We start from the raw sequence: 72,089 nt of genomic DNA, 5'->3' as shown, positions 1-72,089 counted from the left end.
CCTGGACTGCTGAGTTTTCTTTCCCAGGGAAAATGGAAAAAGGATGTGCCCAGGGGCCCCTGACCCTGACTGCAAAAAATCCTTATATCGAAGGATGGACCCCACACCGAAGTTGTCCCCACCTCAAACTTGTGCTGCCCTGATAGACCCAAGGCAGCCCTACAAACTGACTTCAGGAACCTGGACTGCTGAGTTTTCTTTCCCAGGGAAAATGGCCAAAAGATGTGCCCGGGGGCCCCTGGCCCTGACTGCAAAGAATCCTTATATCGAAGGATGGACCCCACACCGAAGTTGTCCCCACCTCAAACTTGTGCTGCCCTGATAGACCCAAGGGAGCCCTACAAACTGACATCAGGAACCTGGACTGCTGAGTTTTCTTTCCCAGGGAAAATTGAAAAAGGATGTGCCCGGGGGCCCCTGGGCCTGGGCAGGGACCTCACTGCAAAAAAACCTTATATCGAAGGATGGACCCCACATCAAAGTTGTCCCCACCTCAAACTTGTGCTGCCCTGATAGACCCAAGGGAACCCTACAAACTGACATCAGGAACCTGGACTGCTGAGTTTTCTTTCCCAGGGAAAATGGAAAAAGGATGTGCCCAGGGGCCCCTGGCCCTGACTGCAAAAAATCCTTATATCGAAGGATGGACCCCACACCAAAGTGTTCCCCACCTCAAACTTGTACTGCCCTGATAGACCCAAGGGAGCCCTACAAACTGACATCAGGAACCTGGACTGCTGAGTTTTCTTTCCCAGGGAAAATGGAAAAAGGTTGTGCCCAGGGGCCCCTGGCCCTGGGCTGGGGCCTCACTGCAAAAAATCCTTATATCCAAGGATGGACCCCACACCGAAGTTGTCCCCACATCAAACTTGTGCTGCCCTGATAGACCCAAGGGAGCCCTACAAACTGACATCAGGAACCTGGACTGCTGAGTTTTCTTTCCCAGGGAAAATGGCCAAAGGATGTGCCCAGGGGCCCCTGGCCCTGACTGCAAAAAATCCTTATATCGAAGGATGGACCCCACACCGAAGTTGTCCCCACCTCAAACTTGTGCTGCCCTGATAGACCCAAGGGAGCCCTACAAACTGACATCAGGAACCTGGACTGCTGAGTTTTCTTTCCCAGGGAAAATGGAAAAAGGATGTGCCCAGGGGCCCCTGGCCCTGACTGCAAAGAATCCTTATATCGAAGGATGGACCCCACACCAAAGTGTTCCCCACCTCAAACTTGTGCTGCCCTGATAGACCCAAGGGAGCCCTACAAACTGACATCAGGAACCTGGACTGCTGAGTTTTCTTTCCCAGGGAAAATGGAAAAAGGATGTGCCCAGGGGCCCCTGGCCCTGACTGCAAAAAATCCTTATATCGAAAGATGGACCCCACACCGAAGTTGTCCCCACCTCAAACTTGTGCTGCCCTGATAGACCCAAGGGAGCCCTACAAACTGACATCAGGAACCTGGACTACTGAGTTTTCTTTCCCAGGGAAAATGGAAAAAGGATGTGCCCAGGGGCCCCTGACCCTGACTGCAAAAAATCCTTATATCGAAGGATGGACCCCACACCGAAGTTGTCCCCACCTCAAACTTGTGCTGCCCTGATAGACCCAAGGGAGCCCTACAAACTGACATCAGGAACCTGGACTACTGAGTTTTCTTTCCCAGGGAAAATGGAAAAAGGATGTGCCCAGGGGCCCCTGACCCTGACTGCAAAAAATCCTTATATCGAAGGATGGACCCCACACCGAAGTTGTCCCCACCTCAAACTTGTGCTGCCCTGATAGACCCAAGGCAGCCCTACAAACTGACTTCAGGAACCTGGACTGCTGAGTTTTCTTTCCCAGGGAAAATGGCCAAAAGATGTGCCCGGGGGTCCCTGGCCCTGACTGCAAAGAATCCTTATATCGAAGGATGGACCCCACACCGAAGTTGTGCCCACCTCAAACTTTTTCTGCCCTGATAGACCCAAGGGAGCCCTACAAACTGACATCAGGAACCTGGACTGCTGAGTTTTCTTTCCCAGGGAAAATGGAAAAAGGATGTGCCCAGGGGCCCCTGGCCCTGACTGTAAAGAATCCATATATCGAAGGATGGACCCCACACCAAAGTGTTCCCCACCTCAAACTTGTATTGCCCTGATAGACCCAAGGGAGCTCTACAAACTGACATCAGGAACCTGGACTGCTGAGTTTTCTTTCCCAGGGAAAATGGAAAAAGGTTGTGCCCAGGGGCCCCTGGCCCTGGGCTGGGGACTCACTGCAAAAAATCCTTATATCCAAGGATGGACCCCACACCGAAGTTGTCCCCACCTCAAACTTGTGCTGCCCTGATAGACCCAAGGGAGCCCTACAAACTGACATCAGGAACCTGGACTGCTGAGTTTTCTTTCCCAGGGAAAATGGCCAAAGGATGTGCCCAGGGGCCCCTGGCCCTGACTGCAAAAAATCCTTATATAGAAGGATGGACCCCACACCAAAGTTGTCCCCACCTCAAACTTGTGCTGCCCTGATAGACCCAAGGGAGCCCTACAAACTGACATCAGGAACCTGGACTGCTGAGTTTTCTTTCCCAGGGAAAATGGAAAAAGGATGTGCCCAGGGGCCCCTGGCCCTGACTGCAAAAAAACCTTATATCGAAGGATGGAGCCCACACCGAATTTGTCCCCACCTCAAACTTGTGCTGCCCTGATAGACCCAAGGGAGCCCTACAAACTGACATCAGGAACCTGGACTGCTGAGTTTTCTTTCCCAGGGAAAATGGAAAAAGGATGTGCCCAGGGGCCCCTGGCCCTGGGCTGGGGCCTCACAACAAAAAATCCTTATATCGAAGGATGGATCCCACACCGAAGTTGTCCCCACCTCAAACTTGTGCTGCCCTGATAGACCCAAGGGAGCCCTACAAACTGGCATCAGGAACCTGGACTGCTGAGTTTTCTTTCCCAGGGAAAATGGAAAAAGGATGTGCCCAGGGTCCCCTGGCCCTGACTGCAAAAAATCCTTATATCGAAGGATGGACCCCACACCGAAGTTGTCCCCACCTCAAACTTGTGCTGCCCTGATAGACCCAAGGGAGCCCTACAAACTGACATCAGGAACCTGGACTACTGAGTTTTCTTTCCCAGGGAAAATGGAAAAAGGATGTGCCCAGGGGCCCCTGGCCTTGACTTCAAAAAATCCTTATATCGAAGGATGGACCCCACATCAAAGTTGTCCCCACCTAAAACTTGTGCTGCCCTGATAGACCCAAGGGAGCCCTACAAACTGACATCAGGAACCTGGACTGCTGAGTTTTCTTTCCCAGGGAAAATGGAAAAAGGATGTGCCCAGGGGCCCCTGGCCATGGGCTGGGGCCACACTGCAAAGAATCCTTATATCGAAGGATGGACCCCACACCGAAGTTGTCCCCACCTCAAACTTGTGCTGCCCTGATAGACCCAAGGGAGCCCTACAAAGTGACATCAGGAACCTGGACTGCTGAGTTTTCTTTCCCAGGGAAAATGGCCAAAGGATGTGCCCAGGGGCCCCTGGCCCTGACTGCAAAAAATCCTTATATCGAAGGATGGACCCCACATCAAAGTTGTCCCCACCTCAAACTTGTGCTGCCCTGATAGACCCAAGGGAACCCTACAAACTGACATCAGGAACCTGGACTGCTGAGTTTTCTTTCCCAGGGAAAATGGAAAAAGGATGTGCCCAGGGTCCCCTGGCCCTGACTGCAAAGAATCCTTATATTGAAGGATGGACCCCACACCAAAGTTGTCCCCACCTCAAACTTTTGCTGCCCTGATACACCCAAGGGAACCCTACAAACTGACATCAGGAACCTGGACTGCTGAGTTTTCTTTCCCAGGGAAAATGGAAAAAGGATGTGCCCAGGGGCCCCTGGCCTTGACTGCAAAAAATCCTTATATCGAAGGATGGACCCCACATCAAAGTTGTCCCCACCTCAAACTTGTGCTGCCCTGATAGACCCAAGGGAACCCTACAAACTGACATCAGGAACCTGGACTGCTGAGTTTTCTTTCCCAGGGAAAATGGAAAAAGGATGTGCCCAGGGGCCCCTGGCCCTGACTGCAAAGAATCCTTATATCGAAGGATGGGCCCCACACCGAAGTTGTCCCCACCTCAAACTTGTGCTGCCCTGATAGACCCAAGGGAGCCCTACAAACTGACATCAGGAACCTGGACTGCTGAGTTTTCTTTCCCAGGGAAAATGGAAAAAGGATGTGCCCAGGGGCCCCTGGCCCTGACTGCAAAGAATCCTTATATCGAAGGATGGACCCCACACCAAAGTGTTCCCCACCTCAAACTTGTGCTGCCCTGATAGACCCAAGGGAGCCCTACAAACTGACATCAGGAACCTGGACTGCTGAGTTTTCTTTCCCAGGGAAAATGGCCAAAGGATGTGCCCAGGGGCCCCTGGCCCTGACTGCAAAAAATCCTTATATCGAAGGATGGAGCCCACACCGAAGTTGTCCCCACCTCAAACTTGTGCTGCCCTGATAGACCCAAGGGGGCCCTACAAACTGACATCAGGAACCTGGACTGCTGAGTTTTCTTTCCCAGGGAAAATGGAAAAAGGATGTGCCCAGGGGCCCCTGGCCCTGACTGCAAAAAATCCTTATATCGAAGGATGGAGCCCACACCGAATTTGTCCCCACCTCAAACTTGTGCTGCCCTGATAGACCCAAGGGAGCCCTACAAACTGACATCAGGAACCTGGACTGCTGAGTTTTCTTTCCCAGGGAAAATGGCCAAAGGATGTGCCCAGGGGCCCCTGGCCCTGTGCTGGGGCCTCACTACAAAAAATCCTTATATCGAAGGATGGATCCCACACCGAAGTTGTCCCCACCTCAAACTTGTGCTGCCCTGATAGACCCAAGGGAGCCCTACAAACTGACATCAGGAACCTGGACTGCTGAGTTTTCTTTCCCAGGGAAAATGGAAAAAGGATGTGCCCAGGGGCCCCTGGCCCTGATTGTAAAAAATCCTTATATCGAAGGATGGACCCCACACCGAAGTTGTCCCCACCTCAAACTTGTGCTGCCCTGATAGACCCAAGGGAGCCCTACAAACTGACATCAAGAACCTGGACTACTGAGTTTTCTTTCCCAGGGAAAATGGAAAAAGGATGTGCCCAGGGGCCCCTGGCCCTGGGCTGGGGTCGCACTGCAAAGAATCCTTATATCGAAGGATGGACCCCACACCGAAGTTGTCCCCACCTCAAACTTGTGCTGCCCTGATAGACCCAAGGGAGCCCTACAAACTGACATCCGGAACCTGGACTACTGAGTTTTCTTTCCCAGGGAAAATGGAAAAAGGATGTGCCCAGGGGCCCCTGACCCTGACTGCAAAAAATCCTTATATCGAAGGATGGACCCCACACCGAAGTTGTCCCCACCTCAAACTTGTGCTGCCCTGATAGACCCAAGGCAGCCCTACAAACTGACTTCAGGAACCTGGACTGCTGAGTTTTCTTTCCCAGGGAAAATGGCCAAAAGATGTGCCCGGGGGCCCCTGGCCCTGACTGCAAAGAATCCTTATATCGAAGGATGGACCCCACACCGATGTTGTCCCCACCTCAAACTTGTGCTGCCCTGATAGACCCAAGGGAGCCCTACAAACTGACATCAGGAACCTGGACTGCTGAGTTTTCTTTCCCAGGGAAATTGAAAAAGGATGTGCCCAGGGGCCCCTGGCCCTGGGCTGGGGCCTCACTACAAAAAATCCTTATATCGAAGGATGGATCCCACACCGAAGTTGTCCCCACCTCAAACTTGTGCTGCCCTGATAGACCCAAGGGAGCCCTACAAACTGGCATCAGGAACCTGGACTGCTGAGTTTTCTTTCCCAGGGAAAATGGAAAAAGGATGTGCCCAGGGTCCCCTGGCCCTGACTGCAAAAAATCCTTATATCGAAGGATGGACCCCACACCGAAGTTGTCCCCACCTCAAACTTGTGCTGCCCTGATAGGCCCAAGGGAGCCCTACAAAGTGACATCAGGAACCTGGACTGCTGAGTTTTCTTTCCCAGGGAAAATGGCCAAAGGATGTGCCCAGGGGCCCCTGGCCCTGACTGCAAAAAATCCTTATATCGAAGGATGGACCCCACACCAAAGTGTTCCCCACCTCAAACTTGTACTGCCCTGATAGACCCAAGGGAGCCCTACAAACTGACATCAGGAACCTGGACTGCTGAGTTTTCTTTCCCAGGGAAAATGGAAAAAGGTTGTGCCCAGGGGCCCCTGGCCCTGGGCTGGGACCTCACTGCAAAAAATCCTTATATCCAAGGATGGACCCCACACCGAAGTTGTCCCCACCTCAAACTTGTGCTGCCCTGATAGACCCAAGGGAACCCTACAAACTGACATCAGGAACCTGGACTGCTGAGTTTTCTTTCCCAGGGAAAATGGCCAAAGGATGTGCCCAGGGGCCCCTGGCCCTGACTGCAAAAAATCCTTATATCGAAGGATGGAGCCCACACCGAAGTTGTCCCCACCTCAAACTTGTGCTGCCCTGATAGACCCAAGGGAGCCCTACAAACTGACATCAGGAACCTGGACTGCTGAGTTTTCTTTCCCAGGGAAAATGGAAAAAGGATGTGCCCAGGGGCCCCTGGCCCTGACTGCAAAAAATCCTTATATCGAAGGATGGAGCCCACACCGAATTTGTCCCCACCTCAAACTTGTGCTGCCCTGATAGACCCAAGGGAGCCCTACAAACTGACATCAGGAACCTGGACTGCTGAGTTTTCTTTCCCAGGGAAAATGGCCAAAGGATGTGCCCCGGGGCCCCTGGCCCTGTGCTGGGGCCTCACTACAAAAAATCCTTATATCGAAGGATGGATCCCACACCGAAGTTGTCCCCACCTCAAACTTGTGCTGCCCTGATAGACCCAAGGGAGCCCTACAAACTGACATCAGGAACCTGGACTGCTGAGTTTTCTTTCCCAGGGAAAATGGAAAAAGGATGTGCCCAGGGGCCCCTGGCCCTGACTGCAAAGAATCCTTATATCGAAGGATGGACCCCACACCGAAGTTGTCCCCACCTCAAACTTGTGCTGCCCTGATAGACCCAAGGGAGCCCTACAAACTGACATCAGGAACCTGGACTGCTGAGTTTTCTTTCCCAGGGAAAATTGAAAAAGGATGTGCCCAGGGGCCCCTGGGCCTGGGCAGGGACCTCACTGCAAAAAAACCTTATATCGAAGGATGGACCCCACATAAAAGCTGTCCCCACCTCAAACTTGTGCTGCCCTGATAGACCCAAGGGAACCCTACAAACTGACATCAGGAACCTGGACTGCTGAGTTTTCTTTCCCAGGGAAAATGGCCAAAGGATGTGCCCAGGGGCCCCTGGCCCTGACTGCAAAAAATCCTTATATCGAAGGATGGAGCCCACACCGAATTTGTCCCCACCTCAAACTTGTGCTGCCCTGATAGACCCAAGGGAGCCCTACAAACTGACATCAGGAACCTGGACTGCTGAGTTTTCTTTCCCAGGGAAAATGGCCAAAGGATGTGCCCAGGGGCCCCTGGCCCTGTGCTGGGGCCTCACTACAAAAAATCCTTATATCGAAGGATGGATCCCACACCGAAGTTGTCCCCACCTCAAACTTGTGCTGCCCTGATAGACCCAAGGGAGCCCTACAAACTGACATCAGGAACCTGGACTGCTGAGTTTTCTTTCCCAGGGAAAATGGAAAAAGGATGTGCCCAGGGGCCCCTGGCCCTGATTGTAAAAAATCCTTATATCGAAGGATGGACCCCACACCGAAGTTGTCCCCACCTCAAACTTGTGCTGCCCTGATAGACCCAAGGGAGCCCTACAAACTGACATCAAGAACCTGGACTACTGAGTTTTCTTTCCCAGGGAAAATGGAAAAAGGATGTGCCCAGGGGCCCCTGGCCCTGGGCTGGGGTCGCACTGCAAAGAATCCTTATATCGAAGGATGGACCCCACACCGAAGTTGTCCCCACCTCAAACTTGTGCTGCCCTGATAGACCCAAGGGAGCCCTACAAACTGACATCCGGAACCTGGACTACTGAGTTTTCTTTCCCAGGGAAAATGGAAAAAGGATGTGCCCAGGGGCCCCTGACCCTGACTGCAAAAAATCCTTATATCGAAGGATGGACCCCACACCGAAGTTGTCCCCACCTCAAACTTGTGCTGCCCTGATAGACCCAAGGCAGCCCTACAAACTGACTTCAGGAACCTGGACTGCTGAGTTTTCTTTCCCAGGGAAAATGGCCAAAAGATGTGCCCGGGGGCCCCTGGCCCTGACTGCAAAGAATCCTTATATCGAAGGATGGACCCCACACCGATGTTGTCCCCACCTCAAACTTGTGCTGCCCTGATAGACCCAAGGGAGCCCTACAAACTGACATCAGGAACCTGGACTGCTGAGTTTTCTTTCCCAGGGAAATTGAAAAAGGATGTGCCCAGGGGCCCCTGGCCCTGGGCTGGGGCCTCACTACAAAAAATCCTTATATCGAAGGATGGATCCCACACCGAAGTTGTCCCCACCTCAAACTTGTGCTGCCCTGATAGACCCAAGGGAGCCCTACAAACTGGCATCAGGAACCTGGACTGCTGAGTTTTCTTTCCCAGGGAAAATGGAAAAAGGATGTGCCCAGGGTCCCCTGGCCCTGACTGCAAAAAATCCTTATATCGAAGGATGGACCCCACACCGAAGTTGTCCCCACCTCAAACTTGTGCTGCCCTGATAGGCCCAAGGGAGCCCTACAAAGTGACATCAGGAACCTGGACTGCTGAGTTTTCTTTCCCAGGGAAAATGGCCAAAGGATGTGCCCAGGGGCCCCTGGCCCTGACTGCAAAAAATCCTTATATCGAAGGATGGACCCCACACCAAAGTGTTCCCCACCTCAAACTTGTACTGCCCTGATAGACCCAAGGGAGCCCTACAAACTGACATCAGGAACCTGGACTGCTGAGTTTTCTTTCCCAGGGAAAATGGAAAAAGGTTGTGCCCAGGGGCCCCTGGCCCTGGGCTGGGACCTCACTGCAAAAAATCCTTATATCCAAGGATGGACCCCACACCGAAGTTGTCCCCACCTCAAACTTGTGCTGCCCTGATAGACCCAAGGGAACCCTACAAACTGACATCAGGAACCTGGACTGCTGAGTTTTCTTTCCCAGGGAAAATGGCCAAAGGATGTGCCCAGGGGCCCCTGGCCCTGACTGCAAAAAATCCTTATATCGAAGGATGGAGCCCACACCGAAGTTGTCCCCACCTCAAACTTGTGCTGCCCTGATAGACCCAAGGGAGCCCTACAAACTGACATCAGGAACCTGGACTGCTGAGTTTTCTTTCCCAGGGAAAATGGAAAAAGGATGTGCCCAGGGGCCCCTGGCCCTGACTGCAAAAAATCCTTATATCGAAGGATGGAGCCCACACCGAATTTGTCCCCACCTCAAACTTGTGCTGCCCTGATAGACCCAAGGGAGCCCTACAAACTGACATCAGGAACCTGGACTGCTGAGTTTTCTTTCCCAGGGAAAATGGCCAAAGGATGTGCCCCGGGGCCCCTGGCCCTGTGCTGGGGCCTCACTACAAAAAATCCTTATATCGAAGGATGGATCCCACACCGAAGTTGTCCCCACCTCAAACTTGTGCTGCCCTGATAGACCCAAGGGAGCCCTACAAACTGACATCAGGAACCTGGACTGCTGAGTTTTCTTTCCCAGGGAAAATGGAAAAAGGATGTGCCCAGGGGCCCCTGGCCCTGACTGCAAAGAATCCTTATATCGAAGGATGGACCCCACACCGAAGTTGTCCCCACCTCAAACTTGTGCTGCCCTGATAGACCCAAGGGAGCCCTACAAACTGACATCAGGAACCTGGACTGCTGAGTTTTCTTTCCCAGGGAAAATTGAAAAAGGATGTGCCCAGGGGCCCCTGGGCCTGGGCAGGGACCTCACTGCAAAAAAACCTTATATCGAAGGATGGACCCCACATAAAAGCTGTCCCCACCTCAAACTTGTGCTGCCCTGATAGACCCAAGGGAACCCTACAAACTGACATCAGGAACCTGGACTGCTGAGTTTTCTTTCCCAGGGAAAATGGAAAAAGGATGTGCCCAGGGGCCCCTGGCCCTGACTGCAAAAAATCCTTATATTGAAGGATGGACCCCACACCAAACTTGTCCCCACCTCAAACTTGTGCTGCCCTAATAGACCCAAGGGAGCCCTACAAACTGACATCAGGAACCTGGACTGCTGAGTTTTCTTTCCCAGGGAAAATGAAAAAAGGATGTGCCCAGGGGCCCCTGGCCCTGTGCTGGGGCCTCACTACAAAAAATCCTTATATCGAAGGATGGACCCCACACCAAAGTGTTCCCCACCTCAAACTTTTACTGCCCTGATAGACCCAAGGGAGCCCTACAAACTGACATCAGGAACCTGGACTGCTGAGTTTTCTTTCCCAGGGAAAAGGGAAAAAGGTTGTGCCCAGGGGCCCCTGGCCCTGGGCTGGGGCCTCACTGCAAAAAATCCTTATATCCAAGGATGGACCCCACACCGAAGTTGTCCCCACCTCAAACTTGTGCTGCCCTGATAGACCCAAGGGAGCCCTACAAACTGACATCAGGAACCTGGACTGCTGAGTTTTCTTTCCCAGGGAAAATGGAAAAAGGATGTGCCCAGGGGCCCCTGACCCTGACTGCAAAAAATCCTTATATCGAAGGATGGACCCCACACCGAAGTTGTGCCCACCTCAAACTTGTGCTGCCCTGATAGACCCAAGGGAGCCCTACAAACTGACATCAGGAACCTGGACTGCTGAGTTTTCTTTCCCAGGGAAAATGGAAAAAGGATGTGCCCAGGGGCCCCTGGCCCTGGGCTGGGGCCTTACTGCAAAAAATCCTTATATCGAAGGATGGAGCCCACACCGAATTTGTCCCCACCTCAAACTTGTGCTGCCCTGATAGACCCAAGGGAGCCCTACAAACTGGCATCAGGAACCTGGACTGCTGAGTTTTCTTTCCCAGGGAAAATGGAAAAAGGATGTGCCCAGGGTCCCCTGACCCTGACTGCAAAAAATCCTTATATCGAAGGATGGACCCAACACTGAAGTTGTCCCCACCTCAAACTTGTGCTGCCCTGATAGGCCCAAGGGAGCCCTACAAAGTGACATCAGGAACCTGGACTGCTGAGTTTTCTTTCCCAGGGAAAATGGCCAAAGCATGTGCCCAGGGGCCCCTGGCCCTGACTGCAAAAAATCCTTATATCGAAGGATGGACCCCACACCGAAGTTGTCCCCACCTCAAACTTGTGCTGCCCTGATAGACCCAAGGGAGCCCTACAAACTGACATCAGGAACCTGGACTGCTGAGTTTTCTTTCCCAGGGAAAATGAAAAAGGATGTGCCCAGGGGCCCCTGGCCCTGACTGCAAAAAATCCTTATATCGAAGGATGGACCCCACACCGAAGTTGTCCCCACCTCAAACTTGTGCTGCCCTGATAGACCCAAGGGAACCCTACAAACTGACATCAGGAACCTGGACTGCTGAGTTTTCTTTCCCAGGGAAAATGGCCAAAGGATGTGCCCAGGGGCCCCTGGCCCTGACTGCAAAGAATCCTTATATCGAAGGATGGACCCCACACCAAAGTGTTCCCCACCTCAAACTTGTGCTGCCCTGATAGACCCAAGGGAGCCCTACAAACTGACATCAGGAACCTGGACTGCTGAGTTTTCTTTCCCAGGGAAAATGGAAAAAGGATGTGCCCAGTGGCCCCTGGCCCTGACTGCAAAAAATCCTTATATCGAAGGATGAACCCCACATCAAAGTTGTCCCCACCTCAAACTTGTGCTGCCCTGATAGACCCAAGGGAACCCTACAAACTGACATCAGGAACCTGGACTGCTGAGTTTTCTTTCCAAGGGAAAATGGAAAAAGGATGTGCCCAGGGGCCCCTGGCCCTGACTGCAAAAAATCCTTATATCGAAGGATGGACCCCACACCAAAGTGTTCCCCACCTCAAACTTGTGCTGCCCTGATAGACCCAAGGGAGCCCTACAAACTGACATCAGGAACCTGGACTGCTGAGTTTTCTTTCCCAGGGAAAATGGAAAAAGGATGTGCCCAGTGGCCCCTGGCCCTGACTGCAAAAAATCCTTATATCGAAGGATGAACCCCACATCAAAGTTGTCCCCACCTCAAACTTGTGCTGCCCTGATAGACCCAAGGGAACCTTACAAACTGACATCAGGAACCTGGACTGCTGAGTTTTCTTTCCAAGGGAAAATGGAAAAAGGATGTGCCCAGGGGCCCCTGGCCCTGACTGCAAAAAATCCTTATATCGAAGGATGGACCCCACACCAAAGTTGTCCCCACCTCAAACTTTTGCTGCCCTGACACACCCAAGGGAACCCTACAAACTGACATCAGGAACCTGGACTGCTGAGTTTTCTTTCCCAGGGAAAATGGAAAAAGGATGTGCCCAGGGGCCCCTGGCCTTGACTTCAAAAAATCCTTATATCGAAGGATGGACCCCACATCAAAGTTGTCCCCACCTAAAACTTGTGCTGCCCTGATAGACCCAAGGGAGCCCTACAAACTGACATCAGGAACCTGGACTGCTGAGTTTTCTTTCCCAGGGAAAATGGAAAAAGGATGTGCCCAGGGGCCCCTGGCCATGGGCTGGGGCCACACTGCAAAGAATCCTTATATCGAAGGATGGGCCCCACACCGAAGTTGTCCCCACATCAAACTTGTGCTGCCCTGATAGACCCAAGGGAGCCCTACAAAGTGACATCAGGAACCTGGACTGCTGAGTTTTCTTTCCCAGGGAAAATGGCCAAAGGATGTGCCCAGGGGCCCCTGGCCCTGACTGCAAAAAATCCTTATATCGAAGGATGGACCCCACACCGAAGTTGTCCCCACCTCAAACTTGTGCTGCCCTGATAGACCCCAGGGAGCCCTACAAACTGACATCAGGAACCTGGACTACTGAGTTTTCTTTCCCAGGGAAAATGGAAAAAGGATGTGCCCAGGGGCCCCTGACCCTGACTGCAAAAAATCCTTATATCGAAGGATGGACCCCACACCGAAGTTGTCCCCACCTCAAACTTGTGCTGCCCTGATAGAACCAAGGCAGCCCTACAAACTGACATCAGGAACCTGGACTACTGAGTTTTCTTTCCCAGGGAAAATGGAAAAAGGATGTGCCCAGGGGCCCCTGACCCTGATTGCAAAAAATCCTTATATCGAAGGATGGACCCCACACCGAAGTTGTCCCCACCTCAAACTTGTGCTGCCCTGATAGACCCAAGGGAGCCCTACAAACTGACATCAGGAACCTGGACTACTGAGTTTTCTTTCCCAGGGAAAATGGAAAAAGGATGTGCCCAGGGGCCCCTGACCCTGACTGCAAAAAATCCTTATATCGAAGGATGGACCCCACACCGAAGTTGTCCCCACCTCAAACTTGTGCTGCCCTGATAGACCCAAGGCAGCCCTACAAACTGACTTCAGGAACCTGGACTGCTGAGTTTTCTTTCCCAGGGAAAATGGCCAAAAGATGTGCCCGGGGGCCCCTGGCCCTGACTGCAAAGAATCCTTATATCGAAGGATGGACCCCACACCGAAGTTGTCCCCACCTCAAACTTGTGCTGCCCTGATAGACCCAAGGGAACCCTACAAACTGACATCAGGAACCTGGACTGCTGAGTTTTCTTTCCCAGGGAAAATTGAAAAAGGATGTGCCCAGGGGCCCCTGGGCCTGGGCAGGGACCTCACTGCAAAAAAACCTTATATCGAAGGATGGACCGCACATCAAAGTTGTCCCCACCTCAAACTTGTGCTGCAATGATAGACCCAAGGGAACCCTACAAACTGACATCAGGAACCTGGACTGCTGAGTTTTCTTTCCCAGGGAAAATGGAAAAAGGATGTGCCCAGGGGCCCCTGGCCCTGACTGCAAAGAATCCTTATATCGAAGGATGGGCCCCGCACCGAAGTTGTCCCCACCTCAAACTTGTGCTGCCCTGATAGAACCAAGGCAGCCCTACAAACTGACATCAGGAACCTGGACTACTGAGTTTTCTTTCCCAGGGAAAATGGAAAAAGGATGTGCCCAGGGGCCCCTGACCCTGATTGCAAAAAATCCTTATATCGAAGGATGGACCCCACACCGAAGTTGTCCCCACCTCAAACTTGTGCTGCCCTGATAGACCCAAGGGAGCCCTACAAACTGACATCAGGAACCTGGACTACTGAGTTTTCTTTCCCAGGGAAAATGGAAAAAGGATGTGCCCAGGGGCCCCTGACCCTGACTGCAAAAAATCCTTATATCGAAGGATGGACCCCACACCGAAGTTGTCCCCACCTCAAACTTGTGCTGCCCTGATAGACCCAAGGCAGCCCTACAAACTGACTTCAGGAACCTGGACTGCTGAGTTTTCTTTCCCAGGGAAAATGGCCAAAAGATGTGCCCGGGGGCCCCTGGCCCTGACTGCAAAGAATCCTTATATCGAAGGATGGACCCCACACCGAAGTTGTCCCCACCTCAAACTTGTGCTGCCCTGATAGACCCAAGGGAACCCTACAAACTGACATCAGGAACCTGGACTGCTGAGTTTTCTTTCCCAGGGAAAATTGAAAAAGGATGTGCCCAGGGGCCCCTGGGCCTGGGCAGGGACCTCACTGCAAAAAAACCTTATATCGAAGGATGGACCCCACATAAAAGCTGTCCCCACCTCAAACTTGTGCTGCCCTGATAGACCCAAGGGAACCCTACAAACTGACATCAGGAACCTGGACTGCTGAGTTTTCTTTCCCAGGGAAAATGGAAAAAGGATGTGCCCAGGGGCCCCTGGCCCTGACTGCAAAGAATCCTTATATCGAAGGATGGGCCCCACACCGAAGTTGTCCCCACCTCAAACTTGTGCTGCCCTGATAGACCCAAGGGAGCCCTACAAACTGACATCAGGAACCTGGACTGCTGAGTTTTCTTTCCCAGGGAAAATGGAAAAAGGATGTGCCCAGGGGCCCCTGGCCCTGACTGCAAAGAATCCTTATATCGAAGGATGGACCCCACACCAAAGTGTTCCCCACCTCAAACTTGTGCTGCCCTGATAGACCCAAGGGAGCCCTACAAACTGACATCAGGAACCTGGACTGCTGAGTTTTCTTTCCCAGGGAAAATGGAAAAAGGATGTGCCCAGGGGCCCCTGGCCCTGACTGCAAAAAATCCTTATATCGAAGGATGGACCCCACACCAAAGTTGTCCCCACCTCAAACTTTTGCTGCCCTGACACACCCAAGGGAACCCTACAAACTGACATCAGGAACCTGGACTGCTGAGTTTTCTTTCCCAGGGAAAATGGAAAAAGGATGTGCCCAGGGGCCCCTGGCCTTGACTTCAAAAAATCCTTATATCGAAGGATGGACCCCACATCAAAGTTGTCCCCACCTAAAACTTGTGCTGCCCTGATAGACCCAAGGGAGCCCTACAAACTGACGTCAGGAACCTGGACTGCTGAGTTTTCTTTCCCAGGGAAAATGGAAAAAGGATGTGCCCAGGGGCCCCTGGCCATGGGCTGGGGCCACACTGCAAAGAATCCTTATATCGAAGGATGGGCCCCACACCGAAGTTGTCCCCACATCAAACTTGTGCTGCCCTGATAGACCCAAGGGAGCCCTACAAACTGACATCAGGAACCTGGACTACTGAGTTTTCTTTCCCAGGGAAAATGGAAAAAGAATGTGCCCAGGGGCCCCTGACCCTGACTGCAAAAAATCCATATATCGAAGGATGGACCCCACACCGAAGTTGTCCCCACCTCAAACTTGTGCTGCCCTGATAGAACCAAGGCAGCCCTACAAACTGACATCAGGAACCTGGACTACTGAGTTTTCTTTCCCAGGGAAAATGGAAAAAGGATGTGCCCAGGGGCCCCTGACCCTGACTGCAAAAAATCCTTATATCGAAGGATGGACCCCACACCGAAGTTGTCCCCACCTCAAACTTGTGCTGCCCTGATAGACCCAAGGGAGCCCTACAAACTGACATCAGGAACCTGGACTGCTGAGTTTTCTTTCCCAGGGAAAATGGAAAAAGGATGTGCCCAGGGGCCCCTGACCCTGACTGCAAAAAATCCTTATATCGAAGGATGGACCCCACACCGAAGTTGTCCCCACCTCAAACTTGTGCTGCCCTGATAGACCCAAGGCAGCCCTACAAACTGACTTCAGGAACCTGGACTGCTGAGTTTTCTTTCCCAGGGAAAATGGCCAAAAGATGTGCCCGGGGGCCCCTGGCCCTGACTGCAAAGAATCCTTATATCGAAGGATGGACCCCACACCGAAGTTGTCCCCACCTCAAACTTGTGCTGCCCTGATAGACCCAAGGGAGCCCTACAAACTGACATCAGGAACCTGGACTGCTGAGTTTTCTTTCCCAGGGAAAATTGAAAAAGGATGTGCCCAGGGGCCCCTGGGCCTGGGCAGGGACCTCACTGCAAAAAAACCTTATATCGAAGGATGGACCCCACATCAAAGTTGTCCCCACCTCAAACTTGTGCTGCCCTGATAGACCCAAGGGAACCCTACAAACTGACATCAGGAACCTGGACTGCTGAGTTTTCTTTCCCAGGGAAAATGGAAAAAGGATGTGCCCAGGGGCCCCTGGCCCTGACTGCAAAGAATCCTTATATCGAAGGATGGGCCCCACACCGAAGTTGTCCCCACCTCAAACTTGTGCTGCCCTGATAGACCCAAGGGAGCCCTACAAACTGACATCAGGAACCTGGACTGCTGAGTTTTCTTTCCCAGGGAAAATGGAAAAAGGATGTGCCCAGGGGCCCCTGGCCCTGACTGCAAAGAATCCTTATATCGAAGGATGGACCCCACACCAAAGTGTTCCCCACCTCAAACTTGTGCTGCCCTGATAGACCCAAGGGAGCCCTACAAACTGACATCAGGAACCTGGACTGCTGAGTTTTCTTTCCCAGGGAAAATGGAAAAAGGATGTGCCCAGGGGCCCCTGGCCCTGACTGCAAAAAATCCTTATATCGAAGGATGGACCCCACACCAAAGTTGTCCCCACCTCAAACTTTTGCTGCCCTGACACACCCAAGGGAACCCTACAAACTGACATCAGGAACCTGGACTGCTGAGTTTTCTTTCCCAGGGAAAATGGAAAAAGGATGTGCCCAGGGGCCCCTGGCCTTGACTTCAAAAAATCCTTATATCGAAGGATGGACCCCACATCAAAGTTGTCCCCACCTAAAACTTGTGCTGCCCTGATAGACCCAAGGGAGCCCTACAAACTGACGTCAGGAACCTGGACTGCTGAGTTTTCTTTCCCAGGGAAAATGGAAAAAGGATGTGCCCAGGGGCCCCTGGCCATGGGCTGGGGCCACACTGCAAAGAATCCTTATATCGAAGGATGGGCCCCACACCGAAGTTGTCCCCACATCAAACTTGTGCTGCCCTGATAGACCCAAGGGAGCCCTACAAACTGACATCAGGAACCTGGACTACTGAGTTTTCTTTCCCAGGGAAAATGGAAAAAGAATGTGCCCAGGGGCCCCTGACCCTGACTGCAAAAAATCCATATATCGAAGGATGGACCCCACACCGAAGTTGTCCCCACCTCAAACTTGTGCTGCCCTGATAGAACCAAGGCAGCCCTACAAACTGACATCAGGAACCTGGACTACTGAGTTTTCTTTCCCAGGGAAAATGGAAAAAGGATGTGCCCAGGGGCCCCTGACCCTGACTGCAAAAAATCCTTATATCGAAGGATGGACCCCACACCGAAGTTGTCCCCACCTCAAACTTGTGCTGCCCTGATAGACCCAAGGGAGCCCTACAAACTGACATCAGGAACCTGGACTGCTGAGTTTTCTTTCCCAGGGAAAATGGAAAAAGGATGTGCCCAGGGGCCCCTGACCCTGACTGCAAAAAATCCTTATATCGAAGGATGGACCCCACACCGAAGTTGTCCCCACCTCAAACTTGTGCTGCCCTGATAGACCCAAGGCAGCCCTACAAACTGACTTCAGGAACCTGGACTGCTGAGTTTTCTTTCCCAGGGAAAATGGCCAAAAGATGTGCCCGGGGGCCCCTGGCCCTGACTGCAAAGAATCCTTATATCGAAGGATGGACCCCACACCGAAGTTGTCCCCACCTCAAACTTGTGCTGCCCTGATAGACCCAAGGGAGCCCTACAAACTGACATCAGGAACCTGGACTGCTGAGTTTTCTTTCCCAGGGAAAATTGAAAAAGGATGTGCCCAGGGGCCCCTGGGCCTGGGCAGGGACCTCACTGCAAAAAAACCTTATATCGAAGGATGGACCCCACATCAAAGTTGTCCCCACCTCAAACTTGTGCTGCCCTGATAGACCCAAGGGAACCCTACAAACTGACATCAGGAACCTGGACTGCTGAGTTTTCTTTCCCAGGGAAAATGGAAAAAGGATGTGCCCAGGGGCCCCTGGCCCTGACTGCAAAAAATCCTTATATCGAAGGATGGACCCCACACCAAAGTGTTCCCCACCTCAAACTTGTACTGCCCTGATAGACCCAAGGGAGCCCTACAAACTGACATCAGGAACCTGGACTGCTGAGTTTTCTTTCCCAGGGAAAATGGAAAAAGGTTGTGCCCAGGGGCCCCTGGCCCTGGGCTGGGGCCTCACTGCAAAAAATCCTTATATCCAAGGATGGACCCCACACCGAAGTTGTCCCCACATCAAACTTGTGCTGCCCTGATAGACCCAAGGGAGCCCTACAAACTGACATCAGGAACCTGGACTGCTGAGTTTTCTTTCCCAGGGAAAATGGCCAAAGGATGTGCCCAGGGGCCCCTGGCCCTGACTGCAAAAAATCCTTATATCGAAGGATGGACCCCACACCGAAGTTGTCCCCACCTCAAACTTGTGCTGCCCTGATAGACCCAAGGGAGCCCTACAAACTGACATCAGGAACCTGGACTGCTGAGTTTTCTTTCCCAGGGAAAATGGAAAAAGGATGTGCCCAGGGGCCCCTGGCCCTGACTGCAAAGAATCCTTATATCGAAGGATGGACCCCACACCAAAGTGTTCCCCACCTCAAACTTGTGCTGCCCTGATAGACCCAAGGGAGCCCTACAAACTGACATCAGGAACCTGGACTGCTGAGTTTTCTTTCCCAGGGAAAATGGAAAAAGGATGTGCCCAGGGGCCCCTGGCCCTGACTGCAAAAAATCCTTATATCGAAAGATGGACCCCACACCGAAGTTGTCCCCACCTCAAACTTGTGCTGCCCTGATAGACCCAAGGGAGCCCTACAAACTGACATCAGGAACCTGGACTACTGAGTTTTCTTTCCCAGGGAAAATGGAAAAAGGATGTGCCCAGGGGCCCCTGACCCTGACTGCAAAAAATCCTTATATCGAAGGATGGACCCCACACCGAAGTTGTCCCCACCTCAAACTTGTGCTGCCCTGATAGACCCAAGGGAGCCCTACAAACTGACATCAGGAACCTGGACTACTGAGTTTTCTTTCCCAGGGAAAATGGAAAAAGGATGTGCCCAGGGGCCCCTGACCCTGACTGCAAAAAATCCTTATATCGAAGGATGGACCCCACACCGAAGTTGTCCCCACCTCAAACTTGTGCTGCCCTGATAGACCCAAGGCAGCCCTACAAACTGACTTCAGGAACCTGGACTGCTGAGTTTTCTTTCCCAGGGAAAATGGCCAAAAGATGTGCCCGGGGGTCCCTGGCCCTGACTGCAAAGAATCCTTATATCGAAGGATGGACCCCACACCGAAGTTGTGCCCACCTCAAACTTTTTCTGCCCTGATAGACCCAAGGGAGCCCTACAAACTGACATCAGGAACCTGGACTGCTGAGTTTTCTTTCCCAGGGAAAATGGAAAAAGGATGTGCCCAGGGGCCCCTGGCCCTGACTGTAAAGAATCCATATATCGAAGGATGGACCCCACACCAAAGTGTTCCCCACCTCAAACTTGTATTGCCCTGATAGACCCAAGGGAGCTCTACAAACTGACATCAGGAACCTGGACTGCTGAGTTTTCTTTCCCAGGGAAAATGGAAAAAGGTTGTGCCCAGGGGCCCCTGGCCCTGGGCTGGGGACTCACTGCAAAAAATCCTTATATCCAAGGATGGACCCCACACCGAAGTTGTCCCCACCTCAAACTTGTGCTGCCCTGATAGACCCAAGGGAGCCCTACAAACTGACATCAGGAACCTGGACTGCTGAGTTTTCTTTCCCAGGGAAAATGGCCAAAGGATGTGCCCAGGGGCCCCTGGCCCTGACTGCAAAAAATCCTTATATAGAAGGATGGACCCCACACCAAAGTTGTCCCCACCTCAAACTTGTGCTGCCCTGATAGACCCAAGGGAGCCCTACAAACTGACATCAGGAACCTGGACTGCTGAGTTTTCTTTCCCAGGGAAAATGGAAAAAGGATGTGCCCAGGGGCCCCTGGCCCTGACTGCAAAAAAACCTTATATCGAAGGATGGAGCCCACACCGAATTTGTCCCCACCTCAAACTTGTGCTGCCCTGATAGACCCAAGGGAGCCCTACAAACTGACATCAGGAACCTGGACTGCTGAGTTTTCTTTCCCAGGGAAAATGGAAAAAGGATGTGCCCAGGGGCCCCTGGCCCTGGGCTGGGGCCTCACAACAAAAAATCCTTATATCGAAGGATGGATCCCACACCGAAGTTGTCCCCACCTCAAACTTGTGCTGCCCTGATAGACCCAAGGGAGCCCTACAAACTGGCATCAGGAACCTGGACTGCTGAGTTTTCTTTCCCAGGGAAAATGGAAAAAGGATGTGCCCAGGGTCCCCTGGCCCTGACTGCAAAAAATCCTTATATCGAAGGATGGACCCCACACCGAAGTTGTCCCCACCTCAAACTTGTGCTGCCCTGATAGACCCAAGGGAGCCCTACAAACTGACATCAGGAACCTGGACTACTGAGTTTTCTTTCCCAGGGAAAATGGAAAAAGGATGTGCCCAGGGGCCCCTGGCCTTGACTTCAAAAAATCCTTATATCGAAGGATGGACCCCACATCAAAGTTGTCCCCACCTAAAACTTGTGCTGCCCTGATAGACCCAAGGGAGCCCTACAAACTGACATCAGGAACCTGGACTGCTGAGTTTTCTTTCCCAGGGAAAATGGAAAAAGGATGTGCCCAGGGGCCCCTGGCCATGGGCTGGGGCCACACTGCAAAGAATCCTTATATCGAAGGATGGACCCCACACCGAAGTTGTCCCCACCTCAAACTTGTGCTGCCCTGATAGACCCAAGGGAGCCCTACAAAGTGACATCAGGAACCTGGACTGCTGAGTTTTCTTTCCCAGGGAAAATGGCCAAAGGATGTGCCCAGGGGCCCCTGGCCCTGACTGCAAAAAATCCTTATATCGAAGGATGGACCCCACATCAAAGTTGTCCCCACCTCAAACTTGTGCTGCCCTGATAGACCCAAGGGAACCCTACAAACTGACATCAGGAACCTGGACTGCTGAGTTTTCTTTCCCAGGGAAAATGGAAAAAGGATGTGCCCAGGGTCCCCTGGCCCTGACTGCAAAGAATCCTTATATTGAAGGATGGACCCCACACCAAAGTTGTCCCCACCTCAAACTTTTGCTGCCCTGATACACCCAAGGGAACCCTACAAACTGACATCAGGAACCTGGACTGCTGAGTTTTCTTTCCCAGGGAAAATGGAAAAAGGATGTGCCCAGGGGCCCCTGGCCTTGACTGCAAAAAATCCTTATATCGAAGGATGGACCCCACATCAAAGTTGTCCCCACCTCAAACTTGTGCTGCCCTGATAGACCCAAGGGAACCCTACAAACTGACATCAGGAACCTGGACTGCTGAGTTTTCTTTCCCAGGGAAAATGGAAAAAGGATGTGCCCAGGGGCCCCTGGCCCTGACTGCAAAGAATCCTTATATCGAAGGATGGGCCCCACACCGAAGTTGTCCCCACCTCAAACTTGTGCTGCCCTGATAGACCCAAGGGAGCCCTACAAACTGACATCAGGAACCTGGACTGCTGAGTTTTCTTTCCCAGGGAAAATGGAAAAAGGATGTGCCCAGGGGCCCCTGGCCCTGACTGCAAAGAATCCTTATATCGAAGGATGGACCCCACACCAAAGTGTTCCCCACCTCAAACTTGTGCTGCCCTGATAGACCCAAGGGAGCCCTACAAACTGACATCAGGAACCTGGACTGCTGAGTTTTCTTTCCCAGGGAAAATGGCCAAAGGATGTGCCCAGGGGCCCCTGGCCCTGACTGCAAAAAATCCTTATATCGAAGGATGGAGCCCACACCGAAGTTGTCCCCACCTCAAACTTGTGCTGCCCTGATAGACCCAAGGGGGCCCTACAAACTGACATCAGGAACCTGGACTGCTGAGTTTTCTTTCCCAGGGAAAATGGAAAAAGGATGTGCCCAGGGGCCCCTGGCCCTGACTGCAAAAAATCCTTATATCGAAGGATGGAGCCCACACCGAATTTGTCCCCACCTCAAACTTGTGCTGCCCTGATAGACCCAAGGGAGCCCTACAAACTGACATCAGGAACCTGGACTGCTGAGTTTTCTTTCCCAGGGAAAATGGCCAAAGGATGTGCCCAGGGGCCCCTGGCCCTGTGCTGGGGCCTCACTACAAAAAATCCTTATATCGAAGGATGGATCCCACACCGAAGTTGTCCCCACCTCAAACTTGTGCTGCCCTGATAGACCCAAGGGAGCCCTACAAACTGACATCAGGAACCTGGACTGCTGAGTTTTCTTTCCCAGGGAAAATGGAAAAAGGATGTGCCCAGGGGCCCCTGGCCCTGATTGTAAAAAATCCTTATATCGAAGGATGGACCCCACACCGAAGTTGTCCCCACCTCAAACTTGTGCTGCCCTGATAGACCCAAGGGAGCCCTACAAACTGACATCAAGAACCTGGACTACTGAGTTTTCTTTCCCAGGGAAAATGGAAAAAGGATGTGCCCAGGGGCCCCTGGCCCTGGGCTGGGGTCGCACTGCAAAGAATCCTTATATCGAAGGATGGACCCCACACCGAAGTTGTCCCCACCTCAAACTTGTGCTGCCCTGATAGACCCAAGGGAGCCCTACAAACTGACATCCGGAACCTGGACTACTGAGTTTTCTTTCCCAGGGAAAATGGAAAAAGGATGTGCCCAGGGGCCCCTGACCCTGACTGCAAAAAATCCTTATATCGAAGGATGGACCCCACACCGAAGTTGTCCCCACCTCAAACTTGTGCTGCCCTGATAGACCCAAGGCAGCCCTACAAACTGACTTCAGGAACCTGGACTGCTGAGTTTTCTTTCCCAGGGAAAATGGCCAAAAGATGTGCCCGGGGGCCCCTGGCCCTGACTGCAAAGAATCCTTATATCGAAGGATGGACCCCACACCGATGTTGTCCCCACCTCAAACTTGTGCTGCCCTGATAGACCCAAGGGAGCCCTACAAACTGACATCAGGAACCTGGACTGCTGAGTTTTCTTTCCCAGGGAAATTGAAAAAGGATGTGCCCAGGGGCCCCTGGCCCTGGGCTGGGGCCTCACTACAAAAAATCCTTATATCGAAGGATGGATCCCACACCGAAGTTGTCCCCACCTCAAACTTGTGCTGCCCTGATAGACCCAAGGGAGCCCTACAAACTGGCATCAGGAACCTGGACTGCTGAGTTTTCTTTCCCAGGGAAAATGGAAAAAGGATGTGCCCAGGGTCCCCTGGCCCTGACTGCAAAAAATCCTTATATCGAAGGATGGACCCCACACCGAAGTTGTCCCCACCTCAAACTTGTGCTGCCCTGATAGGCCCAAGGGAGCCCTACAAAGTGACATCAGGAACCTGGACTGCTGAGTTTTCTTTCCCAGGGAAAATGGCCAAAGGATGTGCCCAGGGGCCCCTGGCCCTGACTGCAAAAAATCCTTATATCGAAGGATGGACCCCACACCAAAGTGTTCCCCACCTCAAACTTGTACTGCCCTGATAGACCCAAGGGAGCCCTACAAACTGACATCAGGAACCTGGACTGCTGAGTTTTCTTTCCCAGGGAAAATGGAAAAAGGTTGTGCCCAGGGGCCCCTGGCCCTGGGCTGGGACCTCACTGCAAAAAATCCTTATATCCAAGGATGGACCCCACACCGAAGTTGTCCCCACCTCAAACTTGTGCTGCCCTGATAGACCCAAGGGAACCCTACAAACTGACATCAGGAACCTGGACTGCTGAGTTTTCTTTCCCAGGGAAAATGGCCAAAGGATGTGCCCAGGGGCCCCTGGCCCTGACTGCAAAAAATCCTTATATCGAAGGATGGAGCCCACACCGAAGTTGTCCCCACCTCAAACTTGTGCTGCCCTGATAGACCCAAGGGAGCCCTACAAACTGACATCAGGAACCTGGACTGCTGAGTTTTCTTTCCCAGGGAAAATGGAAAAAGGATGTGCCCAGGGGCCCCTGGCCCTGACTGCAAAAAATCCTTATATCGAAGGATGGAGCCCACACCGAATTTGTCCCCACCTCAAACTTGTGCTGCCCTGATAGACCCAAGGGAGCCCTACAAACTGACATCAGGAACCTGGACTGCTGAGTTTTCTTTCCCAGGGAAAATGGCCAAAGGATGTGCCCCGGGGCCCCTGGCCCTGTGCTGGGGCCTCACTACAAAAAATCCTTATATCGAAGGATGGATCCCACACCGAAGTTGTCCCCACCTCAAACTTGTGCTGCCCTGATAGACCCAAGGGAGCCCTACAAACTGACATCAGGAACCTGGACTGCTGAGTTTTCTTTCCCAGGGAAAATGGAAAAAGGATGTGCCCAGGGGCCCCTGGCCCTGACTGCAAAGAATCCTTATATCGAAGGATGGACCCCACACCGAAGTTGTCCCCACCTCAAACTTGTGCTGCCCTGATAGACCCAAGGGAGCCCTACAAACTGACATCAGGAACCTGGACTGCTGAGTTTTCTTTCCCAGGGAAAATTGAAAAAGGATGTGCCCAGGGGCCCCTGGGCCTGGGCAGGGACCTCACTGCAAAAAAACCTTATATCGAAGGATGGACCCCACATAAAAGCTGTCCCCACCTCAAACTTGTGCTGCCCTGATAGACCCAAGGGAACCCTACAAACTGACATCAGGAACCTGGACTGCTGAGTTTTCTTTCCCAGGGAAAATGGAAAAAGGATGTGCCCAGGGGCCCCTGGCCCTGACTGCAAAAAATCCTTATATTGAAGGATGGACCCCACACCAAACTTGTCCCCACCTCAAACTTGTGCTGCCCTAATAGACCCAAGGGAGCCCTACAAACTGACATCAGGAACCTGGACTGCTGAGTTTTCTTTCCCAGGGAAAATGGAAAAAGGATGTGCCCAGGGGCCCCTGGCCCTGTGCTGGGGCCTCACTACAAAAAATCCTTATATCGAAGGATGGACCCCACACCAAAGTGTTCCCCACCTCAAACTTTTACTGCCCTGATAGACCCAAGGGAGCCCTACAAACTGACATCAGGAACCTGGACTGCTGAGTTTTCTTTCCCAGGGAAAAGGGAAAAAGGTTGTGCCCAGGGGCCCCTGGCCCTGGGCTGGGGCCTCACTGCAAAAAATCCTTATATCCAAGGATGGACCCCACACCGAAGTTGTCCCCACCTCAAACTTGTGCTGCCCTGATAGACCCAAGGGAGCCCTACAAACTGACATCAGGAACCTGGACTGCTGAGTTTTCTTTCCCAGGGAAAATGGCCAAAGGATGTGCCCAGGGGCCCCTGGCCCTGACTGCAAAAAATCCTTATATCGAAGGATGGACCCCACACCGAAGTTGTGCCCACCTCAAACTTGTGCTGCCCTGATAGACCCAAGGGAGCCCTACAAACTGACATCAGGAACCTGGACTGCTGAGTTTTCTTTCCCAGGGAAAATGGAAAAAGGATGTGCCCAGGGGCCCCTGGCCCTGGGCTGGGGCCTTACTGCAAAAAATCCTTATATCGAAGGATGGAGCCCACACCGAATTTGTCCCCACCTCAAACTTGTGCTGCCCTGATAGACCCAAGGGAGCCCTACAAACTGGCATCAGGAACCTGGACTGCTGAGTTTTCTTTCCCAGGGAAAATGGAAAAAGGATGTGCCCAGGGTCCCCTGGCCCTGACTGCAAAAAATCCTTATATCGAAGGATGGACCCAACACCGAAGTTGTCCCCACCTCAAACTTGTGCTGCCCTGATAGGCCCAAGGGAGCCCTACAAAGTGACATCAGGAACCTGGACTGCTGAGTTTTCTTTCCCAGGGAAAATGGCCAAAGCATGTGCCCAGGGGCCCCTGGCCCTGACTGCAAAAAATCCTTATATCGAAGGATGGACCCCACACCGAAGTTGTCCCCACCTCAAACTTGTGCTGCCCTGATAGACCCAAGGGAGCCCTACAAACTGACATCAGGAACCTGGACTGCTGAGTTTTCTTTCCCAGGGAAAATGAAAAAGGATGTGCCCAGGGGCCCCTGGCCCTGACTGCAAAAAATCCTTATATCGAAGGATGGACCCCACACCGAAGTTGTCCCCACCTCAAACTTGTGCTGCCCTGATAGACCCAAGGGAACCCTACAAACTGACATCAGGAACCTGGACTGCTGAGTTTTCTTTCCCAGGGAAAATGGCCAAAGGATGTGCCCAGGGGCCCCTGGCCCTGACTGCAAAGAATCCTTATATCGAAGGATGGACCCCACAGCAAAGTGTTCCCCACCTCAAACTTGTGCTGCCCTGATAGACCCAAGGGAGCCCTACAAACTGACATCAGGAACCTGGACTGCTGAGTTTTCTTTCCCAGGGAAAATGGAAAAAGGATGTGCCCAGTGGCCCCTGGCCCTGACTGCAAAAAATCCTTATATCGAAGGATGAACCCCACATCAAAGTTGTCCCCACCTCAAACTTGTGCTGCCCTGATAGACCCAAGGGAACCCTACAAACTGACATCAGGAACCTGGACTGCTGAGTTTTCTTTCCAAGGGAAAATGGAAAAAGGATGTGCCCAGGGGCCCCTGGCCCTGACTGCAAAAAATCCTTATATCGAAGGATGGACCCCACACCAAAGTTGTCCCCACCTCAAACTTTTGCTGCCCTGACACACCCAAGGGAACCCTACAAACTGACATCAGGAACCTGGACTGCTGAGTTTTCTTTCCCAGGGAAAATGGAAAAAGGATGTGCCCAGGGGCCCCTGGCCCTGTGCTGGGGCCTCACTACAAAAAATCCTTATATCGAAGGATGGACCCCACACCAAAGTGTTCCCCACCTCAAACTTTTACTGCCCTGATAGACCCAAGGGAGCCCTACAAACTGACATCAGGAACCTGGACTGCTGAGTTTTCTTTCCCAGGGAAAAGGGAAAAAGGTTGTGCCCAGGGGCCCCTGGCCCTGGGCTGGGGCCTCACTGCAAAAAATCCTTATATCCAAGGATGGACCCCACACCGAAGTTGTCCCCACCTCAAACTTGTGCTGCCCTGATAGACCCAAGGGAGCCCTACAAACTGACATCAGGAACCTGGACTGCTGAGTTTTCTTTCCCAGGGAAAATGGCCAAAGGATGTGCCCAGGGGCCCCTGGCCCTGACTGCAAAAAATCCTTATATCGAAGGATGGACCCCACACCGAAGTTGTGCCCACCTCAAACTTGTGCTGCCCTGATAGACCCAAGGGAGCCCTACAAACTGACATCAGGAACCTGGACTGCTGAGTTTTCTTTCCCAGGGAAAATGGAAAAAGGATGTGCCCAGGGGCCCCTGGCCCTGGGCTGGGGCCTTACTGCAAAAAATCCTTATATCGAAGGATGGAGCCCACACCGAATTTGTCCCCACCTCAAACTTGTGCTGCCCTGATAGACCCAAGGGAGCCCTACAAACTGGCATCAGGAACCTGGACTGCTGAGTTTTCTTTCCCAGGGAAAATGGAAAAAGGATGTGCCCAGGGTCCCCTGGCCCTGACTGCAAAAAATCCTTATATCGAAGGATGGACCCAACACCGAAGTTGTCCCCACCTCAAACTTGTGCTGCCCTGATAGGCCCAAGGGAGCCCTACAAAGTGACATCAGGAACCTGGACTGCTGAGTTTTCTTTCCCAGGGAAAATGGCCAAAGCATGTGCCCAGGGGCCCCTGGCCCTGACTGCAAAAAATCCTTATATCGAAGGATGGACCCCACACCGAAGTTGTCCCCACCTCAAACTTGTGCTGCCCTGATAGACCCAAGGGAGCCCTACAAACTGACATCAGGAACCTGGACTGCTGAGTTTTCTTTCCCAGGGAAAATGAAAAAGGATGTGCCCAGGGGCCCCTGGCCCTGACTGCAAAAAATCCTTATATCGAAGGATGGACCCCACACCGAAGTTGTCCCCACCTCAAACTTGTGCTGCCCTGATAGACCCAAGGGAACCCTACAAACTGACATCAGGAACCTGGACTGCTGAGTTTTCTTTCCCAGGGAAAATGGCCAAAGGATGTGCCCAGGGGCCCCTGGCCCTGACTGCAAAGAATCCTTATATCGAAGGATGGACCCCACACCAAAGTGTTCCCCACCTCAAACTTGTGCTGCCCTGATAGACCCAAGGGAGCCCTACAAACTGACATCAGGAACCTGGACTGCTGAGTTTTCTTTCCCAGGGAAAATGGAAAAAGGATGTGCCCAGTGGCCCCTGGCCCTGACTGCAAAAAATCCTTATATCGAAGGATGAACCCCACATCAAAGTTGTCCCCACCTCAAACTTGTGCTGCCCTGATAGACCCAAGGGAACCCTACAAACTGACATCAGGAACCTGGACTGCTGAGTTTTCTTTCCAAGGGAAAATGGAAAAAGGATGTGCCCAGGGGCCCCTGGCCCTGACTGCAAAAAATCCTTATATCGAAGGATGGACCCCACACCAAAGTTGTCCCCACCTCAAACTTTTGCTGCCCTGACACACCCAAGGGAACCCTACAAACTGACATCAGGAACCTGGACTGCTGAGTTTTCTTTCCCAGGGAAAATGGCCAAAGGATGTGCCCAGGGGCCCCTGGCCCTGTGCTGGGGCCTCACTACAAAAAATCCTTATATCGAAGGATGGATCCCACACCGAAGTTGTCCCCACCTCAAACTTGTGCTGCCCTGATAGACCCAAGAGAGCCCTACAAACTGACATCAGGAACCTGGACTACTGAGTTTTCTTTCCCAGGGAAAATGGAAAAAGGATGTGCCCAGGGGCCCCTGACCCTGACTGCAAAAAATCCTTATATCGAAGGATGGACCCCACACCGAAGTTGTCCCCACCTCAAACTTGTGCTGCCCTGATAGACCCAAGGCAGCCCTACAAACTGACTTCAGGAACCTGGACTGCTGAGTTTTCTTTCCCAGGGAAAATGGCCAAAAGATGTGCCCGGGGGCCCCTGGCCCTGACTGCAAAGAATCCTTATATCGAAGGATGGACCCCACACCGAAGTTGTCCCCACCTCAAACTTGTGCTGCCCTGATAGACCCAAGGGAGCCCTACAAACTGACATCAGGAACCTGGACTGCTGAGTTTTCTTTCCCAGGGAAAATTGAAAAAGGATGTGCCCAGGGGCCCCTGGGCCTGGGCAGGGACCTCACTGCAAAAAAACCTTATATCGAAGGATGGACCCCACATCAAAGCTGTCCCCACCTCAAACTTGTGCTGCCCTGATAGACCCAAGGGAACCCTACAAACTGACATCAGGAACCTGGACTGCTGAGTTTTCTTTCCCAGGGAAAATGGAAAAAGGATGTGCCCAGGGGCCCCTGGCCCTGACTGCAAAAAATCCTTATATTGAAGGATGGACCCCACACCAAACTTGTCCCCACCTCAAACTTGCGCTGCCCTAATAGACCCAAGGGAGCCCTACAAACTGACATCAGGAACCTGGACTGCTGAGTTTTCTTTCCCAGGGAAAATGGAAAAAGGATGTGCCCAGGGGCCCCTGGCCCTGTGCTGGGGCCTCACTACAAAAAATCCTTATATCGAAGGATGGACCCCACACCAAAGTGTTCCCCACCTCAAACTTTTACTGCCCTGATAGACCCAAGGGAGCCCTACAAACTGACATCAGGAACCTGGACTGCTGAGTTTTCTTTCCCAGGGAAAAGGGAAAAAGGTTGTGCCCAGGGGCCCCTGGCCCTGGGCTGGGGCCTCACTGCAAAAAATCCTTATATCCAAGGATGGACCCCACACCGAAGTTGTCCCCACCTCAAACTTGTGCTGCCCTGATAGACCCAAGGGAGCCCTACAAAGTGACATCAGGAACCTGGACTGCTGAGTTTTCTTTCCCAGGGAAAATGGCCAAAGCATGTGCCCAGGGGCCCCTGGCCCTGACTGCAAAAAATCCTTATATCGAAGGATGGACCCCACACCGAAGTTGTCCCCACCTCAAACTTGTGCTGCCCTGATAGACCCAAGGGAGCCCTACAAACTGACATCAGGAACCTGGACTGCTGAGTTTTCTTTCCCAGGGAAAATGAAAAAGGATGTGCCCAGGGGCCCCTGGCCCTGACTGCAAAAAATCCTTATATCGAAGGATGGACCCCACACCGAAGTTGTCCCCACCTCAAACTTGTGCTGCCCTGATAGACCCAAGGGAACCCTACAAACTGACATCAGGAACCTGGACTGCTGAGTTTTCTTTCCCAGGGAAAATGGCCAAAGGATGTGCCCAGGGGCCCCTGGCCCTGACTGCAAAGAATCCTTATATCGAAGGATGGACCCCACACCAAAGTGTTCCCCACCTCAAACTTGTGCTGCCCTGATAGACCCAAGGGAGCCCTACAAACTGACATCAGGAACCTGGACTGCTGAGTTTTCTTTCCCAGGGAAAATGGAAAAAGGATGTGCCCAGTGGCCCCTGGCCCTGACTGCAAAAAATCCTTATATCGAAGGATGAACCCCACATCAAAGTTGTCCCCACCTCAAACTTGTGCTGCCCTGATAGACCCAAGGGAACCCTACAAACTGACATCAGGAACCTGGACTGCTGAGTTTTCTTTCCAAGGGAAAATGGAAAAAGGATGTGCCCAGGGGCCCCTGGCCCTGACTGCAAAAAATCCTTATATCGAAGGATGGACCCCACACCAAAGTTGTCCCCACCTCAAACTTTTGCTGCCCTGACACACCCAAGGGAACCCTACAAACTGACATCAGGAACCTGGACTGCTGAGTTTTCTTTCCCAGGGAAAATGGCCAAAGGATGTGCCCAGGGGCCCCTGGCCCTGTGCTGGGGCCTCACTACAAAAAATCCTTATATCGAAGGATGGATCCCACACCGAAGTTGTCCCCACCTCAAACTTGTGCTGCCCTGATAGACCCAAGGGAGCCCTACAAACTGACATCAGGAACCTGGACTGCTGAGTTTTCTTTCCCAGGGAAAATGGAAAAAGGATGTGCCCAGGGGCCCCTGGCCCTGACTGCAAAGAATCCTTATATCGAAGGATGGACCCCACACCGAAGTTGTCCCCACCTCAAACTTGTGCTGCCCTGATAGACCCAAGAGAGCCCTACAAACTGACATCAGGAACCTGGACTACTGAGTTTTCTTTCCCAGGGAAAATGGAAAAAGGATGTGCCCAGGGGCCCCTGGCCCTGACTGCAAAAAATCCTTATATCGAAGGATGGACCCCACACCAAAGTTGTCCCCACCTCAAACTTGTGCTGCCCTGATAGACCCAAGGCAGCCCTACAAACTGACTTCAGGAACCTGGACTGCTGAGTTTTCTTTCCCAGGGAAAATGGCCAAAAGATGTGCCCGGGGGCCCCTGGCCCTGACTGCAAAGAATCCTTATATCGAAGGATGGACCCCACACCGAAGTTGTCCCCACCTCAAACTTGTGCTGCCCTGATAGACCCAAGGGAGCCCTACAAACTGACATCAGGAACCTGGACTGCTGAGTTTTCTTTCCCAGGGAAAATTGAAAAAGGATGTGCCCAGGGGCCCCTGGGCCTGGGCAGGGACCTCACTGCAAAAAAACCTTATATCGAAGGATGGACCCCACATCAAAGCTGTCCCCACCTCAAACTTGTGCTGCCCTGATAGACCCAAGGGAACCCTACAAACTGACATCAGGAACCTGGACTGCTGAGTTTTCTTTCCCAGGGAAAATGGAAAAAGGATGTGCCCAGGGGCCCCTGGCCCTGACTGCAAAAAATCCTTATATTGAAGGATGGACCCCACACCAAACTTGTCCCCACCTCAAACTTGTGCTGCCCTAATAGACCCAAGGGAGCCCTACAAACTGACATCAGGAACCTGGACTGCTGAGTTTTCTTTCCCAGGGAAAATGGAAAAAGGATGTGCCCAGGGGCCCCTGGCCCTGTGCTGGGGCCTCACTACAAGAAATCCTTATATCGAAGGATGGACCCCACACCAAAGTGTTCCCCACCTCAAACTTTTACTGCCCTGATAGACCCAAGGGAGCCCTACAAACTGACATCAGGAACCTGGACTGCTGAGTTTTCTTTCCCAGGGAAAAGGGAAAAAGGTTGTGCCCAGGGGCCCCTGGCCCTGGGCTGGGGCCTCACTGCAAAAAATCCTTATATCCAAGGATGGACCCCACACCGAAGTTGTCCCCACCTCAAACTTGTGCTGCCCTGATAGACCCAAGGGAGCCCTACAAACTGACATCAGGAACCTGGACTGCTGAGTTTTCTTTCCCAGGGAAAATGGCCAAAGGATGTGCCCAGGGGCCCCTGGCCCTGACTGCAAAAAATCCTTATATCGAAGGATGGACCACACACCGAAGTTGTGCCCACCTCAAACTTGTGCTGCCCTGATAGACCCAAGGGAGCCCTACAAACTGACATCAGGAACCTGGACTGCTGAGTTTTCTTTCCCAGGGAAAATGGAAAAAGTATGTGCCCAGGGGCCCCTGGCCCTGACTGCAAAAAATCCTTATATCGAAGGATGGAGCCCACACCGAATTTGTCCCCACCTCAAACTTGTGCTGCCCTGATAGACCCAAGGGAACCCTACAAACTGACATCAGGAACCTGGACTGCTGAGTTTTCTTTCCCAGGGAAAATGGAAAAAGGATGTGCCCAGGGGCCCCTGGCCCTGGGCTGGGGCCTTACTACAAAAAATCCTTATATCGAAGGATGGATCCCACACCGAAGTTGTCCCCACCTCAAACTTGTGCTGCCCTGATAGACCCAAGGGAGCCCTACAAACTGGCATCAGGAACCTGGACTGCTGAGTTTTCTTTCCCAGGGAAAATGGAAAAAGGATGTGCCCAGGGTCCCCTGGCCCTGATTGCAAAAAATCCTTATATCGAAGGATGGACCCAACACCGAAGTTGTCCCCACCTCAAACTTGTGCTGCCCTGATAGGCCCAAGGGAGCCCTACAAAGTGACATCAGGAACCTGGACTGCTGAGTTTTCTTTCCCAGGGAAAATGGCCAAAGCATGTGCCCAGGGGCCCCTGACCCTGACTGCAAAAAATCCTTATATCGAAGGATGGACCCCACACCGAAGTTGTCCCCACCTCAAACTTGTGCTGCCCTGATAGACCCAAGGGAGCCCTACAAACTGACATCAGGAACCTGGACTGCTGAGTTTTCTTTCCCAGGGAAAATGACCAAAGGATGTGCCCAGGGGCCCCTGGCCCTGACTGCAAAAAATCCTTATATCGAAGGATGGACCCCACACCGAAGTTGTCCCCACCTCAAACTTGTGCTGCCCTGATAGACCCAAGGGAACCCTACAAACTGACATCAGGAACCTGGACTGCTGAGTTTTCTTTCCCAGGGAAAATGGAAAAAGGATGTGCCCAGGGGCCCCTGGCCCTGACTGCAAAGAATCCTTATATCGAAGGATGGACCCCACACCAAAGTGTTCCCCACCTCAAACTTGTGCTGCCCTGATAGACCCAAGGGAGCCCTACAAACTGACATCAGGAACCTGGACTGCTGAGTTTTCTTTCCCAGGGAAAATGGAAAAAGGATGTGCCCAGTGGCCCCTGGCCCTGACTGCAAAAAATCCTTATATCGAAGGATGAACCCCACATCAAAGTTGTCCCCACCTCAAACTTGTGCTGCCCTGATAGACCCAAGGGAACCCTACAAACTGACATCAGGAACCTGGACTGCTGAGTTTTCTTTCCAAGGGAAAATGGAAAAAGGATGTGCCCAGGGGCCCCTGGCCCTGACTGCAAAAAATCCTTATATCGAAGGATGGACCCCACACCAAAGTTGTCCCCACCTCAAACTTTTGCTGCCCTGACACACCCAAGGGAACCCTACAAACTGACATCAGGAACCTGGACTGCTGAGTTTTCTTTCCCAGGGAAAATGGCCAAAGGATGTGCCCAGGGGCCCCTGGCCCTGTGCTGGGGCCTCACTACAAAAAATCCTTATATCGAAGGATGGATCCCACACCGAAGTTGTCCCCACCTCAAACTTGTGCTGCCCTGATAGACCCAAGGGAGCCCTACAAACTGACATCAGGAACCTGGACTGCTGAGTTTTCTTTCCCAGGGAAAATGGAAAAAGGATGTGCCCAGGGGCCCCTGGCCCTGACTGCAAAGAATCCTTATATCGAAGGATGGACCCCACACCGAAGTTGTCCCCACCTCAAACTTGTGCTGCCCTGATAGACCCAAGAGAGCCCTACAAACTGACATCAGGAACCTGGACTACTGAGTTTTCTTTCCCAGGGAAAATGGAAAAAGGATGTGCCCAGGGGCCCCTGACCCTGACTGCAAAAAATCCTTATATCGAAGGATGGACCCCACACCGAAGTTGTCCCCACCTCAAACTTGTGCTGCCCTGATAGACCCAAGGCAGCCCTACAAACTGACTTCAGGAACCTGGACTGCTGAGTTTTCTTTCCCAGGGAAAATGGCCAAAAGATGTGCCCGGGGGCCCCTGGCCCTGACTGCAAAGAATCCTTATATCGAAGGATGGACCCCACACCGAAGTTGTCCCCACCTCAAACTTGTGCTGCCCTGATAGACCCAAGGGAGCCCTACAAACTGACATCAGGAACCTGGACTGCTGAGTTTTCTTTCCCAGGGAAAATTGAAAAAGGATGTGCCCAGGGGCCCCTGGGCCTGGGCAGGGACCTCACTGCAAAAAAACCTTATATCGAAGGATGGACCCCACATCAAAGCTGTCCCCACCTCAAACTTGTGCTGCCCTGATAGACCCAAGGGAACCCTACAAACTGACATCAGGAACCTGGACTGCTGAGTTTTCTTTCCCAGGGAAAATGGAAAAAGGATGTGCCCAGGGGCCCCTGGCCCTGACTGCAAAAAATCCTTATATTGAAGGATGGACCCCACACCAAACTTGTCCCCACCTCAAACTTGTGCTGCCCTAATAGACCCAAGGGAGCCCTACAAACTGACATCAGGAACCTGGACTGCTGAGTTTTCTTTCCCAGGGAAAATGGAAAAAGGATGTGCCCAGGGGCCCCTGGCCCTGTGCTGGGGCCTCACTACAAAAAATCCTTATATCGAAGGATGGACCCCACACCAAAGTGTTCCCCACCTCAAACTTTTACTGCCCTGATAGACCCAAGGGAGCCCTACAAACTGACATCAGGAACCTGGACTGCTGAGTTTTCTTTCCCAGGGAAAAGGGAAAAAGGTTGTGCCCAGGGGCCCCTGGCCCTGGGCTGGGGCCTCACTGCAAAAAATCCTTATATCCAAGGATGGACCCCACACCGAAGTTGTCCCCACCTCAAACTTGTGCTGCCCTGATAGACCCAAGGGAGCCCTACAAACTGACATCAGGAACCTGGACTGCTGAGTTTTCTTTCCCAGGGAAAATGGCCAAAGGATGTGCCCAGGGGCCCCTGGCCCTGACTGCAAAAAATCCTTATATCGAAGGATGGACCCCACACCGAAGTTGTGCCCACCTCAAACTTGTGCTGCCCTGATAGACCCAAGGGAGCCCTACAAACTGACATCAGGAACCTGGACTGCTGAGTTTTCTTTCCCAGGGAAAATGGAAAAAGTATGTGCCCAGGGGCCCCTGGCCCTGACTGCAAAAAATCCTTATATCGAAGGATGGAGCCCACACCGAATTTGTCCCCACCTCAAACTTGTGCTGCCCTGATAGACCCAAGGGAACCCTACAAACTGACATCAGGAACCTGGACTGCTGAGTTTTCTTTCCCAGGGAAAATGGAAAAAGGATGTGCCCAGGGGCCCCTGGCCCTGGGCTGGGGCCTTACTACAAAAAATCCTTATATCGAAGGATGGATCCCACACCGAAGTTGTCCCCACCTCAAACTTGTGCTGCCCTGATAGACCCAAGGGAGCCCTACAAACTGGCATCAGGAACCTGGACTGCTGAGTTTTCTTTCCCAGGGAAAATGGAAAAAGGATGTGCCCAGGGGCCCCTGGCCCTGACTGCAAAAAATCCTTATATCGAAGGATGGACCCAACACCGAAGTTGTCCCCACCTCAAACTTGTGCTGCCCTGATAGGCCCAAGGGAGCCCTACAAAGTGACATCAGGAACCTGGACTGCTGAGTTTTCTTTCCCAGGGAAAATGGCCAAAGCATGTGCCCAGGGGCCCCTGGCCCTGACTGCAAAAAATCCTTATATCGAAGGATGGACCCCACACCGAAGTTGTCCCCACCTCAAACTTGTGCTGCCCTGATAGACCCAAGGGAGCCCTACAAACTGACATCAGGAACCTGGACTGCTGAGTTTTCTTTCCCAGGGAAAATGAAAAAGGATGTGCCCAGGGGCCCCTGGCCCTGACTGCAAAAAATCCTTATATCGAAGGATGGACCCCACACCGAAGTTGTCCCCACCTCAAACTTGTGCTGCCCTGATAGACCCAAGGGAACCCTACAAACTGACATCAGGAACCTGGACTGCTGAGTTTTCTTTCCCAGGGAAAATGGAAAAAGGATGTGCCCAGGGGCCCCTGGCCCTGACTGCAAAGAATCCTTATATCGAAGGATGGACCCCACACCAAAGTGTTCCCCACCTCAAACTTGTGCTGCCCTGATAGACCCAAGGGAGCCCTACAAACTGACATCAGGAACCTGGACTGCTGAGTTTTCTTTCCCAGGGAAAATGGAAAAAGGATGTGCCCAGTGGCCCCTGGCCCTGACTGCAAAAAATCCTTATATCGAAGGATGAACCCCACATCAAAGTTGTCCCCACCTCAAACTTGTGCTGCCCTGATAGACCCAAGGGAACCCTACAAACTGACATCAGGAACCTGGACTGCTGAGTTTTCTTTCCAAGGGAAAATGGAAAAAGGATGTGCCCAGGGGCCCCTGGCCCTGACTGCAAAAAATCCTTATATCGAAGGATGGACCCCACACCAAAGTTGTCCCCACCTCAAACTTTTGCTGCCCTGACACACCCAAGGGAACCCTACAAACTGACATCAGGAACCTGGACTGCTGAGTTTTCTTTCCCAGGGAAAATGGAAAAAGGATGTGCCCAGGGGCCCCTGGCCTTGACTTCAAAAAATCCTTATATCGAAGGATGGACCCCACATCAAAGTTGTCCCCACCTAAAACTTGTGCTGCCCTGATAGACCCAAGGGAGCCCTACAAACTGACATCAGGAACCTGGACTGCTGAGTTTTCTTTCCCAGGGAAAATGGAAAAAGGATGTGCCCAGGGGCCCCTGGCCATGGGCTGGGGCCACACTGCAAAGAATCCTTATATCGAAGGATGGGCCCCACACCGAAGTTGTCCCCACATCAAACTTGTGCTGCCCTGATAGACCCAAGGGAGCCCTACAAAGTGACATCAGGAACCTGGACTGCTGAGTTTTCTTTCCCAGGGAAAATGGCCAAAGGATGTGCCCAGGGGCCCCTGGCCCTGACTGCAAAAAATCCTTATATCGAAGGATGGACCCCACACCGAAGTTGTCCCCACCTCAAACTTGTGCTGCCCTGATAGACCCCAGGGAGCCCTACAAACTGACATCAGGAACCTGGACTACTGAGTTTTCTTTCCCAGGGAAAATGGAAAAAGGATGTGCCCAGGGGCCCCTGACCCTGACTGCAAAAAATCCTTATATCGAAGGATGGACCCCACACCGAAGTTGTCCCCACCTCAAACTTGTGCTGCCCTGATAGAACCAAGGCAGCCCTACAAACTGACATCAGGAACCTGGACTACTGAGTTTTCTTTCCCAGGGAAAATGGAAAAAGGATGTGCCCAGGGGCCCCTGACCCTGATTGCAAAAAATCCTTATATCGAAGGATGGACCCCACACCGAAGTTGTCCCCACCTCAAACTTGTGCTGCCCTGATAGACCCAAGGGAGCCCTACAAACTGACATCAGGAACCTGGACTACTGAGTTTTCTTTCCCAGGGAAAATGGAAAAAGGATGTGCCCAGGGGCCCCTGACCCTGACTGCAAAAAATCCTTATATCGAAGGATGGACCCCACACCGAAGTTGTCCCCACCTCAAACTTGTGCTGCCCTGATAGACCCAAGGCAGCCCTACAAACTGACTTCAGGAACCTGGACTGCTGAGTTTTCTTTCCCAGGGAAAATGGCCAAAAGATGTGCCCGGGGGCCCCTGGCCCTGACTGCAAAGAATCCTTATATCGAAGGATGGACCCCACACCGAAGTTGTCCCCACCTCAAACTTGTGCTGCCCTGATAGACCCAAGGGAACCCTACAAACTGACATCAGGAACCTGGACTGCTGAGTTTTCTTTCCCAGGGAAAATTGAAAAAGGATGTGCCCAGGGGCCCCTGGGCCTGGGCAGGGACCTCACTGCAAAAAAACCTTATATCGAAGGATGGACCCCACATCAAAGTTGTCCCCACCTCAAACTTGTGCTGCAATGATAGACCCAAGGGAACCCTACAAACTGACATCAGGAACCTGGACTGCTGAGTTTTCTTTCCCAGGGAAAATGGAAAAAGGATGTGCCCAGGGGCCCCTGGCCCTGACTGCAAAGAATCCTTATATCGAAGGATGGGCCCCACACCGAAGTTGTCCCCACCTCAAACTTGTGCTGCCCTGATAGACCCAAGGGAGCCCTACAAACTGACATCAGGAACCTGGACTGCTGAGTTTTCTTTCCCAGGGAAAATGGAAAAAGGATGTGCCCAGGGGCCCCTGGCCCTGACTGCAAAGAATCCTTATATCGAAGGATGGACCCCACACCAAAGTGTTCCCCACCTCAAACTTGTGCTGCCCTGATAGACCCAAGGGAGCCCTACAAACTGACATCAGGAACCTGGACTGCTGAGTTTTCTTTCCCAGGGAAAATGGAAAAAGGATGTGCCCAGGGGCCCCTGGCCCTGACTGCAAAAAATCCTTATATCGAAGGATGGACCCCACACCAAAGTTGTCCCCACCTCAAACTTTTGCTGCCCTGACACACCCAAGGGAACCCTACAAACTGACATCAGGAACCTGGACTGCTGAGTTTTCTTTCCCAGGGAAAATGGAAAAAGGATGTGCCCAGGGGCCCCTGGCCTTGACTTCAAAAAATTCTTATATCGAAGGATGGACCCCACATCAAAGTTGTCCCCACCTAAAACTTGTGCTGCCCTGATAGACCCAAGGGAGCCCTACAAACTGACGTCAGGAACCTGGACTGCTGAGTTTTCTTTCCCAGGGAAAATGGAAAAAGGATGTGCCCAGGGGCCCCTGGCCATGGGCTGGGGCCACACTGCAAAGAATCCTTATATCGAAGGATGGGCCCCACACCGAAGTTGTCCCCACATCAAACTTGTGCTGCCCTGATAGACCCAAGGGAGCCCTACAAACTGACATCAGGAACCTGGACTGCTGAGTTTTCTTTCCCAGGGAAAATGGCCAAAGGATGTGCCCAGGGGCCCCTGGCCCTGACTGAAAAAAATCCTTATATCGAAGGATGGACCCCACACCGAAGTTGTCCCCACCTCAAACTTGTGCTGCCCTGATAGACCCAAGGGAGCCCTACAAACTGACATCAGGAACCTGGACTACTGAGTTTTCTTTCCCAGGGAAAATGGAAAAAGAATGTGCCCAGGGGCCCCTGACCCTGACTGCAAAAAATCCATATATCGAAGGATGGACCCCACACCGAAGTTGTCCCCACCTCAAACTTGTGCTGCCCTGATAGAACCAAGGCAGCCCTACAAACTGACATCAGGAACCTGGACTACTGAGTTTTCTTTCCCAGGGAAAATGGAAAAAGGATGTGCCCAGGGGCCCCTGACCCTGACTGCAAAAAATCCTTATATCGAAGGATGGACCCCACACCGAAGTTGTCCCCACCTCAAACTTGTGCTGCCCTGATAGACCCAAGGCAGCCCTACAAACTGACTTCAGGAACCTGGACTGCTGAGTTTTCTTTCCCAGGGAAAATGGAAAAAGGATGTGCCCAGGGGCCCCTGACCCTGTCTGCAAAAAATCATTATATCGAAGGATGGACCCCACACTGAAGTTGTCCCCACCTCAAACTTGTGCTGCCCTGATAGACCCAAGGCAGCCCTACAAACTGACATCAGGAACCTGGACTGCTGAGTTTTCTTTCCCAGGGAAAATGGAAAAAGGATGTGCCCAGGGGCCCCTGACCCTGACTGCAAAAAATCCTTATATCGAAGGATGGACCCCACACCGAAGTTGTCCCCACCTCAAACTTGTGCTGCCCTGATAGACCCAAGGCAGCCCTACAAACTGACTTCAGGAACCTGGACTGCTGAGTTTTCTTTCCCAGGGAAAATGGCCAAAAGATGTGCCCGGGGGCCCCTGGCCCTGACTGCAAAGAATCCTTATATCGAAGGATGGACCCCACACCGAAGTTGTCCCCACCTCAAACTTGTGCTGCCCTGATAGACCCAAGGGAGCCCTACAAACTGACATCAGGAACCTGGACTGCTGAGTTTTCTTTCCCAGGGAAAATTGAAAAAGGATGTGCCCAGGGGCCCCTGGGCCTGGGCAGGGACCTCACTGCAAAAAAACCTTATATCGAAGGATGGACCCCACATCAAAGTTGTCCCCACCTCAAACTTGTGCTGCCCTGATAGACCCAAGGGAACCCTACAAACTGACATCAGGAACCTGGACTGCTGAGTTTTCTTTCCCAGGGAAAATGGAAAAAGGATGTGCCCAGGGGCCCCTGGCCCTGACTGCAAAAAATCCTTATATCGAAGGATGGACCCCACACCAAAGTGTTCCCCACCTCAAACTTGTACTGCCCTGATAGACCCAAGGGAGCCCTACAAACTGACATCAGGAACCTGGACTGCTGAGTTTTCTTTCCCAGGGAAAATGGAAAAAGGTTGTGCCCAGGGGCCCCTGGCCCTGGGCTGGGGCCTCACTGCAAAAAATCCTTATATCCAAGGATGGACCCCACACCGAAGTTGTCCCCACATCAAACTTGTGCTGCCCTGATAGACCCAAGGGAGCCCTACAAACTGACATCAGGAACCTGGACTGCTGAGTTTTCTTTCCCAGGGAAAATGGCCAAAGGATGTGCCCAGGGGCCCCTGGCCCTGACTGCAAAAAATCCTTATATCGAAGGATGGACCCCACACCGAAGTTGTCCCCACCTCAAACTTGTGCTGCCCTGATAGACCCAAGGGAGCCCTACAAACTGACATCAGGAACCTGGACTGCTGAGTTTTCTTTCCCAGGGAAAATGGAAAAAGGATGTGCCCAGGGGCCCCTGGCCCAGACTGCAAAGAATCCTTATATCGAAGGATGGACCCCACACCGAAGTTGTCCCCACCTCAAACTTGTGCTGCCCTGATAGACCCAAGGGAGCCCTACAAACTGACATCAGGAACCTGGACTGCTGAGTTTTCTTTCCCAGGGAAAATGGAAAAAGGATGTGCCCAGGGGCCCCTGGCCCTGACTGCAAAAAATCCTTATATCGAAAGATGGACCCCACACCGAAGTTGTCCCCACCTCAAACTTGTGCTGCCCTGATAGACCCAAGGGAGCCCTACAAACTGACATCAGGAACCTGGACTACTGAGTTTTCTTTCCCAGGGAAAATGGAAAAAGGATGTGCCCAGGGGCCCCTGACCCTGACTGCAAAAAATCCTTATATCGAAGGATGGACCCCACACCGAAGTTGTCCCCACCTCAAACTTGTGCTGCCCTGATAGACCCAAGGGAGCCCTACAAACTGACATCAGGAACCTGGACTACTGAGTTTTCTTTCCCAGGGAAAATGGAAAAAGGATGTGCCCAGGGGCCCCTGACCCTGACTGCAAAAAATCCTTATATCGAAGGATGGACCCCACACCGAAGTTGTCCCCACCTCAAACTTGTGCTGCCCTGATAGACCCAAGGCAGCCCTACAAACTGACTTCAGGAACCTGGACTGCTGAGTTTTCTTTCCCAGGGAAAATGGCCAAAAGATGTGCCCGGGGGTCCCTGGCCCTGACTGCAAAGAATCCTTATATCGAAGGATGGACCCCACACCGAAGTTGTGCCCACCTCAAACTTTTTCTGCCCTGATAGACCCAAGGGAGCCCTACAAACTGACATCAGGAACCTGGACTGCTGAGTTTTCTTTCCCAGGGAAAATGGAAAAAGGATGTGCCCAGGGGCCCCTGGCCCTGACTGTAAAGAATCCATATATCGAAGGATGGACCCCACACCAAAGTGTTTCCCACCTCAAACTTGTATTGCCCTGATAGACCCAAGGGAGCTCTACAAACTGACATCAGGAACCTGGACTGCTGAGTTTTCTTTCCCAGGGAAAATGGAAAAAGGTTGTGCCCAGGGGCCCCTGGCCCTGGGCTGGGGACTCACTGCAAAAAATCCTTATATCCAAGGATGGACCCCACACCGAAGTTGTCCCCACCTCAAACTTGTGCTGCCCTGATAGACCCAAGGGAGCCCTACAAACTGACATCAGGAACCTGGACTGCTGAGTTTTCTTTCCCAGGGAAAATGGCCAAAGGATGTGCCCAGGGGCCCCTGGCCCTGACTGCAAAAAATCCTTATATAGAAGGATGGACCCCACACCAAAGTTGTCCCCACCTCAAACTTGTGCTGCCCTGATAGACCCAAGGGAGCCCTACAAACTGACATCAGGAACCTGGACTGCTGAGTTTTCTTTCCCAGGGAAAATGGAAAAAGGATGTGCCCAGGGGCCCCTGGCCCTGACTGCAAAAAAACCTTATATCGAAGGATGGAGCCCACACCGAATTTGTCCCCACCTCAAACTTGTGCTGCCCTGATAGACCCAAGGGAGCCCTACAAACTGGCATCAGGAACCTGGACTGCTGAGTTTTCTTTCCCAGGGAAAATGGAAAAAGGATGTGCCCAGGGTCCCCTGGCCCTGACTGCAAAAAATCCTTATATCGAAGGATGGACCCCACACCGAAGTTGTCCCCACCTCAAACTTGTGCTGCCCTGATAGACCCAAGGGAGCCCTACAAACTGACATCAGGAACCTGGACTACTGAGTTTTCTTTCCCAGGGAAAATGGAAAAAGGATGTGCCCAGGGGCCCCTGGCCTTGACTTCAAAAAATCCTTATATCGAAGGATGGACCCCACATCAAAGTTGTCCCCACCTAAAACTTGTGCTGCCCTGATAGACCCAAGGGAGCCCTACAAACTGACATCAGGAACCTGGACTGCTGAGTTTTCTTTCCCAGGGAAAATGGAAAAAGGATGTGCCCAGGGGCCCCTGGCCATGGGCTGGGGCCACACTGCAAAGAATCCTTATATCGAAGGATGGACCCCACACCGAAGTTGTCCCCACCTCAAACTTGTGCTGCCCTGATAGACCCAAGGGAGCCCTACAAAGTGACATCAGGAACCTGGACTGCTGAGTTTTCTTTCCCAGGGAAAATGGCCAAAGGATGTGCCCAGGGGCCCCTGGCCCTGACTGCAAAAAATCCTTATATCGAAGGATGGACCCCACATCAAAGTTGTCCCCACCTCAAACTTGTGCTGCCCTGATAGACCCAAGGGAACCCTACAAACTGACATCAGGAACCTGGACTGCTGAGTTTTCTTTCCCAGGGAAAATGGAAAAAGGATGTGCCCAGGGTCCCCTGGCCCTGACTGCAAAGAATCCTTATATTGAAGGATGGACCCCACACCAAAGTTGTCCCCACCTCAAACTTTTGCTGCCCTGATACACCCAAGGGAACCCTACAAACTGACATCAGGAACCTGGACTGCTGAGTTTTCTTTCCCAGGGAAAATGGAAAAAGGATGTGCCCAGGGGCCCCTGGCCTTGACTGCAAAAAATCCTTATATCGAAGGATGGACCCCACATCAAAGTTGTCCCCACCTCAAACTTGTGCTGCCCTGATAGACCCAAGGGAACCCTACAAACTGACATCAGGAACCTGGACTGCTGAGTTTTCTTTCCCAGGGAAAATGGAAAAAGGATGTGCCCAGGGGCCCCTGGCCCTGACTGCAAAGAATCCTTATATCGAAGGATGGGCCCCACACCGAAGTTGTCCCCACCTCAAACTTGTGCTGCCCTGATAGACCCAAGGGAGCCCTACAAACTGACATCAGGAACCTGGACTGCTGAGTTTTCTTTCCCAGGGAAAATGGAAAAAGGATGTGCCCAGGGGCCCCTGGCCCTGACTGCAAAGAATCCTTATATCGAAGGATGGACCCCACACCAAAGTGTTCCCCACCTCAAACTTGTGCTGCCCTGATAGACCCAAGGGAGCCCTACAAACTGACATCAGGAACCTGGACTGCTGAGTTTTCTTTCCCAGGGAAAATGGAAAAAGGATGTGCCCAGGGGCCCCTGGCCCTGACTGCAAAAAATCCTTATATCGAAGGATGGACCCCACACCAAAGTTGTCCCCACCTCAAACTTTTGCTGCCCTGACACACCCAAGGGAACCCTACAAACTGACATCAGGAACCTGGACTGCTGAGTTTTCTTTCCCAGGGAAAATGGAAAAAGGATGTGGCCAGGGGCCCCTGGCCTTGACTTCAAAAAATCCTTATATTGAAGGATGGACCCCACATCAAAGTTGTCCCCACCTAAAACTTGTGCTGCCCTGATAGACCCAAGGGAGCCCTACAAACTGACGTCAGGAACCTGGACTGCTGAGTTTTCTTTCCCAGGGAAAATGGAAAAAGGATGTGCCCAGGGGCCCCTGGCCATGGGCTGGGGCCACACTGCAAAGAATCCTTATATCGAAGGATGGGCCCCACACCGAAGTTGTCCCCACATCAAACTTGTGCTGCCCTGATAGACCCAAGGGAGCCCTACAAAGTGACATCAGGAACCTGGACTGCTGAGTTTTCTTTCCCAGGGAAAATGGCCAAAGGATGTGCCCAGGGGCCCCTGGCCCTGACTGCAAAGAATCCTTATATCGAAGGATGGACCCCACACAGAAGTTGTCCCCACCTCAAACTTGTGCTGCCCTGATAGACCCAAGGGAGCCCTACAAACTGACATCAGGAACCTGGACTGCTGAGTTTTCTTTCCCAGGGAAAATTGAAAAAGGATGTGCCCAGGGGCCCCTGGGCCTGGGCAGGGACCTCACTGCAAAAAAACCTTATATCGAAGGATGGACCCCACATCAAAGTTGTCCCCACCTCAAACTTGTGCTGCCCTGATAGACCCAAGGGAACCCTACAAACTGACATCAGGAACCTGGACTGCTGAGTTTTCTTTCCCAGGGAAAATGGAAAAAGGATGTGCCCAGGGGCCCCTGGCCCTGACTGCAAAGAATCCTTATATCGAAGGATGGACCCCACACCAAAGTGTTCCCCACCTCAAACTTGTGCTGCCCTGATAGACCCAAGGGAGCCCTACAAACTGACATCAGGAACCTGGACTGCTGAGTTTTCTTTCCCAGGGAAAATGGAAAAAGGATGTGCCCAGGGGCCCCTGGCCCTGACTGCAAAAAATCCTTATATCGAAGGATGGACCCCACACCAAAGTTGTCCCCACCTCAAACTTTTGCTGCCCTGACACACCCAAGGGAACCCTACAAACTGACATCAGGAACCTGGACTGCTGAGTTTTCTTTCCCAGGGAAAATGGAAAAAGGATGTGCCCAGGGGCCCCTGGCCTTGACTTCAAAAAATCCTTATATCGAAGGATGGACCCCACATCAAAGTTGTCCCCACCTCAAACTTGTGCTGCCCTGATAGACCCAAGGGAGCCCTACAAACTGACATCAGGAACCTGGACTACTGAGTTTTCTTTCCCAGGGAAAATGGAAAAAGGATGTGCCCAGGGGCCCCTGACCCTGACTGCAAAAAATCCTTATATCGAAGGATGGACCCCACACCGAAGTTGTCCCCACCTCAAACTTGTGCTGCCCTGATAGAACCAAGGCAGCCCTACAAACTGACATCAGGAACCTGGACTACTGAGTTTTCTTTCCCAGGGAAAATGGAAAAAGGATGTGCCCAGGGGCCCCTGACCCTGACTGCAAAAAATCCTTATATCGAAGGATGGACCCCACACCGAAGTTGTCCCCACCTCAAACTTGTGCTGCCCTGATAGACCCAAGGCAGCCCTACAAACTGACTTCAGGAACCTGGACTGCTGAGTTTTCTTTCCCAGGGAAAATGGCCAAAAGATGTGCCCGGGGGCCCCTGGCCCTTACTGCAAAGAATCCTTATATCGAAGGATGGACCCCACACCGAAGTTGTCCCCACCTCAAACTTGTGCTGCCCTGATAGACCCAAGGGAGCCCTACAAACTGACATCAGGAACCTGGACTGCTGAGTTTTCTTTCCCAGGGAAAATTGAAAAAGGATGTGCCCAGGGGCCCCTGGGCCTGGGCAGGGACCTCACTGCAAAAAAACCTTATATCGAAGGATGGACCCCACATCAAAGTTGTCCCCACCTCAAACTTGTGCTGCCCTGATAGACCCAAGGGAACCCTACAAACTGACATCAGGAACCTGGACTGCTGAGTTTTCTTTCCCAGGGAAAATGGAAAAAGGATGTGCCCAGGGGCCCCTGGCCCTGACTGCAAAAAATCCTTATATCGAAGGATGGACCCCACACCAAAGTGTTCCCCACCTCAAACTTGTACTGCCCTGATAGACCCAAGGGAGCCCTACAAACTGACATCAGGAACCTGGACTGCTGAGTTTTCTTTCCCAGGGAAAATGGAAAAAGGTTGTGCCCAGGGGCCCCTGGCCCTGGGCTGGGGCCTCACTGCAAAAAATCCTTATATCCAAGGATGGACCCCACACCGAAGTTGTCCCCACATCAAACTTGTGCTGCCCTGATAGACCCAAGGGAGCCCTACAAACTGACATCAGGAACCTGGGCTGCTGAGTTTTCTTTTCCAGGGAAAATGGCCAAAGGATGTGCCCAGGGGCCCCTGGCCCTGACTGCAAAAAATCCTTATATCGAAGGATGGACCCCACACCGAAGTTGTCCCCACCTCAAACTTGTGCTGCCCTGATAGACCCAAGGGAGCCCTACAAACTGACATCAGGAACCTGGACTGCTGAGTTTTCTTTCCCAGGGAAAATGGAAAAAGGATGTGCCCAGGGGCCCCTGGCCCTGACTGCAAAGAATCCTTATATCGAAGGATGGACCCCACACCAAAGTGTTCCCCACCTCAAACTTGTGCTGCCCTGATAGACCCAAGGGAGCCCTACAAACTGACATCAGGAACCTGGACTGCTGAGTTTTCTTTCCCAGGGAAAATGGAAAAAGGATGTGCCCAGGGGCCCCTGGCCCTGACTGCAAAAAATCCTTATATAGAAGGATGGACCCCACACCAAAGTTGTCCCCACCTCAAACTTGTGCTGCCCTGATAGACCCAAGGGAGCCCTACAAACTGACATCAGGAACCTGGACTACTGAGTTTTCTTTCCCAGGGAAAATGGAAAAAGGATGTGCCCAGGGGCCCCTGACCCTGACTGCAAAAAATCCTTATATCGAAGGATGGACCCCACACCGAAGTTGTCCCCACCTCAAACTTGTGCTGCCCTGATAGACCCAAGGGAGCCCTACAAACTGACATCAGGAACCTGGACTACTGAGTTTTCTTTCCCAGGGAAAATGGAAAAAGGATGTGCCCAGGGGCCCCTGACCCTGACTGCAAAAAATCCTTATATCGAAGGATGGACCCCACACCGAAGTTGTCCCCACCTCAAACTTGTGCTGCCCTGATAGACCCAAGGCAGCCCTACAAACTGACTTCAGGAACCTGGACTGCTGAGTTTTCTTTCCCAGGGAAAATGGCCAAAAGATGTGCCCGGGGGCCCCTGGCCCTGACTGCAAAGAATCCTTATATCGAAGGATGGACCCCACACCGAAGTTGTCCCCACCTCAAACTTGTGCTGCCCTGATAGACCCAAGGGAGCCCTACAAACTGACATCAGGAACCTGGACTGCTGAGTTTTCTTTCCCAGGGAAAATTGAAAAAGGATGTGCCCAGGGGCCCCTGGGCCTGGGCAGGGACCTCACTGCAAAAAAACCTTATATCGAAGGATGGACCCCACATCAAAGTTGTCCCCACCTCAAACTTGTGCTGCCCTGATAGACCCAAGGGAACCCTACAAACTGACATCAGGAACCTGGACTGCTGAGTTTTCTTTCCCAGGGAAAATGGAAAAAGGATGTGCCCAGGGGCCCCTGGCCCTGACTGCAAAAAATCCTTATATCGAAGGATGGACCCCACACCAAACTTGTCCCCACCTCAAACTTGTGCTGCCCTAATAGACCCAAGGGAGCCCTACAAACTGACATCAGGAACCTGGACTGCTGAGTTTTCTTTCCCAGGGAAAATGGAAAAAGGATGTGCCCAGGGGCCCCTGACCCTGTGCTGGGGCCTCACTACAAAAAATCCTTATATCGAAGGATGGACCCCACACCGAAGTTGTGCCCACCTCAAACTTTTTCTGCCCTGATAGACCCAAGGGAGCCCTACAAACTGACATCAGGAACCTGGACTGCTGAGTTTTCTTTCCCAGGGAAAATGGAAAAAGGATGTGCCCAGGGGCCCCTGGCCCTGACTGTAAAGAATCCATATATCGAAGGATGGACCCCACACCAAAGTGTTCCCCACCTCAAACTTGTATTGCCCTGATAGACCCAAGGGAGCCCTAAAAACTGACATCAGGAACCTGGACTGCTGAGTTTTCTTTCCCAGGGAAAATGGAAAAAGGTTGTGCCCAGGGGCCCCTGGCCCTGGGCTGGGGACTCACTGCAAAAAATCCTTATATCCAAGGATGGACCCCACACCGAAGTTGTCCCCACCTCAAACTTGTGCTGCCCTGATAGACCCAAGGGAGCCCTACAAACTGACATCAGGAACCTGGACTGCTGAGTTTTCTTTCCCAGGGAAAATGGCCAAAGGATGTGCCCAGGGGCCCCTGGCCCTGACTGCAAAAAATCCTTATATAGAAGGATGGACCCCACACCAAAGTTGTCCCCACCTCAAACTTGTGCTGCCCTGATAGACCCAAGGGAGCCCTACAAACTGACATCAGGAACCTGGACTGCTGAGTTTTCTTTCCCAGGGAAAATGGAAAAAGGATGTGCCCAGGGGCCCCTGGCCCTGACTGCAAAAAAACCTTATATCGAAGGATGGAGCCCACACCGAATTTGTCCCCACCTCAAACTTGTGCTGCCCTGATAGACCCAAGGGAGCCCTACAAACTGACATCAGGAACCTGGACTGCTGAGTTTTCTTTCCCAGGGAAAATGGAAAAAGGATGTGCCCAGGGGCCCCTGGCCCTGGGCTGGGGCCTCACAACAAAAAATCCTTATATCGAAGGATGGATCCCACACCGAAGTTGTCCCCACCTCAAACTTGTGCTGCCCTGATAGACCCAAGGGAGCCCTACAAACTGGCATCAGGAACCTGGACTGCTGAGTTTTCTTTCCCAGGGAAAATGGAAAAAGGATGTGCCCAGGGTCCCCTGGCCCTGACTGCAAAAAATCCTTATATCGAAGGATGGACCCCACACCGAAGTTGTCCCCACCTCAAACTTGTGCTGCCCTGATAGGCCCAAGGGAGCCCTACAAAGTGACATCAGGAACCTGGACTGCTGAGTTTTCTTTCCCAGGGAAAGTGGCCAAAGGATGTGCCCATGGGCCCCTGGCCCTGACTGCAAAAAATCCTTATATCGAAGGATGGACCCCACACCGAAGTTGTCCCCACCTCAAACTTGTGCTGCCCTGATAGACCCAAGGGAGCCCTACAAACTGACATCAGGAACCTGGACTGCTGAGTTTTCTTTCCCAGGGAAAATGGAAAAAGGATGTGCCCAGGGGCCCCTGGCCCTGTGCTGGGGCCTCACTACAAAAAATCCTTATATCGAAAGATGGACCCCACACCGAAGTTGTCCCCACCTCAAACTTGTGCTGCCCTGATAGACCCAAGGGAGCCCTACAAACTGACATCAGGAACCTGGACTACTGAGTTTTCTTTCCCAGGGAAAATGGAAAAAGGATGTGCCCAGGGGCCCCTGACCCTGACTGCAAAAAATCCTTATATCGAAGGATGGACCCCACACCAAAGTGTTCCCCACCTCAAACTTGTGCTGCCCTGATAGACCCAAGGGAGCCCTACAAACTGACATCAGGAACCTGGACTGCTGAGTTTTCTTTCCCAGGGAAAATGGAAAAAGGATGTGCCCAGGGGCCCCTGGCCCTGACTGCAAAAAATCCTTATATCGAAGGATGGACCCCACACCAAAGTTGTCCCCACCTCAAACTTTTGCTGCCCTGACACACCCAAGGGAACCCTACAAACTGACATCAGGAACCTGGACTGCTGAGTTTTCTTTCCCAGGGAAAATGGAAAAAGGATGTGGCCAGGGGCCCCTGGCCTTGACTTCAAAAAATCCTTATATTGAAGGATGGACCCCACATCAAAGTTGTCCCCACCTAAAACTTGTGCTGCCCTGATAGACCCAAGGGAGCCCTACAAACTGACGTCAGGAACCTGGACTGCTGAGTTTTCTTTCCCAGGGAAAATGGAAAAAGGATGTGCCCAGGGGCCCCTGGCCATGGGCTGGGGCCACACTGCAAAGAATCCTTATATCGAAGGATGGGCCCCACACCGAAGTTGTCCCCACATCAAACTTGTGCTGCCCTGATAGACCCAAGGGAGCCCTACAAAGTGACATCAGGAACCTGGACTGCTGAGTTTTCTTTCCCAGGGAAAATGGCCAAAGGATGTGCCCAGGGGCCCCTGGCCCTGACTGCAAAGAATCCTTATATCGAAGGATGGACCCCACACAGAAGTTGTCCCCACCTCAAACTTGTGCTGCCCTGATAGACCCAAGGGAGCCCTACAAACTGACATCAGGAACCTGGACTGCTGAGTTTTCTTTCCCAGGGAAAATTGAAAAAGGATGTGCCCAGGGGCCCCTGGGCCTGGGCAGGGACCTCACTGCAAAAAAACCTTATATCGAAGGATGGACCCCACATCAAAGTTGTCCCCACCTCAAACTTGTGCTGCCCTGATAGACCCAAGGGAACCCTACAAACTGACATCAGGAACCTGGACTGCTGAGTTTTCTTTCCCAGGGAAAATGGAAAAAGGATGTGCCCAGGGGCCCCTGGCCCTGACTGCAAAGAATCCTTATATCGAAGGATGGACCCCACACCAAAGTGTTCCCCACCTCAAACTTGTGCTGCCCTGATAGACCCAAGGGAGCCCTACAAACTGACATCAGGAACCTGGACTGCTGAGTTTTCTTTCCCAGGGAAAATGGAAAAAGGATGTGCCCAGGGGCCCCTGGCCCTGACTGCAAAAAATCCTTATATCGAAGGATGGACCCCACACCAAAGTTGTCCCCACCTCAAACTTTTGCTGCCCTGACACACCCAAGGGAACCCTACAAACTGACATCAGGAACCTGGACTGCTGAGTTTTCTTTCCCAGGGAAAATGGAAAAAGGATGTGCCCAGGGGCCCCTGGCCTTGACTTCAAAAAATCCTTATATCGAAGGATGGACCCCACATCAAAGTTGTCCCCACCTCAAACTTGTGCTGCCCTGATAGACCCAAGGGAGCCCTACAAACTGACATCAGGAACCTGGACTACTGAGTTTTCTTTCCCAGGGAAAATGGAAAAAGGATGTGCCCAGGGGCCCCTGACCCTGACTGCAAAAAATCCTTATATCGAAGGATGGACCCCACACCGAAGTTGTCCCCACCTCAAACTTGTGCTGCCCTGATAGAACCAAGGCAGCCCTACAAACTGACATCAGGAACCTGGACTACTGAGTTTTCTTTCCCAGGGAAAATGGAAAAAGGATGTGCCCAGGGGCCCCTGACCCTGACTGCAAAAAATCCTTATATCGAAGGATGGACCCCACACCGAAGTTGTCCCCACCTCAAACTTGTGCTGCCCTGATAGACCCAAGGGAGCCCTACAAACTGACTTCAGGAACCTGGACTGCTGAGTTTTCTTTCCCAGGGAAAATGGCCAAAAGATGTGCCCGGGGGCCCCTGGCCCTTACTGCAAAGAATCCTTATATCGAAGGATGGACCCCACACCGAAGTTGTCCCCACCTCAAACTTGTGCTGCCCTGATAGACCCAAGGGAGCCCTACAAACTAACATCAGGAACCTGGACTGCTGAGTTTTCTTTCCCAGGGAAAATTGAAAAAGGATGTGCCCAGGGGCCCCTGGGCCTGGGCAGGGACCTCACTGCAAAAAAACCTTATATCGAAGGATGGACCCCACATCAAAGTTGTCCCCACCTCAAACTTGTGCTGCCCTGATAGACCCAAGGGAACCCTACAAACTGACATCAGGAACCTGGACTGCTGAGTTTTCTTTCCCAGGGAAAATGGAAAAAGGATGTGCCCAGGGGCCCCTGGCCCTGACTGCAAAAAATCCTTATATCGAAGGATGGACCCCACACCAAAGTGTTCCCCACCTCAAACTTGTACTGCCCTGATAGACCCAAGGGAGCCCTACAAACTGACACCAGGAACCTGGACTGCTGAGTTTTCTTTCCCAGGGAAAATGGAAAAAGGTTGTGCCCAGGGGCCCCTGGCCCTGGGCTGGGGCCTCACTGCAAAAAATCCTTATATCCAAGGATGGACCCCACACCGAAGTTGTCCCCACATCAAACTTGTGCTGCCCTGATAGACCCAAGGGAGCCCTACAAACTGACATCAGGAACCTGGGCTGCTGAGTTTTCTTTTCCAGGGAAAATGGCCAAAGGATGTGCCCAGGGGCCCCTGGCCCTGACTGCAAAAAATCCTTATATCGAAGGATGGACCCCACACCGAAGTTGTCCCCACCTCAAACTTGTGCTGCCCTGATAGACCCAAGGGAGCCCTACAAACTGACATCAGGAACCTGGACTGCTGAGTTTTCTTTCCCAGGGAAAATGGAAAAAGGATGTGCCCAGGGGCCCCTGGCCCTGACTGCAAAGAATCCTTATATCGAAGGATGGACCCCACACCAAAGTGTTCCCCACCTCAAACTTGTGCTGCCCTGATAGACCCAAGGGAGCCCTACAAACTGACATCAGGAACCTGGACTGCTGAGTTTTCTTTCCCAGGGAAAATGGAAAAAGGATGTGCCCAGGGGCCCCTGGCCCTGACTGCAAAAAATCCTTATATAGAAGGATGGACCCCACACCAAAGTTGTCCCCACCTCAAACTTGTGCTGCCCTGATAGACCCAAGGGAGCCCTACAAACTGACATCAGGAACCTGGACTACTGAGTTTTCTTTCCCAGGGAAAATGGAAAAAGGATGTGCCCAGGGGCCCCTGACCCTGACTGCAAAAAATCCTTATATCGAAGGATGGACCCCACACCGAAGTTGTCCCCACCTCAAACTTGTGCTGCCCTGATAGACCCAAGGGAGCCCTACAAACTGACATCAGGAACCTGGACTACTGAGTTTTCTTTCCCAGGGAAAATGGAAAAAGGATGTGCCCAGGGGCCCCTGACCCTGACTGCAAAAAATCCTTATATCGAAGGATGGACCCCACACCGAAGTTGTCCCCACCTCAAACTTGTGCTGCCCTGATAGACCCAAGGCAGCCCTACAAACTGACTTCAGGAACCTGGACTGCTGAGTTTTCTTTCCCAGGGAAAATGGCCAAAAGATGTGCCCGGGGGCCCCTGGCCCTGACTGCAAAGAATCCTTATATCGAAGGATGGACCCCACACCGAAGTTGTCCCCACCTCAAACTTGTGCTGCCCTGATAGACCCAAGGGAGCCCTACAAACTGACATCAGGAACCTGGACTGCTGAGTTTTCTTTCCCAGGGAAAATTGAAAAAGGATGTGCCCAGGGGCCCCTGGGCCTGGGCAGGGACCTCACTGCAAAAAAACCTTATATCGAAGGATGGACCCCACATCAAAGTTGTCCCCACCTCAAACTTGTGCTGCCCTGATAGACCCAAGGGAACCCTACAAACTGACATCAGGAACCTGGACTGCTGAGTTTTCTTTCCCAGGGAAAATGGAAAAAGGATGTGCCCAGGGGCCCCTGGCCCTGACTGCAAAAAATCCTTATATCGAAGGATGGACCCCACACCAAACTTGTCCCCACCTCAAACTTGTGCTGCCCTAATAGACCCAAGGGAGCCCTACAAACTGACATCAGGAACCTGGACTGCTGAGTTTTCTTTCCCAGGGAAAATGGAAAAAGGATGTGCCCAGGGGCCCCTGACCCTGTGCTGGGGCCTCACTACAAAAAATCCTTATATCGAAGGATGGACCCCACACCGAAGTTGTGCCCACCTCAAACTTTTTCTGCCCTGATAGACCCAAGGGAGCCCTACAAATTGACATCAGGAACCTGGACTGCTGAGTTTTCTTTCCCAGGGAAAATGGAAAAAGGATGTGCCCAGGGGCCCCTGGCCCTGACTGTAAAGAATCCATATATCGAAGGATGGACCCCACACCAAAGTGTTCCCCACCTCAAACTTGTATTGCCCTGATAGACCCAAGGGAGCCCTAAAAACTGACATCAGGAACCTGGACTGCTGAGTTTTCTTTCCCAGGGAAAATGGAAAAAGGTTGTGCCCAGGGGCCCCTGGCCCTGGGCTGGGGACTCACTGCAAAAAATCCTTATATCCAAGGATGGACCCCACACCGAAGTTGTCCCCACCTCAAACTTGTGCTGCCCTGATAGACCCAAGGGAGCCCTACAAACTGACATCAGGAACCTGGACTGCTGAGTTTTCTTTCCCAGGGAAAATGGCCAAAGGATGTGCCCAGGGGCCCCTGGCCCTGACTGCAAAAAATCCTTATATAGAAGGATGGACCCCACACCAAAGTTGTCCCCACCTCAAACTTGTGCTGCCCTGATAGACCCAAGGGAGCCCTACAAACTGACATCAGGAACCTGGACTGCTGAGTTTTCTTTCCCAGGGAAAATGGAAAAAGGATGTGCCCAGGGGCCCCTGGCCCTGACTGCAAAAAAACCTTATATCGAAGGATGGAGCCCACACCGAATTTGTCCCCACCTCAAACTTGTGCTGCCCTGATAGACCCAAGGGAGCCCTACAAACTGACATCAGGAACCTGGACTGCTGAGTTTTCTTTCCCAGGGAAAATGGAAAAAGGATGTGCCCAGGGGCCCCTGGCCCTGGGCTGGGGCCTCACAACAAAAAATCCTTATATCGAAGGATGGATCCCACACCGAAGTTGTCCCCACCTCAAACTTGTGCTGCCCTGATAGACCCAAGGGAGCCCTACAAACTGGCATCAGGAACCTGGACTGCTGAGTTTTCTTTCCCAGGGAAAATGGAAAAAGGATGTGCCCAGGGTCCCCTGGCCCTGACTGCAAAAAATCCTTATATCGAAGGATGGACCCCACACCGAAGTTGTCCCCACCTCAAACTTGTGCTGCCCTGATAGGCCCAAGGGAGCCCTACAAAGTGACATCAGGAACCTGGACTGCTGAGTTTTCTTTCCCAGGGAAAGTGGCCAAAGGATGTGCCCATGGGCCCCTGGCCCTGACTGCAAAAAATCCTTATATCGAAGGATGGACCCCACACCGAAGTTGTCCCCACCTCAAACTTGTGCTGCCCTGATAGACCCAAGGGAGCCCTACAAACTGACATCAGGAACCTGGACTGCTGAGTTTTCTTTCCCAGGGAAAATGGAAAAAGGATGTGCCCAGGGGCCCCTGGCCCTGTGCTGGGGCCTCACTACAAAAAATCCTTATATCGAAAGATGGACCCCACACCGAAGTTGTCCCCACCTCAAACTTGTGCTGCCCTGATAGACCCAAGGGAGCCCTACAAACTGACATCAGGAACCTGGACTACTGAGTTTTCTTTCCCAGGGAAAATGGAAAAAGGATGTGCCCAGGGGCCCCTGACCCTGACTGCAAAAAATCCTTATATCGAAGGATGGACCCCACACCGAAGTTGTCCCCACCTCAAACTTGTGCTGCCCTGATAGACCCAAGGGAGCCCTACAAACTGACATCAGGAACCTGGACTACTGAGTTTTCTTTCCCAGGGAAAATGGAAAAAGGATGTGCCCAGGGGCCCCTGACCCTGACTGCAAAAAATCCTTATATCGAAGGATGGACCCCACACCGAAGTTGTCCCCACCTCAAACTTGTGCTGCCCTGATAGACCCAAGGCAGCCCTACAAACTGACTTCAGGAACCTGGACTGCTGAGTTTTCTTTCCCAGGGAAAATGGCCAAAAGATGTGCCCGGGGGCCCCTGGCCCTGACTGCAAAGAATCCTTATATCGAAGGATGGACCCCACACCGAAGTTGTCCCAACCTCAAACTTGTGCTGCCCTGATAGACCCAAGGGAGCCCTACAAACTGACATCAGGAACCTGGACTGCTGAGTTTTCTTTCCCAGGGAAAATTGAAAAAGGATGTGCCCAGGGGCCCCTGGGCCTGGGCAGGGACCTCACTGCAAAAAAACCTTATATCGAAGGATGGACCCCACATCAAAGTTGTCCCCACCTCAAACTTGTGCTGCCCTGATAGACCCAAGGGAACCCTACAAACTGACATCAGGAACCTGGACTGCTGAGTTTTCTTTCCCAGGGAAAATGGAAAAAGGATGTGCCCAGGTGCCCCTGGCCCTGACTGCAAAAAATCCTTATATCGAAGGATGGACCCCACACCAAACTTGTCCCCACCTCAAACTTGTGCTGCCCTAATAGACCCAAGGGAGCCCTACAAACTGACATCAGGAACCTGGACTGCTGAGTTTTCTTTCCCAGGGAAAATGGAAAAAGGATGTGCCCAGGGGCCCCTGACCCTGTGCTGGGGCCTCACTACAAAAAATCTTTATATCGAAGGATGGATCCCACACCGAAGTTGTGCCCACCTCAAACTTTTTCTGCCCTGATAGACCCAAGGGAGCCCTACAAAATGACATCAGGAACCTGGACTGCTGAGTTTTCTTTCCCAGGGAAAATGGAAAAAGGATGTGCCCAGGGGCCCCTGGCCCTGACTGTAAAGAATCCATATATCGAAGGATGGACCCCACACCAAAGTGTTCCCCACCTCAAACTTGTATTGCCCTGATAGACCCAAGGGAGCCCTACAAACTGACATCAGGAACCTGGACTGCTGAGTTTTCTTTCCCAGGGAAAATGGAAAAAGGTTGTGCCCAGGGGCCCCTGGCCCTGGGCTGGGGACTCACTGCAAAATATCCTTATATCCAAGGATGGACCCCACACCGAAGCTGTCCCCACCTCAAACTTGTGCTGCCCTGATAGACCCAAGGGAGCCCTACAAACTGACATCAGGAACCTGGACTGCTGAGTTTTCTTTCCCAGGGAAAATGGCCAAAGGATGTGCCCAGGGGCCCCTGGCCCTGACTGCAAAAAATCCTTATATAGAAGGATGGACCCCACACCAAAGTTGTCCCCACCTCAAACTTGTGCTGCCCTGATAGACCCAAGGGAGCCCTACAAACTGGCATCAGGAACCTGGACTGCTGAGTTTTCTTTCCCAGGGAAAATGGAAAAAGGATGTGCCCAGGGGCCCCTGGCCCTGACTGCAAAAAATCCTTATATCGAAGGATGGAGCCCACACCGAATTTGTCCCCACCTCAAACTTGTGCTGCCCTGATAGACCCAAGGGAGCCCTACAAACTGACATCAGGAACCTGGACTGCTGAGTTTTCTTTCCCAGGGAAAATGGAAAAAGGATGTGCCCAGGGGCCCCTGGCCCTGGGCTGGGGCCTCACAACAGAAAATCCTTATATCGAAGGATGGATCCCACACCGAAGTTGTCCCCACCTCAAACTTGTGCTGCCCTGATAGACCCAAGGGAGCCCTACAAACTGGCATCAGGAACCTGGACTGCTGAGTTTTCTTTCCCAGGGAAAATGGAAAAAGGATGTGCCCAGGGTCCCCTGGCCCTGACTGCAAAAAATCCTTATATCGAAGGATGGACCCCACACCGAAGTTGTCCCCACCTCAAACTTGTGCTGCCCTGATAGGCCCAAGGGAGCCCTACAAAGTGACATCAGGAACCTGGACTGCTGAGTTTTCTTTCCCAGGGAAAATGGCCAAAGGATGTGCCCAGGGGCCCCTGGCCCTGACTGCAAAAAATCCTTATATCGAAGGATGGACCCCACACCGAAGTTGTCCCCACCTCAAACTTGTGCTGCCCTGATAGACCCAAGGGAGCCCTACAAACTGACATCAGGAACCTGGACTGCTGAGTTTTCTTTCCCAGGGAAAATGGAAAAAGGATGTGCCCAGGGGCCCCTGGCCCTGACTGCAAAAAATCCTTATATCGAAGGATGGAGCCCACACCGAATTTGTCCCCACCTCAAACTTGTGCTGCCCTGATAGACCCAAGGGAGCCCTACAAACTGACATCAGGAACCTGGACTGCTGAGTTTTCTTTCCCAGGGAAAATGGAAAAAGGATGTGCCCAGGGGCCCCTGGCCCTGGGCTGGGGCCTCACTACAAAAAATCCTTATATCGAAGGATGGATCCCACACCGAAGTTGTCCCCACCTCAAACTTGTGCTGCCCTGATAGACCCAAGGGAGCCCTACAAACTGGCATCAGGAATCTGGACTGCTGAGTTTTCTTTTCTAGGGAAAATGGCCAAAGGATGTGCCCAGGGGCCCCTGGCCCTGACTGCAAAAAATCCTTATATCGAAGGATGGACCCCACACCGAAGTTGTCCCCACCTCAAACTTGTGCTGCCCTGATAGACCCAAGGGAGCCCTACAAACTGACATCAGGAACCTGGACTGCTGAGTTTTCTTTCCCAGGGAAAATGGAAAAAGGATGTGCCCAGGGGCCCCTGGCCCTGTGCTGGGGCCTCACTACAAAAAATCCTTATATCGAAGGATGTACCCCACACCGAAGTTTTCCCCACCTCAAACTTTTTCTGCCCTGATAGACCCAAGGGAGCCCTACAAACTGACATCAGGAACCTGGACTGCTGAGTTTTCTTTCCCAGGGAAAATGGAAAAAGGATGTGCCCAGGGGCCCCTGGCCCTGACTGCAAAGAATCCTTATATCGAAGGATGGACCCCACACCAAAGTGTTCCCCACCTCAAACTTGTGCTGCCCTGATAGACCCAAGGGAGCCCTACAAACTGACATCAGGAACCTGGACTGCTGAGTTTTCTTTCCCAGGGAAAATGGAAAAAGGTTGTGCCCAGGGGCCCCTGGCCCTGGGCTGGGACCTCACTGCAAAAAATCCTTATATCCAAGGATGGACCCCATACCGAAGTTGTCCCCACCTCAAACTTGTGCTGCCCTGATAGACCCAAGGGAACCCTACAAACTGACATCAGGAACCTGGACTGCTGAGTTTTCTTTCCCAGGGAAAATGGCCAAAGGATGTGCCCAGGGGCCCCTGGCCCTGACTGCAAAAAATCCTTATATCGAAGGATGGAGCCCACACCGAAGTTGTCCCCACCTCAAACTTGTGCTGCCCTGATAGACCGAACGGAGCCCTACAAACTGACATCAGGAACCTGGAATGCTGAGTTTTCTTTCCCAGGGAAAATGGAAAAAGGATGTGCCCAGGGGCCCCTGGCCCTGACTGCAAAAAATCCTTATATCGAAGGATGGAGCCCACACCGAATTTGTCCCCACCTCAAACTTGTGCTGCCCTGATAGACCCAAGGGAGCCCTACAAACTGACATCAGGAACCTGGACTGCTGAGTTTTCTTTCCCAGGGAAAATGGAAAAGGATGTGCCCAGGGGCCCCTGGCCCTGGGCTGGGGCCTCACTACAAAAAATCCTTATATCGAAGGATGGATCCCACACCGAAGTTGTCCCCACCTCAAACTTGTGCTGCCCTGATAGACCCAAGGGAGCCCTACAAACTGACATCAGGAACCTGGACTGCTGAGTTTTCTTTCCCAGGGAAAATGGAAAAAGGATGTGCCCAGGGGCCCCTGGCCCTGACTGCAAAAAATCCTTATATCGAAGGATGGACCCCACACCGAAGTTGTCCCCACCTCAAACTTGTGCTGCCCTGATAGACCCAAGGGAGCCCTACAAAGTGACATCAGGAACCTGGACTGCTGAGGTTTCTTTCCCAGGGAAAATGGAATAAGGATGTGCCCAGGGGCCCCTGGCCCTGACTGCAAAGAATCCTTATATCGAAGGATGGACCCCACACCGAAGTAGTCCCCACCTCAAACTTGTGCTGCCCTGATAGACCCAAGGGAGCCCTACAAAGTGACATCAGGAACCTGGACTGCTGAGTTTTCTTTCCCAGGGAAAATGGAAAAAGGATGTGCCCAGGGGCCCCTGGCCCTGACTGCAAAAAATCCTTATATCGAAGGATGGACCCCACATCAAAGTTGTCCCCACCTCAAACTTGTGCTGCCCTGATAGACCCAAGGGAACCCTACAAACTGACATCAGGAACCTGGACTGCTGAGTTTTCTTTCCCAGGGAAAATAGAAAAAGGATGTGCCCAGGGGCCCCTGGCCCTGACTGCAAAAAATCCTTATATCGAAGGATGGACCCCACACCAAAGTTGTCCCCACCTCAAACTTTTGCTGCCCTGATACACCCAAGGGAACCCTACAAACTGACATCAGGAACCTGGACTGCTGAGTTTTCTTTCCCAGGGAAAATGGAAAAAGGATGTGCCCAGGGGCCCCTGGCCTTGACTGCAAAAAATCCTTATATCGAAGGATGGACCCCACATCAAAGTTGTCCCCACCTAAAACTTGTGCTGCCCTGATAGACCCAAGGGAGCCCTACAAACTGACATCAGGAACCTGGACTGCTGAGTTTTCTTTCCCAGGGAAAATGGAAAACGGATGTGCCCGGGGGCCCCTGGCCCTGGTCCCCTGGCCCTGACTGCAAAAAATCCTTATATCGAAGGATGGACCCCACACCGAAGCTGTCCCCACCTCAAACTTGTGCTGCCCTGATAGACCCAAGGGAGCCCTACAAACTGACATCAGGAACCTGGACTGCTGAGTTTTCTTTCCCAGGGAAAATGGCCAAAGGATGTGCCCAGGGGCCCCTGGCCCTGACTGCAAAAAATCCATATATCGAAGGATGGACGCCACACCGAAGTTGTGCCCACCTCAAACTTGTGCTGCCCTGATAGACCCAAGGGAGCCCTACAAAGTGACATCAGAAACCTGGACTGCTGAGTTTTCTTTCTCAGGGAAAATGGAAAAAGGATGTGCCCAGGGGCCCCTGGCCCTGACTGCAAAAAATCCTTATATCGAAGGATGGACCCCACATCAAAGTTGTCCCCACCTCAAACTTGTGCTGCCCTGATAGACCCAAGGGAACCCTACAAACTGACATCAGGAACCTGGACTGCTGAGTTTTCTTTCCCAGGGAAAATGGAAAAAGGATGTGCCCAGGGGCCCCTGCCCCTGACTGCAAAAAATCCTTATATCGAAGGATGGACCCCACACCAAAGTTGTCCCCACCTCAAACTTGTGCTGCCCTGATACACCCAAGGGAACCCTAAAAACTGACATCAGGAACCTGGACTGCTGAGTTTTCTTTCCCAGGGAAAATGGAAAAAGGATGTGCCCAGGGGCCCCTGGCCCTGACTGCAAAAAATCCTTATATCGAAGGATGGACCCCACATCAAAGTTGTCCCCACCTCAAACTTGTGCTGCCCTGATAGACCCAAGGGAGCCCTACAAACTGACATCAGGAACCTGGACTGCTGAGTTTTCTTTCCCAGGGAAAATGGAAAAAGCATGTGCCCAGGGGCCCCTGGCCATGGGCTGGGGCCACAGTGCAAAGAATCCTTATATCGAAGGATGGACCCCACACCGAATTTGTCCCCACCTCAAACTTGTGCTGCCCTGATAGACCCAAGGGAGCCCTACAAAGTGACATCAGGAACCTGGACTGCTGAGTTTTCTTTCCCAGGGAAAATGGAAAAAGGATGTGCCCAGGGGCCCCTGGCCCTGACTGCAAAAAATCCTTATATCGAAGGATGGACCCCACATCAAAGTTGTCCCCACCTCAAACTTGTGCTGCCCTGATAGACCCAAGGGAACCCTACAAACTGACATCAGGAACCTGGACTGCTGAGTTTTCTTTCCCAGGGAAAATAGAAAAAGGATGTGCCCAGGGGCCCCTGGCCCTGACTGCAAAAAATCCTTATATCGAAGGATGGACCCCACACCAAAGTTGTCCCCACCTCAAACTTTTGCTGCCCTGATACACCCAAGGGAACCCTACAAACTGACATCAGGAACCTGGACTGCTGAGTTTTCTTTCCCAGGGAAAATGGAAAAAGGATGTGCCCAGGGGCCCCTGGCCTTGACTGCAAAAAATCCTTATATCGAAGGATGGACCCCACATCAAAGTTGTCCCCACCTAAAACTTGTGCTGCCCTGATAGACCCAAGGGAGCCCTACAAACTGACATCAGGAACCTGGACTGCTGAGTTTTCTTTCCCAGGGAAAATGGAAAACGGATGTGCCCGGGGGCCCCTGGCCCTGGTCCCCTGGCCCTGACTGCAAAAAATCCTTATATCGAAGGATGGACCCCACACCGAAGCTGTCCCCACCTCAAACTTGTGCTGCCCTGATAGACCCAAGGGAGCCCTACAAACTGACATCAGGAACCTGGACTGCTGAGTTTTCTTTCCCAGGGAAAATGGCCAAAGGATGTGCCCAGGGGCCCCTGGCCCTGACTGCAAAAAATCCATATATCGAAGGATGGACGCCACACCGAAGTTGTGCCCACCTCAAACTTGTGCTGCCCTGATAGACCCAAGGGAGCCCTACAAAGTGACATCAGGAACCTGGACTGCTGAGTTTTCTTTCTCAGGGAAAATGGAAAAAGGATGTGCCCAGGGGCCCCTGGCCCTGACTGCAAAAAATCCTTATATCGAAGGATGGACCCCACATCAAAGTTGTCCCCACCTCAAACTTGTGCTGCCCTGATAGACCCAAGGGAACCCTACAAACTGACATCAGGAACCTGGACTGCTGAGTTTTCTTTCCCAGGGAAAATGGAAAAAGGATGTGCCCAGGGGCCCCTGCCCCTGACTGCAAAAAATCCTTATATCGAAGGATGGACCCCACACCAAAGTTGTCCCCACCTCAAACTTGTGCTGCCCTGATACACCCAAGGGAACCCTAAAAACTGACATCAGGAACCTGGACTGCTGAGTTTTCTTTCCCAGGGAAAATGGAAAAAGGATGTGCCCAGGGGCCCCTGGCCCTGACTGCAAAAAATCCTTATATCGAAGGATGGACCCCACATCAAAGTTGTCCCCACCTCAAACTTGTGCTGCCCTGATAGACCCAAGGGAGCCCTACAAACTGACATCAGGAACCTGGACTGCTGAGTTTTCTTTCCCAGGGAAAATGGAAAAAGCATGCGCCCAGGGGCCCCTGGCCATGGGCTGGGGCCACAGTGCAAAGAATCCTTATATCGAAGGATGGACCCCACACCGAAGTTGTCCCCACCTCAAACTTGTGCTGCCCTGATACACCCAAGGGAGCCCTACAAACTGACATCAGGAACCTGGACTGCTGAGTTTTCTTTCCCAGGGAAAATGGAAAAAGGATGTGCCCAGGGGCCCCTGGCCCTGACTGCAAAAAATCCTTATATCGAAGGATGGAGCCCACACCGAATTTGTCCCCACCTCAAACTTGTGCTGCCCTGATAGACCCAAGGGAGCCCTACAAACTGACATCAGGAACCTGGACTGCTGAGTTTTCTTTCCCAGGGAAAATGGAAAAAGGATGTGCCCAGGGGCCCCTGACCCTGTGCTGGGGCCTCACTACAAAAAATCCTTATATCGAAGGATGGACCCCACACCGAAGTTGTGCCCACCTCAAACTTTTTCTGCCCTGATAGACCCAAGGGAGCCCTACAAACTGACATCAGGAACCTGGACTGCTGAGTTTTCTTTCCCAGGGAAAATGGAAAAAGGATGTGCCCAGGGACCCCTGGCCCTGACTGTAAAGAATCCATATATCGAAGGATGGACCCCACACCAAAGTGTTCCCCACCTCAAACTTGTATTGCCCTGATAGACCCAAGGGAGCCCTACAAACTGACATCAGGAACCTGGACTGCTGAGTTTTCTTTCCCAGGGAAAATGGAAAAAGGTTGTGCCCAGGGGCCCCTGGCCCTGGGCTGGGGACTCACTGCAAAAAATCCTTATATAGAAGGATGGACCCCACACCGAAGTTGTCCCCACCTCAAACTTGTGCTGCCCTGATAGACCCAAGGGAGCCCTACAAACTGACATCAGGAACCTGGACTGCTGAGTTTTCTTTCCCAGGGAAAATGGCCAAAGGATGTGCCCAGGGGCCCCTGGCCCTGACTGTAAAAAATCCTTATATAGAAGGATGGACCCCACACCAAAGTTGTCCCCACCTCAAACTTGTGCTGCCCTGATAGACCCAAGGGAGCCGTACAAACTGACATCAGGAACCTGGACTGCTGAGTTTTCTTTCCCAGGGAAAATGGAAAAAGGATGTGCCCAGGGGCCCCTGGCCCTGACTGCAAAAAAACCTTATATCGAAGGATGGAGCCCACACCGAATTTGTCCCCACCTCAAACTTGTGCTGCCCTGATAGACCCAAGGGAGCCCTACAAACTGACATCAGGAACCTGGACTGCTGAGTTTTCTTTCCCAGGGAAAATGGAAAAAGGATGTGCCCAGGGGCCCCTGGCCCTGGGCTGGGGCCTCACAACAAAAAATCCTTATATCGAAGGATGGATCCCACACCGAAGTTGTCCCCACCTCAAACTTGTGCTGCCCTGATAGACCCAAGGGAGCCCTACAAACTGGCATCAGGAACCTGGACTGCTGAGTTTTCTTTCCCAGGGAAAATGGAAAAAGGATGTGCCCAGGGTCCCCTGGCCCTGACTGCAAAAAATCCTTATATCGAAGGATGGACCCCACACCGAAGTTGTCCCCACCTCAAACTTGTGCTGCCCTGATAGGCCCAAGGGAGCCCTACAAAGTGACATCAGGAACCTGGACTGCTGAGTTTTCTTTCCCAGGGAAAGTGGCCAAAGGATGTGCCCAGGGGCCCCTGGCCCTGACTGCAAAAAATCCTTATATCGAAGGATGGACCCCACACCGAAGTTGTCCCCACCTCAAACTTGTGCTGCCCTGATAGACCCAAGGGAGCCCTACAAACTGACATCAGGAACCTGGACTGCTGAGTTTTCTTTCCCAGGGAAAATGGAAAAAGGATGTGCCCAGGGGCCCCTGGCCCTGTGCTGGGGCCTCACTACAAAAAATCCTTATATCGAAAGATGGACCCCACACCGAAGTTGTCCCCACCTCAAACTTGTGCTGCCCTGATAGACCCAAGGGAGCCCTACAAACTGACATCAGGAACCTGGACTACTGAGTTTTCTTTCCCAGGGAAAATGGCCAAAAGATGTGCCCGGGGGCCCCTGGCCCTGACTGCAAAGAATCCTTATATCGAAGGATGGACCCCACTCCGAAGTTGTCCCAACCTCAAACTTGTGCTGCCCTGATAGACCCAAGGGAGCCCTACAAACTGACATCAGGAACCTGGACTGCTGAGTTTTCTTTCCCAGGGAAAATTGAAAAAGGATGTGCCCAGGGGCCCCTGGGCCTGGGCAGGGACCTCACTGCAAAAAAACCTTATATCGAAGGATGGACCCCACATCAAAGTTGTCCCCACCTCAAACTTGTGCTGCCCTGATAGACCCAAGGGAACCCTACAAACTGACATCAGGAACCTGGACTGCTGAGTTTTCTTTCCCAGGGAAAATGGAAAAAGGATGTGCCCAGGGGCCCCTGGCCCTGACTGCAAAAAATCCTTATATCGAAGGATGGACCCCACACCAAACTTGTCCCCACCTCAAACTTGTGCTGCCCTAATAGACCCAAGGGAGCCCTACAAACTGACATCAGGAACCTGGACTGCTGAGTTTTCTTTCCCAGGGAAAATGGAAAAAGGATGTGCCCAGGGGCCCCTGACCCTGTGCTGGGGCCTCACTACAAAAAATCCTTATATCGAAGGATGGATCCCACACCGAAGTTGTGCCCACCTCAAACTTTTTCTGCCCTGATAGACCCAAGGGAGCCCTACAAACTGACATCAGGAACCTGGACTGCTGAGTTTTCTTTCCCAGGGAAAATGGAAAAAGGATGTGCCCAGGGGCCCCTGGCCCTGACTGTAAAGAATCCATATATCGAAGGATGGACCCCACACCAAAGTGTTCCCCACCTCAAACTTGTATTGCCCTGATAGACCCAAGGGAGCCCTACAAACTGACATCAGGAACCTGGACTGCTGAGTTTTCTTTCCCAGGGAAAATGGAAAAAGGTTGTGCCCAGGGGCCCCTGGCCCTGGGCTGGGGACTCACTGCAAAATATCCTTATATCCAAGGATGGACCCCACACCGAAGTTGTCCCCACCTCAAACTTGTGCTGCCCTGATAGACCCAAGGGAGCCCTACAAACTGACATCAGGAACCTGGACTGCTGAGTTTTCTTTCCCAGGGAAAATGGCCAAAGGATGTGCCCAGGGGCCCCTGGCCCTGACTGCAAAAAATCCTTATATAGAAGGATGGACCCCACACCAAAGTTGTCCCCACCTCAAACTTGTGCTGCCCTGATAGACCCAAGGGAGCCCTACAAACTGGCATCAGGAACCTGGACTGCTGAGTTTTCTTTCCCAGGGAAAATGGAAAAAGGATGTGCCCAGGGGCCCCTGGCCCTGACTGCAAAAAAACCTTATATCGAAGGATGGAGCCCACACCGAAGTTGTCCCCACCTCAAACTTGTGCTGCCCTGATAGACCCAAGGGAGCCCTACAAACTGACATCAGGAACCTGGACTGCTGAGTTTTCTTTCCCAGGGAAAATGGAAAAAGGATGTGCCCAGGGGCCCCTGGCCCTGGGCTGGGGCCTCACAACAAAAAATCCTTATATCGAAGGATGGATCCCACACCGAAGTTGTCCCCACCTCAAACTTGTGCTGCCCTGATAGACCCAAGGGAGCCCTACAAACTGGCATCAGGAACCTGGACTGCTGAGTTTTCTTTCCCAGGGAAAATGGAAAAAGGATGTGCCCAGGGTCCCCTGGCCCTGACTGCAAAAAATCCTTATATCGAAGGATGGACCCCACACCGAAGTTGTCCCCACCTCAAACTTGTGCTGCCCTGATACACCCAAGGGAGCCCTACAAACTGACATCAGGAACCTGGACTGCTGAGTTTTCTTTCCCAGGGAAAATGGCCAAAGGATGTGCCCAGGGGCCCCTGGCCCTGACTGCAAAAAATCCTTATATCGAAGGATGGACCCCACACCGAAGTTGTCCCCACCTCAAACTTGTGCTGCCCTGATAGACCCAAGGGAGCCCTACAAACTGACATCAGGAACCTGGACTGCTGAGTTTTCTTTCCCAGGGAAAATGGAAAAAGGATGTGCCCAGGGGCCCCTGGCCCTGACTGCAAAAAATCCTTATATCGAAGGATGGAGCCCACACCGAATTTGTCCCCACCTCAAACTTGTGCTGCCCTGATAGACCCAAGGGAGCCCTACAAACTGACATCAGGAACCTGGACTGCTGAGTTTTCTTTCCCAGGGAAAATGGAAAAAGGATGTGCCCAGGGGCCCCTGGCCCTGGGCTGGGGCCTCACTACAAAAAATCCTTATATCGAAGGATGGATCCCACACCGAAGTTGTCCCCACCTCAAACTTGTGCTGCCCTGATAGACCCAAGGGAGCCCTACAAACTGGCATCAGGAATCTGGACTGCTGAGTTTTCTTTTCTAGGGAAACTGGCCAAAGGATGTGCCCAGGGGCCCCTGGCCCTGACTGCAAAAAATCCTTATATCGAAGGATGGACCCCACACCGAAGTTGTCCCCACCTCAAACTTGTGCTGCCCTGATAGACCCAAGGGAGCCCTACAAACTGACATCAGGAACCTGGACTGCTGAGTTTTCTTTCCCAGGGAAAATGGAAAAAGGATGTGCCCAGGGGCCCCTGGCCCTGTGCTGGGGCCTCACTACAAAAAATCCTTATATCGAAGGATGTACCCCACACCGAAGTTTTCCCCACCTCAAACTTTTTCTGCCCTGATAGACCCAAGGGAGCCCTACAAACTGACATCAGGAACCTGGACTGCTGAGTTTTCTTTCCCAGGGAAAATGGAAAAAGGATGTGCCCAGGGGCCCCTGGCCCTGACTGCAAAGAATCCTTATATCGAAGGATGGACCCCACACCAAAGTGTTCCCCACCTCAAACTTGTGCTGCCCTGATAGACCCAAGGGAGCCCTACAAACTGACATCAGGAACCTGGACTGCTGAGTTTTCTTTCCCAGGGAAAATGGAAAAAGGTTGTGCCCAGGGGCCCCTGGCCCTGGGCTGGGACCTCACTGCAAAAAATCCTTATATCCAAGGATGGACCCCATACCGAAGTTGTCCCCACCTCAAACTTGTGCTGCCCTGATAGACCCAAGGGAACCCTACAAACTGACATCAGGAACCTGGACTGCTGAGTTTTCTTTCCCAGGGAAAATGGCCAAAGGATGTGCCCAGGGGCCCCTGGCCCTGACTGCAAAAAATCCTTATATCGAAGGATGGAGCCCACACCAAAGTTGTCCCCACCTCAAACTTGTGCTGCCCTGATAGACCGAAGGGAGCCCTACAAACTGACATCAGGAACCTGGAATGCTGAGTTTTCTTTCCCAGGGAAAATGGAAAAAGGATGTGCCCAGGGGCCCCTGGCCCTGACTGCAAAAAATCCTTATATCGAAGGATGGAGCCCACACCGAATTTGTCCCCACCTCAAACTTGTGCTGCCCTGATAGACCCAAGGGAGCCCTACAAACTGACATCAGGAACCTGGACTGCTGAGTTTTCTTTCCCAGGGAAAATGGAAAAGGATGTGCCCAGGGGCCCCTGGCCCTGGGCTGGGGCCTCACTACAAAAAATCCTTATATCGAAGGATGGATCCCACACCGAAGTTGTCCCCACCTCAAACTTGTGCTGCCCTGATACACCCAAGGGAGCCCTACAAACTGACATCAGGAACCTGGACTGCTGAGTTTTCTTTCCCAGGGAAAATGGAAAAAGGATGTGCCCAGGGGCCCCTGGCCCTGACTGCAAAAAATCCTTATATCGAAGGATGGACCCCACACCGAAGTTGTCCCCACCTCAAACTTGTGCTGCCCTGATAGACCCAAGGGAGCCCTACAAAGTGACATCAGGAACCTGGACTGCTGAGGTTTCTTTCCCAGGGAAAATGGAATAAGGATGTGCCCAGGGGCCCCTGGCCCTGACTGCAAAGAATCCTTATATCGAAGGATGGACCCCACACCAAAGTGTTCCCCACCTCAAACTTGTGCTGCCCTGATAGACCCAAGGGAGCCCTACAAAGTGACATCAGGAACCTGGACTGCTGAGTTTTCTTTCCCAGGGAAAATGGAAAAAGGATGTGCCCAGGGGCCCCTGGCCCTGACTGCAAAAAATCCTTATATCGAAGGATGGACCCCACATCAAAGTTGTCCCCACCTCAAACTTGTGCTGCCCTGATAGACCCAAGGGAACCCTACAAACTGACATCAGGAACCTGGACTGCTGAGTTTTCTTTCCCAGGGAAAATAGAAAAAGGATGTGCCCAGGGGCCCCTGGCCCTGACTGCAAAAAATCCTTATATCGAAGGATGGACCCCACACCAAAGTTGTCCCCACCTCAAACTTTTGCTGCCCTGATACACCCAAGGGAACCCTACAAACTGACATCAGGAACCTGGACTGCTGAGTTTTCTTTCCCAGGGAAAATGGAAAAAGGATGTGCCCAGGGGCCCCTGGCCTTGACTGCAAAAAATCCTTATATCGAAGGATGGACCCCACATCAAAGTTGTCCCCACCTCAAACTTGTGCTGCCCTGATAGACCCAAGGGAGCCCTACAAACTGACATCAGGAACCTGGACTGCTGAGTTTTCTTTCCCAGGGAAAATGGAAAACGGATGTGCCCGGGGGCCCCTGGCCCTGGTCCCCTGGCCCTGACTGCAAAAAATCCTTATATCGAAGGATGGACCCCACACCGAAGCTGTCCCCACCTCAAACTTGTGCTGCCCTGATAGACCCAAGGGAGCCCTACAAACTGACATCAGGAACCTGGACTGCTGAGTTTTCTTTCCCAGGGAAAATGGCCAAAGGATGTGCCCAGGGGCCCCTGGCCCTGACTGCAAAAAATCCATATATCGAAGGATGGACGCCACACCGAAGTTGTGCCCACCTCAAACTTGTGCTGCCCTGATAGACCCAAGGGAGCCCTACAAAGTGACATCAGAAACCTGGACTGCTGAGTTTTCTTTCTCAGGGAAAATGGAAAAAGGATGTGCCCAGGGGCCCCTGGCCCTGACTGCAAAAAATCCTTATATCGAAGGATGGACCCCACATCAAAGTTGTCCCCACCTCAAACTTGTGCTGCCCTGATAGACCCAAGGGAACCCTACAAACTGACATCAGGAACCTGGACTGCTGAGTTTTCTTTCCCAGGGAAAATGGAAAAAGGATGTGCCCAGGGGCCCCTGCCCCTGACTGCAAAAAATCCTTATATCGAAGGATGGACCCCACACCAAAGTTGTCCCCACCTCAAACTTGTGCTGCCCTGATACACCCAAGGGAACCCTACAAACTGACATCAGGAACCTGGACTGCTGAGTTTTCTTTCCCAGGGAAAATGGAAAAAGGATGTGCCCAGGGGCCCCTGGCCCTGACTGCAAAAAATCCTTATATCGAAGGATGGACCCCACATCAAAGTTGTCCCCACCTCAAACTTGTGCTGCCCTGATAGACCCAAGGGAGCCCTACAAACTGACATCAGGAACCTGGACTGCTGAGTTTTCTTTCCCAGGGAAAATGGAAAAAGCATGTGCCCAGGGGCCCCTGGCCATGGGCTGGGGCCACAGTGCAAAGAATCCTTATATCGAAGGATGGACCCCACACCGAAGTTGTCCCCACCTCAAATTTGTGCTGCCCTGATAGACCCAAGGGAGCCCTACAAACTGACATCAGGAACCTGGACTGCTGAGTTTTCTTTCCCAGGGAAAATGGAAAAAGGATGTGCCCAGGGGCCCCTGGCCCTGACTGCAAAAAATCCTTATATCGAAGGATGGACCCCACATCAAAGTTGTCCCCACCTCAAACTTGTGCTGCCCTGATAGACCCAAGGGAACCCTACAAACTGACATCAGGAACCTGGACTGCTGAGTTTTCTTTCCCAGGGAAAATAGAAAAAGGATGTGCCCAGGGGCCCCTGGCCCTGACTGCAAAAAATCCTTATATCGAAGGATGGACCCCACACCAAAGTTGTCCCCACCTCAAACTTTTGCTGCCCTGATACACCCAAGGGAACCCTACAAACTGACATCAGGAACCTGGACTGCTGAGTTTTCTTTCCCAGGGAAAATGGCCAAAGGATGTGCCCAGGGGCCCCTGGCCCTGACTGCAAAAAATCCATATATCGAAGGATGGACGCCACACCGAAGTTGTGCCCACCTCAAACTTGTGCTGCCCTGATAGACCCAAGGGAGCCCTACAAAGTGACATCAGGAACCTGGACTGCTGAGTTTTCTTTCTCAGGGAAAATGGAAAAAGGATGTGCCCAGGGGCCCCTGGCCCTGACTGCAAAAAATCCTTATATCGAAGGATGGACCCCACATCAAAGTTGTCCCCACCTCAAACTTGTGCTGCCCTGATAGACCCAAGGGAACCCTACAAACTGACATCAGGAACCTGGACTGCTGAGTTTTCTTTCCCAGGGAAAATGGAAAAAGGATGTGCCCAGGGGCCCCTGCCCCTGACTGCAAAAAATCCTTATATCGAA

This window comes from Lonchura striata, chromosome W (assembly GCF_050655825.1).
Source record: "Lonchura striata isolate lonStrDom1 chromosome W, ASM5065582v1, whole genome shotgun sequence".
NCBI lineage: Eukaryota > Metazoa > Chordata > Aves > Passeriformes > Estrildidae > Lonchura > Lonchura striata.
This window is presented reverse-complemented; position numbering follows the sequence as displayed.